Source organism: Physella acuta, unplaced genomic scaffold (genome assembly GCF_028476545.2).
Source record: "Physella acuta isolate Inbredline_101_S28 unplaced genomic scaffold, ASM2847654v3 ptg000460l, whole genome shotgun sequence".
In the NCBI taxonomy this organism is placed as follows: Eukaryota; Metazoa; Mollusca; class Gastropoda; family Physidae; genus Physella; species Physella acuta.
This window is the reverse complement of record NW_026731979.1, coordinates 1-50,644: the sequence shown is the minus strand read 5'-3', so window position 1 is coordinate 50,644 and position 50,644 is coordinate 1. Positions and strand designations below refer to the sequence as shown.

Here is a 50,644-nt window from a genome sequence, read left to right as displayed (position 1 = left end):
TAATTTAATTATTACTTATATCAGCACATCTACAATGAATGTCGCATTTTTATAAAAAGTATTATTTAATTAAGGATAAATCAATTTTTTAATCTATTAAAAAGCATGATATAATTTGTAAACGACCCTTGAATCTCCCTGTGTTAGCCTTCTACCCTTTCGTTCTAAATTGATTGTGGGGGGAGGGGGGGGGGGGTGAAATCAAACAAAAATAAATCTAAAAAGGCAGTTCATTGCTCCATTCAACCACCCTACGCCTTACATCACAATACAACAAAATGACCAACCACCCTACGCCTTACATCATAATACAACAAAATGGACCAACCACCCTACGCCTTACATCACAATACAACAAAATATTTATTTTTCCCACCCATGTTAGCGCTCCCTAAGGTCGGCGCCCGGGGACATATGTCCCCGCCCTCACCCCTCGCTACGCTACTGGGCCTATATATACGTTACATATATTGGCTCATATATAATTATATGTGTGTGTATGTGTGTGTGTGCAAGTCTCGCGTAAGAAATAGCTAATAAAATTATTAATATCAAGGTCACAGTAGGCTTAGCCCAATTATCAGCAAAATGAGCAATCTGTGAAATAGAACGCTTCATTAATTTTTTTTTTTTTTTTTAAATTGCAGCGGTTAAAATTGTGTAAGTTGGTGGAGGGTGTAGCAATAAAGATCTTTTTTAGCCCTATCAAATGCATATGTAATGTTTTGTGCAACGTAAGCTAGGCGCAAAGCTGACCTTATACACATTCTACGTTGCCTAGCGGTAGAGAGCTAGCCTGTTAACCCGAGAATCTTGAGTTCGAATCCGGGGTCAAATAAGTAGAACCTCCCTGAGTCCACCCAGCTCTGATGCGTACCTAACACACGTTAGGGAAACAAAGGCGGCAGTGCATAGTGCTGACCACACTGTTACATTAACTACAGACATAATGTAACACACACAATCCTTCATATGCCGAGGTCTCTGAAGAAGATAAACTCTACTTCATCTTCCCCATGTGTCTTGTGCACGAACGGGAAATGATTATGATGGTGACGTTGACAGGTTGTTGAGGTGTTTTCTGAAAGAAAAAACTCGGATACATTTTTTTTAAATTAAAATTTGCCTTCTCCAAATTGTTCCCTATCTACACATTTTAATAATAATTAAATTATGCGGGAAAGTAGAAAGTTTTTTTTTTCTTTAATTTTGTTCACTTTATGACTGTAGAGTTACCAATTTCTCACGCTACTGTCAAGGGACGTAAGCAAACATCCGCTGGCTGCGCCAACTCGTATGCGCTGAAAAATCCCAAGAGAGCGCACGGCTTCAGCCACCAAACACACCTCAAACATGTCCGAAACACACACTCTTCAAACACTGGCGACAAGCTGCAAAAACCAAACAAACAAACTCAGCACACAAGATTTTTTGACTGACTTTTTTTGTCTAAGCGCCATAACTCTTAAAGAAAGGATTGTTTGAACACTACAAAATTGGAGTGGAAAAAATCTTCAATTTCCTCTCACAAAAAATTGTGTCCCTTTACTCAGTATCTGCATTATCTCCCATCTAGGTGCACTTGGTTAAAAGCTGTAATACAGTACAAGAAATTTCAACGTTAAAAGCCCCAGCCAGTGGCGTCACTATGCCGGGTGTCGCGAGCTGTAGTAATTCATGGTGTCTCCCACCACCCCTTTGTTTCTTTCAGTTTTTTCTCCGGGGGGGGGGGGGGGGGGGCGGCGGTGTAATTGAAATTTTCGGAGGAAGGGGGCGGATTAATTAAATTTTTGAGTGGGGGCGGACCATGGGTAAAAGTATATTTTTTATATATAAGTATATATTTATATATATTTTTTTATATAAATTATATTTCGTTCGGGGGGTGGTAGACGTTCTTCAGCCCCCCCCCCCCCCCCAACACACATTTACCTGAAAGAAGATATACCTGAAAGTATGAGCGGAAATGCGCAACGGAAAGATGCGCTAAGGGAAATTGTGCGAAAAAAATACGCGAGGGGATTTTTGTTTTCTAAAAATCGAGCATTTCTAGACGTGAACAAAGAATGACTACATATATATTGTTGCATCATAAAACATATTTCCCCGAAACAATTGATTTTCGCAAATTACCTGTAGGGCTTTTATTGTTTACCTTTATAAATGTATGCATTTTTAAAGTATCGAGCACTTTTCGGCTCCCTCATGCACATATGTAATCGTACCTGACAATGCAACACGTTGCTGTCAAAGTCGGCTGCAAACTTCAGTGAAAATGTGCATGATCTGGAAGTCGGGAGGGGTCGGCGAGGTCGGGCCGGTATAGCTTATGGGTTTTTTATGGCTGGTTTTTAAATGTCCTGAGTTCAAACCCTCGAACATATTAGGCTCGATAGTTGGGAACGTGGTGGGTTGCTTTAAAAATAAAAACAACTGCTGTCTTGTAATTTGTTCTTAGATGGACAAAGGCACTGGAAGCAAATCCAGAGAGAAAAACAGGCTGAAATGGGGAGTCAACGGGTCATCTGCTGCATAACATTAACATGTTGACACGTATTCTGGAAGTATTTTTTTTTTCAAAACAGATAGGCCTTCAAGAAATGAAGTTTTGACTTACGGTTTTTGAAATTAGAAATGAAAAACTGTAATAAAGGTGGTAGAAGCAGATTTAGGCTTGTATTTTAAGATTTGGTTCAGAGTGGGTTTTTTCACACATCCCCCCCCCCCCCACCTCGGGACGAACGAAATATGATGTCCGTTACCCGGAAAATTTAGTCCGTCACACTCCTCCCTGAGAGAAATAAAAGTCTGAAAGAAACACAGTGCGCATATAGAATATGGATCTATAATGTAAAATGTAATTACCGACGAAGAATTTTCAGTATGAAATTATTATATAGGACTGTAAGAAAACACATTTAAAAAATAGGCCCTAGACCAGGGGTTCCCATCCCCGTGCCCGCGGGCGCCATGGCGCCCGCCGAACGATTCGTATGTGCCCGCCTCTCACTATTCGATAGAGACAGAATTTTTTTCATAAACATTATTGAAAGGTTGAAGGGGATGGAAATCGAAAGTTTGAGGGGGGGGGGGGATGCAAATCGAAAATTTGAGGGGGCGGGGTGCAAATCGAAAGTTTGAGATGGGGGGTGCAAATCGAAAGTTTTGTCCCCGGGTGACGGGAAGGGTCGCTACGCCTCTGGAAGGAGTTTGTCGATTTAAAATAGGTAGTGCCCGCCACCCTACCGATATTTTAGAATGTGCTCTAGAGTAAAAAAAAGGTTGGGAACCCCTGCCCTAGACGAACAATAAAAGCATATATAAAAATCAAGGCACTATGCATTGGAATTTTTTCAAGAGCAATGCGACCTGGATCCTCTTCCACTGCGGTTTTATAATAGGTAGACTACAAGTACAATGATTTTAAAATAAAATGACTTATAAACAGCTGTTGGTATAATCACGAGGACCCTATCTATCGTCGTAGCCCTTGACCTCTTTATCGGTTTATTATCACCCGTGTGAAATGCTGTGCATGGGGGGGGGGGGGGGGGGCGCCGCGGGTCGTCTATAAATAACGACTGAAACATCTCACTCTCCCATCGTCACAAAAAGCAAGCCCTCCCCCCCCTCCACACTCTTCTATAAAATGAGTCACAATTCTGCTACCCCCCCCCCCCCCCCACCACCTTCCAATAATTATAATTCGAACGAAAATAAGTGTTTTTCACCTTTAAAATGCAAAAATAAATCTCACATCATACCAACCATTAAATAGTTTCAACTTCGTAAAGTGTATGACGTATTTATGTAGCATACATACATCCCTTATAGTAGACCTACTGCAGTGTTTCTTCCAGACTGTTCTCTCCGGGTGTGGGGGCACTTGATAAAACCTGGTAAAAGTATATTTTTTCTATATAAATTCCATTTGGTTCCGGGGGGGGGGGGGGTAGACTTTCTTCGGAGTGGGGTGGGGGTGGGAGGGACGGATGCCTGGAAGAAACTCTGGCCTACTGTTTAAATTAAAAAAAAAAAAAGACTATTTGGTTTTACGGACTTATTTAATGTGAATTGTGTGACACCACTATAATAAACGTGAATAGTTAAAAAGCGTCCCGACCTTTTTAAATGGTGGGGGGGGGGGGGGGGGCGCTTATTCACACCAGAGGCGTAGCGACCCTTCCCGGCGCCCGGGAACAAACTTTCGATTCGCACCCCCCTCGAACTTTTCATTTGCACCCGCCCCTCAAACTTTCGATTTGCACCACCCCCTCAAACTTTTCATTTGCACCCCCCCCCTCAAACTTTCGATTTGCACCCACCCCCCTCAAACTTTCAATTTGGCGCCCCCCTAAGGTCGGCGCCCGGGGACATATGTCTCCCGCCCCCTCGCTACGCCTCTGATTCACACATGTGAATAACGGTATAACCATATAAAACTGGGGGTGAGGTAGCAAAAATCGAAAATTCGCCCCGGGGTCGGTCGCTACGCCTCTGGTGTGGTGACATAGTGACCCACAGAGCTTACCTTGCCGGTTTACGCCCGTCCTAGCGACGCCACTTCTTTTAACTAAAATTGATTAATTTAATCCCAGAAGCTCAGCAGTTTAACAGTCAAAGATTATTTAATATGTTAAAAAAAGGAGCTAAAATAAAGTAAAATTTTAGACCTACTAAACATTGGGATTTTCATTTTTGTTCTTTAAAATTTCTTTAGATCTTCACACTAGATGATAGGCCTACTTTTATGCCTGAAGCTATTTTATTTAATGAAATAACAAGATAGATTTACATTGTAGGTCTATTTTTGAAAGCTAGTTTTAATTTTTGTGTGTGTTGAGAAATAGGCTTCTTGTTTTCGCGTGGGCTACCGCCCCTCCACAACACCCGGAACATGGATTTTTTAGCCCAGGGCTTGGTCACGTGATTACACAAGCGAGCAACACCACGTTGTGATTTACTTGAAACTCATGCGTGGGCCTTACTTGCTTCCGGGGATTCACTAGCAGGTAGTGACAAGTCAACTAAAAGCATGGTCTGAAAAAATACAAACATAGGATACCGGTAAGTTTTAGTCCAAGAATTAACCAATAGAATGTTTTGTTATCTAGATCTAATTTTTTTTTCTTTTTACTCTCACTTTTCGTTTTTCCGTGTCGTAGACAATAAAAAAGTAAACAAACATTAAACAATTTGTCTATTATTTAAATTTAACCCACATCGCGAAAACAAAACTAGGATTCGCCATGTGCCTGAACTGAGACCTAACTACACAGTCAGCCACCTAGATTCTAGAGCTAGAAATCTAGATCTAATCTAGATCTACCAGATAAGAATCAAGTCTATTCAGTCATATCTAGAATCAGCTACACAATATGTTTATAATGATAAAGATGAATGATAGATCTAGAATCTAGTCTAGGAACGATAATTCAATTGTAATTTCATATTGGGAATTTCTCTTATTTGAAGAGAACCAGACTAGGCCTGCCATAAAAATAATTTGGCCTAGATTCTATTCTTAACTAACTACACTTAAATTTAATCTAGTCTAGAGTCTAATTCTAGTAAGCCAAGCAGCTATCAAAAAATGGGAAACTGAGATAATAATCTATTATTAGAGTTCAGATGCAAAAAATTAATAAGGGCCTACAAAATTAATTTATTAATTGGCGTGAGGGTGTATTATAGAAATGTGAGAAGCCACACTGGCCTGTTTTTAATGGGAGTGGCTATCTTAAGATCTGTTTTACTAGGCTCACGTTGTTGGTAGGGCATTGCATCATCGTATCAAAACATTTATCAACCATGTGTTGAGCCCCTAGGAACCTAGTTTGTGTGTTTATTATGTCTGCCAGTGAGCCTAGATGTACCCACACTGCTGTGTCTTAAATAGAAATCTTAATATTTTTTTAGATTAGGCCTAGAGATCAAAATTTAGGCCTATGAGTATATGATGATAGTGACAGCTTATTAATTATTAATTAATTACCTAATAAATAATATAGTATAGCCTAGAATGTAGATTTAATTGGCACTAATGTAACTAAATGCTAGGCCTACACATTTTAAAATATGTTACAGTAAGTCTTACATAATTTGTTTACAATTTATGGTTTTGCTATATCATATCATATTTTGTTTATAGGCCTAAATCTACTATTAATTTATAAAATGTTAAAATTTATCATTGTAACGTCTTATCTAAAGAAACCCAGTTTACCATTGTTTACTTGTAATTATTTTTCTTTCCGATTTTAACAATTTATCTTGTTTTTGCTTTACAGGTATCTTTGTTGTTGTTGCTAGATCTAGATAAGGCTAACTAGCCTTTAAGTCCCTTGTGGAAAACATCCTGTCTCAAGTCTTATTAACTTGAACGAGGGCCACTCAAAACATACTTAAAGATTAGGTACCAACTTATTTCTTTAGAGGATTAAATAAATCTTTTCACAGTCAAAATGGAGGACCCTATGCCAAAAGAATCGTCGGCTAAGAAGTTAGACTTGGAAAAAGAACCCATGGTTGAGAAACTGGAAATCGAAGGCGCCAAAGAAGAAGGCATCGTTCTCAAGCAGAATCTATCTCTCATCAATGGAATAACAGTCATTGTCGGCAGCATCATCGGCTCAGGCATTTTCGTCAGTCCTAAAGGAGTCCTTAAAGGATCAGGCAGCGTTGGGATGTCCCTAATTGTTTGGCTCTTGTCGGGAGTCTACTCAATGATTGGAGCCTTCTGCTACTGTGAGCTTGGCACTTCGATTGTGCGCTCTGGTGCAGATTACGCTTACATCTATGAAGCTTTCGGCCCGTTTTTGGCTTTTCTCAGACTTTGGGTTGAGTGTATGATTGTCCGTCCATGCTCCCAGGCTATAGTCGCTCTCACGTTTGCGTATTACGTGATTGAGCCGCTGTTTCCTGACTGTGACCAACCAGAGGTACCTGTCAGACTGCTAGCCGTCGTCTGCATATGTAAGTATTTTATCACATTCTTCAAGCGCAGCTTAAATGTCACCCTCAATTAACCTTTTTAATGTTAATTAGTTTACACAATCAAGGTATGTATGGGTTTACCTGTTGTGTGTTACTGCTGTGAAAAGAGAATTGTCAGCTGTACATAAATCATGAGGAGGCTGTAGGGGATTTGAACATTTTTCTGTTTTATAAAATAGTACATATATATGAAAATACTTGTATAACTTCATTTTGTCGTCAGATACCTAGTTTGATGATGTTTGTGTATCTCTCCTATCACCATCATCTGAAGTAACATTAACTCTTAGTTGCAAACAGTAACAATATAATATTACTATATGTAACAATAATATATAGGCCAAATATAATATTACTGTTTGCATGAACCTCACTGCCACTTACCATTTTTAGTTCTCTTTGTAGCAAAATAGTTTTTGCCATGGACTGGTTTCTCATTGAAAGCTTAGGCCCATGAGGTTATTATTACAGTACCACCTATAAACATTTGGGTAAAAAAATACTTATTTATCGGAGGGGGGGAGTAGGTGTGTATTAGGTTTTTTGTCTTTTCAAGGGTGAAGTTTGTTTTTATAGGATTTCAGGGAACGCCCACGCGCAGGTTTATAAACTGTGCTATATCTGGTAAAAAAAATTTCAGAACAACAATTTTAAATTTCATATTAAATATCTAGTTCAAAATTAAATTTTGGAAAACTGATTCATAAACATAACATTTTTCTCCTAAGAAAAAATTAAAAATTAATTTAAAAATTGTATTTTCCCTGTGGGCCTCCTCATATTTTATTTGAGACCTATTGATCACAAAGGTTTTACATTCATTAATTAATAGGCTTAGTAGTATTAATAAAGCGGATATTTTTTACTTTGGTGATGGACTTGTAGTCTGTTGTATGGTAATTATTCTTACACAAGGTTCACATGTCAGTTTTGATGGGTATATATAATTGACTTAATTGGTTTACCTTGCGTACAATACCATCTGTTATACCATATGGTGGATGTCCCTAATGTAGATGGCGTTCACACATACATTTATGAAAGTGAAGCAGTTTTACTTTAGTATAAAGTTTTTTTTGCCAGTTCTCAGAGAGAATTAAATAATTATTTTATGCTGACACTACGTTTTAATTTGTTTCACTAAGTAAATAAAACTCTGTGGGCCTAATTGTTAATGTGCATCTCCTAAGTGTACACCTGTAGTAATAGGATTACTGAACTAACACACTGCACCTGTACAAAAAATATTAGGCTATCTGAAATGTTATATTTTTCATGACACCCTTTACCATTCAGGAGTCATCCGTAATCGCTATTTATACTATTAACACCACATAATATAAAATTAAGAATGGGAAGATAAAGGTCGATATTAACACCACAAAATATAAAATTGAGAATGGGAAGAAAAGGTCGATAAATTAAAAAAAAATGTTAATTTAAAACAGCAGGTAACTTTTATTCGGTTTTACAAATTTAATTACTCTTTCAAATGCCAGTGGTTCATCTTAAACTCTATGAGGGTCATTGTGGGATAACTTATCTCAGACATGCTCTCTTGTGCTTGCAGACTTTTATTAAGTTGTCTTATTTAGACAGTAGTACTTTGATCACACTAGTACTTTGATCAAACTGTTTTTCCTCCAACTAACCAGTGCAGGTTACTGGTTAAAAATACTTTTGTTTTGTAGATTTGTTTATATTTTGAATCAATGGATCAGATTAGTCATCTCTTATCTGTGGTAAATACTTTGCACTACTTTTATTTTAAAGGGACGCTCTTTCTAATCTTGGGTTTTTAAGTATCATTATCAATAAACTCATGTAGATTGGCTAACATGCCAGATTACGATTATAAAATTAAGGTTAATCTTCATTATTATTAATTTTTTTACATGTGTTTATACATTTGATTTTTTATTTAGCTCTTAACTGATTTTCCAATCTTTTAAAAAAGAGATTTGCTTGTGTGACAATATGGCCAATTAGCACACAGTCTTAAGGTTTGGTTTTAGAAATTTAAAAATATGTTAGTATCACTTCTGAATCCTTTCGGCTCCTGACTTTTCTCTGAGTGGGAAGGCAGAGTAAAGGTTGCTGGGCTGGGTGTGATAGTCTGACACTGCTAATGCAGATTTGACAAAAACATGAACTACTTAGTCCTCTGACCATCTCAGCCATCTGCCCTTATAGATATTAAGACTCTGTAGTTAATTTCTTGCTTTGCGTAGGTTTTATGTTTTACATTTTATCTTTCTGGAATTCGCTTCTTTTGCTCACTAAAATATACTTCACACATCTGTGTAAGATATGCTTTGAGATAGTTTGTACAAATAGGACTTGGGTAAAATATGTTCATATCATCTTTGTTCCAGGAAAAATCTGTTTATATAATTTTTCATTCCTTACATTGGATAGATAGTTAAATATGGGTTAGGCCTACTTTTTTGTTATTGATGTATATATGTCATCAACTAGTGTCATCACCATTAAGATGTCTACTACTGGTGATATAATATAGGTCAAAGTTTAACTGTGAGAACCAGTGTGGGTATGTTGACTCTGTCTAGGGAAATGAAATCAAATACATCAACACACATCATTTGACTAAGGGTGTGTGGTGGTTAGAAATTGTTCTTTCCTCACTCATGGCCTGGACTCCTATACACACTAGTAAAGTTGTGTTTGCATTGATTTTAGGTTTCACTGTAGGAATATTCGTATCTGTTCCCAAGTTCCCTACCTTTTGCCAAGTTCTCTACATGTCCCTGTCTGTTCTCAAGTTCCCTCTGGTAAGCTTAGACATATAAAGTCAAGAAACCAAACTGCAACACAACTTTATTTCTGGTTGTATGTGAGGGGGAGTGGACCTGAGTCTATACATGTATATTCATGTATTGAAGAACCATTAATTCTGAATTAAGTAGTAAATTAATTTACACTGAAATGTGCCTACACCCCCTGGCTGTCCAGTCCTGGCTATTCAAGTTTTGTGTATGTGCGAGCGAGCTGATGAAAGTGTCTTACAGTCATTAAACTTTTTTATTGTCCAAGTGTTGTATGATTTATTAACAGCAATCACTGGGTGATGCTATCCTGAGGTGGGTGGCTGGCTAATGGGTTCGATCATGGGAAGTTGGCTCAGGGTGAATAATTAACAAGTGCTCTTGGCATAGCCTTGGTACATGATTTGAAATGACTGTGTAGATGATAATGGTGTGGCATACATGAAGATTTAGAGTATATGCCACATGATTTGGAATGACAGTGTAGCAGTGTAGATAATAGTTGCGTGACATACAGGTGGTTATAGAGTACTTGCCACGTGATTTGAAATGTCTGTAATAGTGTAGTGAGAAGGAATATGTAGAGTACTTAGTTTCGCCTTCAGCACTGGTCAGTGCCGAGATTTCAGTCAGTGGTCAGCACAAACTGACCACGTGATGGCAACAGTGCTGAAAAAAAAACCAACTAAACAACTGACGTTCTCACAACTAGTTATTTTGATTATCTTAAAACCAATGCTGCGTATTACCATTCCATTATAATTAGGCTTGAGCTGTTCAGTGGTGAACCTGTCCTTCTAACGTAAACAGCTTTTAAGGTCGCCTCTAATCACAATCTGTTCGACGGGTTGACCTAATTAGTCGACGTCTCTGCTGTTTATGAACTTTGACGAAGTGGATTAACTCAACACATCCCTTAGATTTTAACTAACTAGTGGTGTGCTGGTCGATAGCTAATAATATGATCTGTAGTGTTTGCCCATTTTTATATCCATGTACATATCACACAATTATATATATATATATATATATATATATATATATATATATATATATATATATATATATATATATATATATATAATCTTGTTCTGCTTGCAGTGGTTGTGCCTTTGTATTGTAATACGTAGACGCTGTTTATGCGTGTCTGTTGCAAGTTTTAACCTTCAATAGCAGACAGCGGTTAATTAACCAATTACTACTAATGAGATTAAAAGTAGCACGGACCTGACTCGTGATGGTCGTGTTTGTCTACAGCTCGTAGATTGATGGGACGAGATCATTTTTTACTCTCTGTGTTCTCATTGACGTTCGCTAGTATTGTGGTCTAGTAGGTGGCGTGGCGGTCGCTTCACTACGCCCGCGGAGACAGGAGGGGGATTTAGTGAATGAATGGTTCGCCGGTAGATGCCACGTGTAATGAATCGAAAGTGAAAATTAATTTTTAGCGTTTAAATATTGATTGTTATAATATATTGGTTTTCCCCCTTGGTATGGTTAAAAGGTATGCGTCGATCACAGTATTTCTACAGTCAGTTCAGGATCACTGTAACGATTAGCTGACCATCTATTGTAGGGCTATATTTTCTAATATCTCCTTGTTAGTTGACCATAGGTAACTAAAAGTAAAAGTAAAGTTCTTTCAAACCTGACAGTCTATAGGGCAAGTGAAGTAGAGTTCACTTGTTTCTGTGACCTCGGCATATGAAGAGAGTGTGGTCAGCTCTATGCCCAGCCGCCTTTACTTTCCCTAACGTGAGTTAGGTACCCTTCAGAGTTGGGTGGACTCAGGGACGGTCTACTGACTTGAACCCGGATTCGAACTCGAAACTTGCGGGTTAGAAGTCCAGCTCTCTACCGCTAGACCACTCCGTCAAAGGTAACTAAGACACATTAAAGCCTGTTGGACGACATGGTAGAGCGCCCGACTGCTAGGATCGAGGTATGGACGAGATGGCAGGACTTCTCCGAGTTCATCCAGCTTTAATGTGTACCTAGCGTTAAGGAAAGTAAAGGCGGCTGGGCATATTACTGACCACACTATCCCGTCTTGTGCCGAATCAAGAAACACGAGCCCTACTTCATCTGTCAACTATGTTTTATCTGAAAAGGGGACCTTCTCTTTTTAATACAACTCTATAGATTATTAAACAAAACCCGGCATTAGTGGTTAAAGTTGCCGCTACTGAAATACGTTTTGCGACATACATTATCTGCTCGTGTTTTCATCCTTCACGTGTTTTCCCTCATTAACCAAACCCCGGCCGGCTTTCATCCCCGTCAATTGACGGGTTTATTTATTGACATCATCGATTTCGAACAAATCGATACAGTGTGTACATGGCCGTATTGAATGTATGTGGGTCCCCCTCCTGTCCCCACTGTGATGGTCTCTACTAACATGACCTGGCCTGTGTAGCTCCTCCCACATGTCCCACCTTATGTCAATCATGTCGACAGGTGCTAGTACGTCGTAACACGTTTGAAATGTCAGCTCAACACCTGGTGGTCGGGTGGTGTTTTAATATTTACCTTAATTTTCAATTATTCGGAATTTTAGGTCTTTGTGTCTATTATTCTATTTTTCTAATATTTATTTTTGTGTCAGTTACAAAACCCATTGCATACTAAGACTGTTTAGTAAAACCAGATAATAACCCTTACATGAGATTTGGGGGAATCATTCATCTTTAAATTTGGCAATCTAGCCGACTTTATTCCTAATCATCATTGTCACAAAAAGCCCAAGTATCCCCCCATGTCCTTGTACGGGCTGGGATGGGTGTTGTAACATCTCCACTCGTTCTAAATAAACCAAACCCACCTTTTTATGTAGAAAAAAATACACAAAAGCAAACGCCAGATTGCACTTCTTGAACCAATTCCGATTCCGTTAACTAGCACATCGTCACAAAAATATCACACCCCCCTCCTTCCCAGATCGTTGACGCCATATTATGGGCAGCCCCCTAGCATTTAAGGTAGCTTCATTTATTAGTGGACGTCTCTCCTCTTTTGTCTCCACGACTCGCGGCTATGTAACTGAGTGTATTGTCGGTCTTGCTATTGAGCGTATGTTCTTTGTACACATCTATTGACTTTTTGAAACGCCTGATTTGCTGATAATAACTAGCTTTAATTAACACATTATAAGACCGCCGTGCGTGTTGCTAAAGGCCTCAAAAGAGCCAGTCATTCTGATAAAAGAACAGTGCGTTATATTATTATAGCTTGATGCTTCGTTGTTGCGGTGAGATTAATGAATGGCGTGTCCAAATTTAAAGTACAATACCGTTTCAGAAAAGACGTCTCGCGAGACAGAGGTAGTAGAGTTTATCGGTCTCTCTGATCTTGGTGTTTAAAAGATAAAGAGCACAATTCCCAGCCAGTTTTGCTTACATTGAAACCTTAAGTAGCCTACTCTTAAAGTCTGAATGAATGTTTAAATAGCTTGAGCTCCTGAAACGAACTCGTGACTTTTGGGTTAGTATTCATATGCTTAATTCTCGACCACGCGCCTACCCAAATTTAAAGCAGTTGTATGGTATTTCATGTGAAAACAGTTTCTGAACTCAAAATACATTTTGTGCATGTCAGAGTGTTACCTGTCCCGTGTTTAATATCGTCTGTGCTGTTTGCTGTCTGCCCCTACAGTCCAGACGTTAATGGACGTGGTAGGGTTTGGTTCACGTGAGAACTTCGCTAGTCTAGCGGCGGTTAAAAAAAAAAGTAATGGCAGATTTTAAACTGCGTCTGTCAGGCTGTGACATTTGGTGTGCTGGTAGCCCTGAATGTTGAATGTTGGTGTCGCTTTCCACTCTCCCAGATTAGATGGTTGTTATTGTTAAAAACCGCGTGTGTTTTAACTTTATTTCCTCTTGCATTTAAAAAAAAAATATTTTGCTTTTATTAGATTAATAAATCTAGTCTTATCTGTGATATGTTTCTTGTAATATGACTATGTTGTCATCATATAATTATCAGAAAACCTTACACACCGTATAGCCTTTAGAAGTAAACACGTTTTTTGTTTGTTGACAAAGCAAGGTCTCAACATGATTAGATCTTAGTGGGTTACAGGTTTATATGTGGTGCATCATGCTCATGGTGTGTTACACACCTCTGACAGGGTGTGTAATCCCCGATATGGGCGTCGCCCATAAATCAGTTTTATCCTAACAAGGCCAGCCGTAGAGTAAACAACTAGTCCGGCCCCCGTGTTTCGGATCTTTAAACGTCTTAGTTGTATCAATTATTCACTTAACAGACAGGGTATAATGCTTGACAATGGGTGTGCTCACGAGATAATGATCTCTTACTGGTGTGCTTGTCTTTTCAATATTAATTACATATATACTCTCTAAACCTTCCCTTAACGTTATTTAAGTGCTAGGCTTGAAGTAATAGTTGAAATCTCTATTCGTTTGTACTGGGGTTCTTGACGAAGTCTGGTTGTATTGAGAGTATGGGTTAAATATAAATGTGTAGTTACTCTTTCGTACTTGGCGGTCCATGAAGGACGTTAAGAAGTAGAGTTGGTCTGTTGTTGTGACCTCTGCTTGAAGGGATAGCGTGGTCAGCGCTATGCCCAGCCGCTTTTACTTTACCTAACGTTAATTCAGGTACTCTTCATAACTGGGTGGACTCAGGCACGTTGTACCATCCGACATTGACGTCCTATTTATAAATGTCATAAATGTTAAACATGTGACGCTACTGACATTTATTGTGTGATATACAGAAATGTTTGTTTTACTATTGCGCCGTAGTACCATTTTTGAAGTTCACCATTTATCTATTGTGTATTCTAGCACGCTTTTCATCCATATGTATTAAAGATTGAAAACCGCTTGTGTCTGGCAATCGCATTATGTGGGATGACATACGAGACTTGGGCCACAATCTACGCGTCATTCAACCCTGCCTCAATTTTTCACTAATGGAACATTGAGACGTAGCATAGCATCCCTATCGACCCCATGACGAGGGCTGGGTGTAGGCCGGTTGTTTTGGGGCTCTTGGTTTCATCTCGGGCTGCTTGTATTATCTGGATCATGTCCCTTGGGGGTCTATCTCGATTTTTTTTATCCGCTTCCCATTTTCATTATATTTAAAAAAAAAAAAAGCCGTTTGTAAATTATTACTTTTAAAACGCCAAACGTTGTTGCTTTCTCATCCTCTCCTGTTTCTGTTTAATGGATTGTACTTTAAAAAAAATTGTCTGTTTAATTTCAAAATTCATTGATGATCAATGATAAAGTTTTGAATAAGTCCTATTTAGATTCTATTACTTTATCTTTCTCTCCTGACAGTTAAATGAATTGTACTGTCAATTTAATTCATTGATGGTCAATTAGTCGTGTAAAAGTCCAATTTAGATTTTACTGCTTCCTCTTTTTCTCTTGACTTAAATAGAGTGTACTGCCAGTTTAATTTATAATGCCCTGATGGTCAATATGTCGCTTAGAAATACTATTAAGATTTCGACACTTGACTAAGTTGTAGTCTAACAGGACAGCCTTCCCCCCTGATCGACTTTCCCTGCCTGTGTCGTGGTAGTGTGGGTATCGGCTATTGATACAGTAACAGCTGCCGCTTTTATCTTGAGTATAATAGAGCCCGTGTTTGATGTTATCATGATAAGCTTCACAACTGGACGCTGTCATGTTCTTGGTGGTATTTGGTGCATGGTACTGCCCTGTTTTTGGTGTAAAGAGACACACAGTACACTTAAAAGTTCTGTATGAAAATATTTGGAGCCTGAACTTAATATTAAATTAGTTCCAATAGTTTGACACATAGTAGCTATATTAGCTACATCGTTCTTATAAAGCTTTAATGAAGCGAGCCGCAAATATTTACTTTTAATGTATGAGAGGCTGCCTCTTAAGGTTTGTATCCGCTGTTTGACTTAACAACGTTACCGGTAATTTAAAAAAGTCTTGTTGTAGTTTGTTAGTCATAATTTGATGGACCCCAAACTGAAAAACCGTGTCCCATCTTAATGCTGTGGTGATGGTTTCGACATGGTTTAAGTATCGTTATCGACCATACTTTCTCAAAGCTTCATGTAGTTCTAGAAGTTTTAGTTTTGTACCTAAGAGGTAAGAAGACAAGAACAACAGCGCCCCTACCTGTGTGAGACGAGTACCGGGCCCTACAAACTCCATCCCACCTGCATTGATCGATGCACTAAGTCCTGTCAACATTCCAGAGCCTGGCTCTTCAGAAGCCTGCTAACTTCTTACTGTTGGGCCTCTGAGGCTGGCTTCGATCTCTTTGATCTTTGTCAGTGGGGTTCTTGTTTTAGAATCCTTCACGTAATTAAGTGATGAGAGGTCGGTTATTATCTAGATCTGGTGCTTTAGTGCGTTGGCCTTCTCAGTAGTTGTAGTAGATAAATGATTGGTTATTATCTTTTCTGGTTCTTTAGTGAAGTAGTTGTAGTAGATGATTGGTTGGGTATTGTCTAGATCTGGTTCTTTAGTGCAATAGTTGTAGTAGTTGACTGGTTGGGTATTGTCTAGATCTGGTTCTTTAGTGCAATAGTTGTAGTAGTTGACTGGTTGGGTATTGTCTAGATCTGGTTCTTTAGTGTTAGTTGTAATAGATGAATGTTTGGTTGACAGTTGTATTTCCAGACATTCTATAGCTAGCGAACAAGCTAAATGCTTTATTGTAAACTACGTGGGCCTTTATTGCAAAGCTTACAGATTCTAGAGCCAGCTAACATGTTTTGAGTTTTTTTTAAAATTGTAAACTATTGTCGCCGTATATTGCAAGACGTATACATTCTAGAATAAAGTAACACACTGAATTCTTATTTTAAACTATGTGGGCTTTTATTGTAACGTATGTATCCCAGGACCAGCTAACTCACAGCTAACTCGAGATTGTGTGATGTACATACAGGCAGCTGGATAAGACTTGAATAAACGACATGTGTTTGCAGGGGTCATGACCTTTAGATCTCTGGGCTTTTGAAGATAAAGGTCACACAGCCTTCCCTTCTCGCACATGCAGCCATGGGGGGTCAAGGCCAGGGTATTTTATTTTAAAACACCTCTGGCCCTTTTTTGTTTCACATGTCTGGAAGTTTTATTTTATAGCCCTTTTTGTTTGACATGTCTGGAAGTTTTATTTTATAGCCCTTTTTGTTTGACATGTCTGGAAGTTTTATTTTATAGCCCTTTTTGTTTGACATGTCTGGAAGTTTTATTTTATAGCCCTTTTTGTTTGACATGTCTGGAAGTTTTATTTTATAGCCCTTTTTGTTTGACATGTCTGGAAGTTTTATTTTATAGCCCTTTTTGTTTCACATGTCTGGAAGTTTTATTTTATAGCCCTTTTTGTTTCACATGTCTGGAAGTTTTATTTTATAGCCCTTTTTGTTTCACATGTCTGGAAGTTTTATTTTATAGCCCTTTTTGTTTCACATGTCTGGAAGTTTTATTTTATAGCCCTTTTTGTTTCACATGTCTGGAAGTTTTATTTTATAGTCCTTTTTGTTTCACATGTCTGGAAGTTTTATTTTATAGCCCTTTTTGCTTCACATGTCTGGAAGTTTTATTTTATAGCCCTTTTTGTTTCACATGTCTGGAAGTTTTATTTTATAGCCCTTTTTGTTTCACATGTCTGGAAGTTTTATTTTATAGCCCTTTTTGTTTTACATGTCTGGAAGTTTTATTTTATAGCCCTTTTTGTTTCACATGTCTGGAAGTTTTATTTTATAGCCCTTTTTGTTTCACATGTCTGGAAGTTTTATTTTATAGCCCTTTTTGTTTCACATGTCTGGAAGTTTTATTGTATAGCCCTTTTTGTTTCACATGTCTGGAAGTTTTATTGTATAGCCCTTTTTGTTTCACATGTCTGGAAGTTTTATTGTATAGCCCTTTTTGTTTCACATGTCTGGAAGTTTTATTGTATAGCCCTTTTTGTTTCACATGTCTGGAAGTTTTATTTTATAGCCCTTTTTGTTTCACATGTCTGGAAGTTTTATTTTATAGCCCTTTTTGTTTCACATGTCTGGAAGTTTTATTTTATAGCCCTTTTTGTTTCACATGTCTGGAAGTTTTATTTTATAGCCCTTTTTGTTTCACATGTCTGGAAGTTTTATTGTATAGCCCTTTTTGTTTCACATGTCTGGAAGTTTTATTGTATAGCCCTTTTTGTTTCACATGTCTGGAAGTTTTATTGTATAGCCCTTTTTGTTTCACATGTCTGAAAGTTTTATTTTATAGCCCTTTTTGTTTCACATGTCTGGAAGTTTTATTTTATAGTCCTTTTTGTTTCACATGTCTGGAAGTTTTATTTTATAGCCCTTTTTGTTTCACATGTCTGGAAGTTTTATTTTATAGCCCTTTAATTTTTAGTGTGATTGGGTGAAAACTGGCATGTTTGTCGGTTTTAAATTGAAATTGTAAACCATACACGCAATTACACGTTTGTGAAATGCTAATGACAAAATTGTGTAAAATACACATGACAAGTTTGTGTAAATGCACACATGACAAGTTTGTGTAAATGCAAATGACAAGTTTGTGTAAATGCACACATGACAAGTTTGTGTAAATGCACACATGACAAGTTTGTGTAAATGCACACATGACAAGTTTGTGTAAATGCACACATGACAAGTTTGTGTAAATGCACACATGACAAGTTTGTGTAAATGCACACATGACAAGTTTGTGTAAATGCACACATGACAAGTTTGTGTAAATGCACACATGACAAGTTTGTGAAATACAAATGACAAGTTTGTGAAATACAAATGACAAGTTTGTGAAATACAAATGACAAGTTTGTGAAATACAAATGACAAGTTTGTGAAATACAAATGACAAGTTTGTGAAATACAAATGACAAGTTTGTGAAATACAAATGACAAGTTTGTGAAATACAAATGACAAGTTCGCCACACGCTAATGACAAGATGATCAAGTACAGATAAAAGTATCGATTGCTAAATGGGTCGTTGGTCAGGTGTTAAGTAACAAGTTCATCCCTCCCTTACCACACCTCCCACCACTAGCTGATGCAAGCCATGTTCCAATCCATACCACCTTTTTGTTGTTGTCACACTGCTACCGTGTACACAGCGATGTACCAGCCAAGCTAAACATTAATGTCGGCTGATTACAAACTATTGATTTTTACACTAGCTTTTATGACCTTGGGCTAAAAATATACAAAGTACATTGTCGGATTTGATTATTTTTAAAAAAAACATACTTTTACACCGGTATAACGTCGAGAATTTTTAACACGTAGCTTTAAAGATTTTATGTATTAGATGTAAGAAATGTCTGATATATTTTCATTCAAACTTTTCACTACCAAAGTGACGCAGTTCATTCACCCTAGTATTCACTTGTGATGAGTTGAATACGCAAATTTATAATTTAATCATACAGACTATACACTCTCACCTACATTTACAACTTTGCTAGTCAATAAAATAACACAGATCTAGATACGTTTAGTTTTTTTTTTTTTCGGTTCGTAAAAAACACGTAAGCAAATGAGATGATCCGTGTTTTATCACGCTTACCGTAGTAAAGTTCCCTTTTTTCGAACCTGACGATCCATTGGGCAAGTAAAGTTGTTTCTGTGACCTCAGCCTATGAAGTGATACTGTGTTCAGCGCTATGCCCAGCCACCTTTACTTTCCCTAGCGTGAGTTAGGTACCCTTCAGAGCTGGAGTCAGGGACGTTCTACTTAATTAAACCCAGATTCGAACTCGAGGCTTTCTGGTTAGCAGTCTAGCGCTCTACCTGCTAGGTAGTACTCGTGTATATTTCGGTAAAATCTGGCACTTTCATTTTATAAAGTGAGGTCTTGTAACAATTCATGGTGCTTAAGTTTATTGAAAGTTTATTTAAATACAAAGAGAAATTTCAATAACCGTAACGTGAATCACAGGCGTTAGATCAGCACGTATTACACTGGGTTTTTGTTTGTGGATGTCTCTGATTAGATAACCAATGTATAATTTTCATTAACTAATGAGAAACTATTGTGTGTTATTAGAGTAATCTACTTGTGTAGCAGGAGTTCCCTAGCTCGAAACTCTACAATACCAGACGCTTAAAGATGAATTTCATTCGGATCCAACCTGGGCCAAACCATTGCCACGCATCCTGGTTCAGTATTTTCGTTGTTGGGGTCATGTTTAAGAACGTTTCCGTTGCAGGTGGTCGACACACAAGAAGTACACGGTTGCACTTGGAATTTTATTATGATGGGACACAGGCTGGACAACTGTTTTGAGACAAGGTCCATTTACATACATTACTTTTGCTACAGCAAGTTTTGGGAGCCGCATCAAAAGATCTCTAGCTTTAACCCTAGAGACTTCAATTTATAAGCGAGCGTTAAATGTTGATTTTCATCATCCCCTTTATCCCAAGGACCAAGTACTTACATGTAAAGCGCCACAGGTAGCCGTCCACTTGTCGCTGTGTTAAGTTGAAATGTGTATTTTTCAAAATTGAAGAAGACGGCTAATGCTACATGACGCTAAAGAATAAGACTGCTAACCCGATAGTCTCCAGTTCGGATCACTGTCCACCCAGCTCTGATGGGTACTTCACACGCGTTAGAGAAAGTAAACCACACTATCCCTTCCGGTGTCCCTTAAAATAGGTGAATCTCTACTTCATCTGTTGTTTTTTTTTAACTTTAACTTTTTTTTTTTGCTTGCAAATGGATTTTGTGATAATTGATCCGAATGAAAAAAACTTGCGAAAGGGGAACGGGTATGTGTGATATCAAGCCACTTGTTGATACCCCCCCCCCCTTGTGTTTTTTTTTTTACTAGTTACATCCCCTCCACAGTCCCCAGTCTTTACTTGAGTTATACATGGCGCGGGGTTTTGGGATGCACAGCTTGCTTTAATTAAACGGTCATAAAATGAACTAATTTTCACCAGCTGCTGAATGGTAGAACTTGTTGAGCTAGACATTAATGCTTCTACCTACCCACTTCAGTCCTATTGATGCTTAGTTTAGTATTCAATGGGCTTATTTTTATGGCGATTTAGAAAATGGCATGCAACGTTAATTTTGAATAAAGTATTTAATAATGCAGGTTTTTTTTATACGATGGTAGTATTGGGAAATAGTGTGTTAACCTCATTAGTGTTCCACGTTATTTGTGCTGAAGTGTTCAGTCTTCTGAGGGGACGGGTATTATTCGGACGCTCTTCTCTTGTGGACGTTGAACTCCGGCTGGAGTTGAAGAAGGGTGTCTAACACTTGACCGATTATCCATATTTCCATAACTTCCGCTGATAGGGGATGTATGTGTTATCTTGTCAGAAGTCGCATTGTGACGAGCGTCAGTAGGATGATAGGCGGCTGGTAGTTTCTCGTTTCGGGATTGTGTTCGTTCGTTAAGCGCATGTGACGAGGATTTCCAAATTTGGATGTTTTAAAAATTTTTATCTTTTTAAAAAAAATATATCTTTTTAAAAAAATTCTACATTTAAAATTCTATATTTTCAAATATTCTATATTTTAAAAAAATCTATATTTACAAAAATTCTATATTTTAAAAAAAAAAACGAGTTCTAATCATATGGTATATTTTATAGTTTTTTTACCCGATATAATGTTTGGTAGTTATGAGGGAAATTAATATTGAAAGTAAAATTCGTCTTTCTTGTTTATTTTTTTAAAAGGCTTTTTGTGGTTTGTCTTCACCGGCCCTTCGTGCTTTGGCACAGTTAATTTAATTAACGCATGTTTTTGTGTGCGGCAATTCTAATTTGGGATAAAAGTTTATTATTAACATCGCGCCATATGTGCACACCTTTAATTGTAATATCTAATTGCCATTTTCAAGTATTTGCCTCTGAAAAAGCAATACAAAGCGCAAATTGATCTGGCCAGTTATGTCCGTCTGAGCAGCAAGCCCGTGTAGCTCAGCGTGTGCCGGCTCATGCTATCTCTACACAGAACCTACTGTCATCAGATGGTAAAAGTTCTGTCACGATTTTACAACAGTGGGCTGTGTCCCATTGTTGTGACCACGTGATAGGTTTTTTTTTTATACCTTTTAAAAGCGTATGATGGGAACTTGGCAGTTCCGTTGATAGTGGTTCTGAAACCATCTGGTTCGTTAGTATGGATAGTACCCACGCTGTTCGAGTGGTTAGCGTAACATCGAGGTTTAGAGTTCATTAATGTTTTTTTTGTCGTGTGTAGTGGGTTAAAGATATAGTTTGTGTTGATGATTGCACAAGTTGCGGGCTTGTGTGAAACATATGGAGACATGTTTTCGGTTATATTTTCATGCGGTTTCGATGTCTATACCTTGTATTAGTTGATGCTAATGTGTTTCTTTCTGGTGATTTAGATTTAGGAACAGTGTAGTGCTGGTTTATTTAAGTGTTCGATAGATTAGAGTAAAACTAGGAAATGGCTGAAAAAGAAGTGGCGAACAGCGCCCTGCTGAGCACAGAACTTAAAGACGTCGGACCCGGCGTCAAGCCGGAGGAGGTCAAGTCCGACCAGGGCGTGTCCCTCCAGCCCAAGCTTACCCTGCTCAACGGCGTCACCGTCATCGTCGGCTGCATCATCGGCTCGGGGATCTTCGTCAGCCCGAAAGGTGTGCTGGAGCACAGCGGCAGCGTCGGCATGTCCATCATCATCTGGCTGCTGTGCGGGCTCTACTCCATGATCGGCGCCTACTGCTACGCCGAGCTCGGCACCTCCATCCTGCGCTCCGGCGCCGACTACGCGTACATCTACGAGGCGTTCGGGCCTTTCGTCGCCTTCCTCCGGCTGTGGGTGGAGTGTATCATCGTCCGCCCGTGTACGACCGCCATAGTGGCCTTGACCTTTGCAAGGTACGTCATCGAGCCGCTGTTTTCGGGGTGCCAGCAGCCCGAGGCGGCGGTGACGTTTCTGGCGCTGATTTGCATAGGTGAGTTGTGGTCAGTATTGGTTTGTTGAATAGTGGTCAGCGTAGGTGAGTAGACTAGTGGTCAGCATAAGTGAGCAGACTAGCGGTCAGCATAGGTGAGTCGAATAGTAGCCGGGATTGGGGAGTAGAATAGTTTTCAGCATAGGTTAATTGAATAATGACCAGTATTGAAATGGCCGGCTTGTGGTAATAGTTGGTGAATAGAATAATGTTCAGCATCGATGTAGTTAGCTTTGGTTATTGCTACAGTAGTAATCATTTAGTTTTGCGATGTATTGTTTAGTAAAGCATTACCCATTTTCCACCTTCGCTGTAAACGTACCAGTGCCCATTGTCTACTGATGTCCAGACCACAGCGACCTGTACTTGTCTGGTTATTGCTACCCGTGCTTTACCCAATCCCTCTCAACAAACCATACCATTTAGATTGCGGTATTGTGATGGGTGATTATGACAGGCTGCCAAAATACTGGAACTTAGCTAGTCCAGATCTCTGTACATACGTGTCGCACTGGCAGCCGGTTGACCTTGGGGATGGAGATAGTCCTTTATCTGGTGAACTTGACACAGATCAGGTCACGTGTCCGGTGAGACGATTGTCCTTATCTTTATCCTGCCCCGAGAGACACTTCAATTCTGCAGCATAAAGGAAAGTGGCAGCCTGGATAAGTCCTGAGCTGACTGATAGTTTATCGTGGTGTTATGTGTGGCCTGAATATTACTGCTGACCTATAGACATTCTCATATCAGGCAATTTATACACTTAATGTAGAAAATTAATGTAGAAATTTAATCTACAATTACTAGAAACCATGTTGTTTTGCTGGTCTAAATATTGAGATTTAAAAAAAAAAGTTGTAATTGATTTTTAATATTTTGCTTGCTTCAAATTGGTCTAAACTTACATTCTACACAGATACACGTTGTTTCAATATCAAAATGAATTTTTATTTGTAGATGTACTTAAGTAAACTGGTATGTGTAGTCATACATGTCGTAGAAACCTAGTGGTGTCGCTCTGTGTAGTTACTATGGCTGTACTGGTGTTTTATTACCATCGTTGTTGTGTGGCGATGTTTGTTTTGCATATCGCTGCTGTTGTATCGATTGTCTTGGCGGCCCATAAATTAATTATGGTCGTAGGTGGGGATGGGGGATGGCTATCCGGATACTTAATGTTGACGTATACGTAGGTTCTGTGTTATTGTATTTCCGCTGCATATCCTGTTATGTATCCCTTTCTGTCCTGTGTTTACAATTGTATATCCGGGTAGGCGTGTCTCGTGTTACAGGTTATTGCCGAATCTGACCCACGAGTGTCCCATCAGTAACCGAGGGATGGGTCGAGTGTGGGGGCAGGCTGTTTTTCGTTGAGATTTGTTCCTGGTTGCGTGATACGGCGTGTTAGAAGATACAGACTGGCTTTGTGTGGTGTATGTGCACACCTTACGTTGCTGGAATGTCAATTAGAGATGAAATTCGTATTCCGGCGGTTGCCATGGTAACGAGATGGTCCGTAGTTTTATATAGCATATTGTGCTTAGTCCAACTAATGCGATAGATACACGAGAATGAGATTGCCATACGTGACTTGTATTCAGTAAGGTGTATGGTCCTGTGTGTGGTGTAACTAGATTTGCATCATATACTTTGTGTGAAGTGAGGTTGAATGCCGTATCTCTACAAAGTACTGTATTGTACTAAAGAAGCGGAAAGTACATATACTACTATGTGAAACGAGGCATATCGATACATTTGTATACAACACGTCGACCTAAATTAGTTGTACACAATCATGATCGTGCAGATAAAGTTCCCTAAAAGTACTATACACGTGAAACGGGGCGTATCGTATAACTGTTATATGTAACGCGTGGAGGAGGAGGGTGTACGGTACCATGTGTGAGTGACGCCCTGGACAACAGAGTTCATTTAGTCCCCAGTCTGTCACGTGGCACTTTGATGTTATTGTTATTGATGGATCAATTACTGGGTCAAATATCTCAGAGGGTTTGAACATCGATCAGCCTTGAGGCCGCCGTAGCAATGTGGTGACTGCCTGGATTAGCCTGACTGGGATCTGTTATGTTGGGCTGGTGGAGATTTACCTCTCGTGTTCTTTAGAATGTGAAACTTACGCGATCCTAGTAATAATAAAACATAGTGTTAGTTAGATCACAAGTAAAGACAGTTAAAAATACTATGGACGTTTCGACCCAAGGTCTTCGTCAGCACACAACAGTGTGATTACAGATTAGACATAAAAGACAAACAGTAATACACATTTGGACTTAGTTCGACAGTGAAAACACGTCTTGTCTAAATGTCACGATATCCAATAGAAAAGACGAGATCATAGTAGATATGTCAGTGGTATGAATATTTGACCTCTTACTAGTGTGGACATTATAAAAACGGATTCCTTTGTAAGAAAGAAAGAAAGAAAAATAACCCAACAAAAAAAGTTTAAATAGTTAATAGTCCAATTTCGAAAGCATTGAAATTGTCATAAGTTTAATTCAAATACTGTGAAACAAATTCTCCTTGAAGTTAGGATATTACCTTACATATACCACATTTCTCATGGTACCGTGTTTAAAAGAACAGAAACAGTGTTGGAGATAAATGCCATTTGATAAGCTGTTGTTTTGTAGTTACACGGAACTGAATCCCGCCTCCTTCTACCAGCGCATGGCATGGTCCGACCATCTCCCTCGCGATTTCCGTCTACATCTTCCGCTTGCATCACCCCTTCATGAATATTCATGCCAAAAAGGGCATCGGTTATCTTTGTTTTTTTTACGATTCTCTTTATAAACTGGTGGATTTTAAACAAAGGCAGTGCGGTCAGTGAATATTAATTCTCTAAAGACGTTTTTTTTTTTGGGACGAAGGGGTGGGCAGTGCAATATTCCTATAGCGAGTCCAAGACTTTATTAAAAAAATCCCACTAGTCAGCGATCAAAACGTGCTGAGCAGTCGAGAGAGTGGAATTATTTCTGCCGTTCAGACCCCCGGACACGTGACAAGCCAAGAAATTAATTTGCTGTCGTGTGCCGCGTGCTAACCGCCAAATTTAGACGTCCGTATCCCCAGGTTTTTTTATCAGTGTGACTTTGATACCCCCTCCCCTTTTCATCATGCGCGCAAGACGTGTGTTTACACACCCCAAAGTTAACGTGCGATACCATTTATCCACAGAAAGCCAAATTTGTGTAGTTTTACATCCACCGTGTGTAAAGTATCCATTATCGTTTTCTTGGAGTTAAATGTTTTTCCTAACATTTATGAAGATACCGTCTTTAAACTAAAACTACAAACGTAATAATATTTGCGTAAAGATTTTTATTTTTAAAACATTGTTTATTAAAATTGTATTGATTTTCCTCCCGCTGCCTTCCTCCTTAAAAACTTGTTTTTCTAATTCTGTTTTTAAGTAAACAAATCTGGTCTCAGAAGTGTTTAAAATAAATTTTTTAAAGTTAATATTTGCCGATGGGGGTTTGGTTGGGGGGGGGGGGGGCGGTAATACAGGCTAAATTGTGAATGGGTAGCGGCCCCTCTCATCTTGTCAATTAAGAAACAGCAAGCCGTGATGAGAAGAATAAACCGAGACAGCTGGAATCTCAATTGATTTCTTCTTATCGCCTCTCCCCCAGGCTCCTTGGGTCCAATCTCCGGGGGGGGGGGGGGGGGGGGGGGAGTATCGCCTCTCCTCTAGGCTCGCTGGGTCCAATCTCGAGGGGGGGGGGGGGGAGAATTAAGAACAGTCTGTAAACTCAACATGTTTCCAATGAACTTGCGCATGGGATGAGACTGTCATAAGGGGAGAGAATTGCTTTGTTCCGTTCATTGGTTGTGGTTCCTTATTCAGAAACCATATTTAATTTTTTTTAAACTTGGTCCGCTGGGATGTAAATAGTGGTTGTTATAAGGTGGAGCTTGATTCATTCATTGATTATACGACGCATTTAAATAATAACGTTAATGCATATAGTTATTAGTTCTTTATTTAGATTGTTTCTATTTTTTAAAGGACCTCCATTTATAAATAATCCGTCTTGGACTTGCCTGTATTTATTGCTATAGTCCATTCTGGATTGTCTTTGTTGCTTATCCTATCTTATTAAACTCGTTAAATCGTATTCTTTTCAGTATTTTATTGTACCTTAACTGGCAAAAGTATGGATGAGGCCAGACTCTCTACTCTCATCACTTCAGGTCAAGTTTTCCCGGTACATTCTACCTCTTTCACGACTGACATTGTCATTATTCTCTCCACTCAAGGGCTCCACACCCGATCAATGTTGATCATTGTGTTTTTATTACATTGTTATAACTTTAGTATCCATAATACTCCATGCAGAAACCAACTATAGTATTTTGCAAAGTGTATGCTAGAATGCATGTTTTGTTTCTCAACATGGAGGGGGGGGGGGAGCGGCCTAAATTTCCGGAGTTGGAGAGGGGGGCGGCGGACACTGGTAAAAGTATATATTTTCAATATAAACTATTTTGTCTGGGGGGGGGGGGGGCTCCGCCCCTGCGAAGAGATGCCTGAAAGAAACTCTGCCTGGTCTGTTGGTTCCATCTCCCTTGAAATCAATACTGTCCTCTGGTAGGTTGTGTACCACGAAGCTCCAACCAACACGTCACAGAGCATTAGACAAATTAACTTTATGTCCGTATTGTTTCCCCCACAGCGGGCTGCTTTCATTTAACGTCTCAGTTTAAAGCATTTACCCGTATTGTGGAGTTATACTGTGTGTTTATGTATGTCTGTATGTAAAGTTTAAAGCATTTACCCATATTGTGTATTTATACAGTGTGTGTTTATGTATGTATGCATGTCTGTATGTAAATAGATGTACGATATATATATATATATATATATATATATATATATATATATATATATATATATATATATGATAGAAAGATAGTGGGATAGACGCATTAATGGGTGATGGATAGATAGATAGATAGACAAACTACCAGACAGAGAGATAAACTAAGTTACTCAGTTTTATAAACACACCCTAACTAAATTATCCCTTTTATATCTGGATGTCAACTGGAATCAAATCAAGTCTCGTTCTCAGACACTTCAACAAGTGACGTTGTCACCACAAGCTCTACCCCCTCCCCCCTTTTTCCTCTTGTGACGAGTACTCAATCGTCTCTACAACCCCCCCCCCCCTCATTTCTCTAGCGAGATCTAGTTTAAACCGGTATTCGATCTGTTTTCACAATTCTCTTAGAGCCCACACACACCCACACTCACGTGCCGCACACACACTCACGTGCCACACACACACTCACGTGCAATAGAACGTAAGGTGTGAACTCACGCCTCGTAATGTGATTGCTGGGAGAATGGCGTCTTCTCCTAGCCTGTCCTACTATCTAAACCATTGCGATCACATGATTCATCGCTCATTTCATCACTGTATATTGTTTAAATGCAGATGTACACATTAACATAGAATATTTTTGACACCTGTTGTTGTGTTCTATTTTAGTTGTTTTATGAAGTATGTGTAAACATAAAAAAAACACTGTTTTCATATCAATGAACCCTATTTTCCCCTTATAAAAATACCTTATATTTAACATCATGAATTCTTATTGGTACGCCGCCTCCTGCCCGTGTTTTAACACAAGCCTCTACAAGTTATATTTTAAGTACAACTCAGGTCTCGCTAATGAACTCTGGCATTGTTTCCCTTTGTTTACTTCCCGCAGCACCCTACCGAGACAGTGTCTCACTGTAAGGTGTACGGTGTTGATCCACACGGTACCGGATCCATTGTCCGTGTGTTTACGTCATGCATAACTCCGCGCCGTGTCCTCACGGAATGCATAACTCCGCGCCGTGTCGTCATATTTGTAGGCGTACATATTTTTGTCTGATGTAATGGTTGCGCGTACTTTACCTTTACACCGTACTGTTATCTGTTTTGTTGTTTTGTATTTCTTTTAACTGTAAAGTGTATGTATGTATATATATGTATGTATATATATATATATATATATATATATATATATATATATATATATATATATATATATATATATATATATATATATATATATATATATATCCAGACAGACAGACATATGCAAGAACACACGTACTACTGCAAGCAGTCTTGTCTCTTTTTACGTGTAATATGATAGAGGTTGTTAAAAAGTTGCTTCCCTGTTCTATGGTGTAATGAAATTTTAATGAAATATTATACCAATATCCCTGAACTAAACCATTTTTGTACTATAAATTAGGTTTCAACATATTACAATAAGCCCGCTAATGATACAAATGTTTAAATCAACAGTTGTCGTCAAATCCCTCTTTTGTTTCCACTTTCAGTGATTCTCACGTTTGTGAACTGTGCCAACGTGGGGTGGGCCACTAGGGTACAGGATGTATTCACCTACGCCAAGCTTGCGGCCCTGTGTCTAATTATAGTCACCGGATTCGTGCAGTTGGGGAGAGGTGAGTAGTCAAGGGCAGGGAACTCTGGGTGACGTCAATGTCAACATTCGTAAACAACCCACATAACTCGGTGATCAATAGCTAGCAGCCTTAGGCAATAAGGCTCTATGAAGCTAATACATAAATTATATAGCTAATACATACTATTTAGATATTATAATACTTTCTCTTTTCCTTTAAAATAACTATAATAATCACTCACTCAGTCATATAATGAATCACTTTTAAATTTTAATTACAAGCCACCAATTTCTTTACTCTTGCAAGTGAGTTTGTACAATAATTAACCCCTCTTTTACATGAGTCTCTCTACGGCAACAAAAACACTAGGGTAGACTATAGACTATTCACTGTCCCTCAGGTGAATTTACGAGGTCCAAGCACTTTTTAAATTCCCGTTATGTTTTGAGTGTAAATGTTGGCTAATCAAAGGTTAACAACAATTGAACATATGATGTTTTATACAATATGTTTTCCTATGTATCTTGTGTGTTAGTGTAACTATCAGCAGATCTTGCTATAGACATTGATGCTTAGTGCCCCCCCCCCCCACCACAGAAAATCAAAATTATCCTGTGCTTAGAGTAGATGTGCTGTATAGAATTAAATGGCACATTTAAAAACAATTTGGTTACTATGGCAACAATATTTAAAACACCAACCTGTTGCATTGCAGATTTAAAAAAAAATTAATTCAGGAACAGTTTATTGCATATCTAATGTGTATCCTTCAGATAGGATTCACCCCTCACACCCCCACATTAATATTTGATCCCCACACACCCACACATCAGTTTTGAACTTCTGTGTGTGTGTCCTATCTTATCTGTTCAACATTTCTATCTATCTTCCCCAGGAGAGTATGAACATTTCCAAGAACCATTTGCCAACACTGAGACCAATATAGGAGAGATATCTTTAGCTTTCTACTCAGGGCTGTTTGCTTACAATGGGTGGTGAGTTGCTTTTCTCACAAACTTGGATGTAACGCTGTCTATTTAGTTCAGTGGTTCTCAACCTGGGTTTGATAAGATTCAATCTCAGGGGTTCATCAGAGGTCAAGATACATACCCAACTGGTGTGATTCCAGACTGGATTTTGTCAGTGTGGACAATCGGACTATTAAGAAGGATTCTGTGAATGTGCATAAGAAACTAGTGGGGTCCGGTACCTGAAAAGGTTAAGAACCATTGATTAAGTTGTAAGATACTTGCTTGCACAAACTCACTTAAAATTTTAGATGTATTGCTGTTTAGTTGTAGGTAACTAACCTTGATCTTACTCTATTAAAATGTAGGATGTCTAGCTAATTATTGAACCTTTCTTAAATTGAAAATCTTTTCTGTTTAATAATACATTGGTAATAGATGATCAGTTATTAAAAATATGTTCAAAATGCATGTTCTGTTACTGTATCAAGGACCAAAGGGAAGCAACTCCTAACGAGTAGTAAAAGTTATCGTTCTTTAACAAGCCTCTCTGGGGAATGTATCTCTCCCGGAGTAAAACTACACCTTAAAAATAGAACCAGTTTGTAGTTATCAGTAGATCTTTAACCCATTCGCCCTCCACACTATGTTCGAATATTACCCATACGTTATTATTACCTTCATCTGTGAGGGGATTTAAGGAGTTAGCGCTGACTATGCTAATTAGACAGTTTATATCCTCTGAAATGGTATGCTTAGTATAATTTATTCATGTGCATAAATATCATAGGACAACTGTTTTAAAGGTGATTTGTAATTGGGATGCATTAGTTCGAGTACCTTACTGACTTGTTTTTTTAAACGGGAGAATATATGTGCAATACAGGTTGAAAAATAGGGGGGTCTATGATAGACAACATTACCCGAAAGAAGACACCAAGAAGATTGGATAAACCTGGGGACAGTTGGAGAGACTAGCCAAGGACAGAGACGACTGCAAAGCTCTTGTCAGCGGCCTTCGTCCTAGAAGGGGTGACAGGCAAACCTAATGATAAGCCAACACGAGTTTTCGTGTTTGATGCCAACTCTCAATCGTCCCTTCCCCCCCCCCCCCCCCCCCCATTACACGCACACACACCAAATCAATTTTACCGATGCTTTGAACATCCAACAGAACTCAAGTTGTTGGTATCACTTGTAAACACTTGTAATACTCGGGAACTAGCGTGAATCGTTTGACCATTAGCTTCCATTGTGTACACATTTTAAAGCCTAAACAAGTGGAAATGTGTATTAATTGTTGTATTGCCACGTTCTGTTTCACTATTTTTAGAAACAAATGTACCACGTGACGTTCAGGGCTGATATCTTTAAGACGAGGGATTATAGAAATCGTTAGCGCCCCCGGGGTCTGAATAGCCGCCGAAATAAGCCTAGCTTACTCTCATGTCCTTTCTGTCCCCCTCTCCTTCTTATGTAGATTTAAAACGTCTCAAAGTTTCAGTTGTTCTTTGTTTTATAGTGGGGGACGAGTTGCGGTGTGATCGTAGCGATGGCCTGTGGTGTCTGGCCATCATAAGCTGATTCCCTACAGGAAGAAAGGCTCACGGGATGGATTGCGTTCTTGCATGCTATACCTTAATCTATCACTCACTTCCGTTGACGAGTGGAAAAGGGGGAGGGGTGTCTCGACTAAAGGCTACCAGACCGATTTTTCTTTCTTCAAATAAATGGAATGGAAGCAGCTTTTGCTTAATGTTTTATTTTCAACTTGTTTTCTTCCAAGTTGAGATTCAGGTCATATCACGTGGGCAGGAAGTGGATGTCCCCTGTTGAAGTTTGATTCTTAGCCTGCACGTGTTTAAAGTTGAATTTATACGACTCCAGTGGTCCTTAAACTCGACTGGTTGGCCCCTGTAGCAGTGGTCCTTAAACTCGACTGGTTGGCCCCCTGTAGCAGTGGTCCTTAAACTCGACAGATTGGCCCCTGTAGCAGTGGTCCTTAAACTCGACTGGTTGGCCCCTGTAGCAGTGGTCCTTAAACTCGACTGGATGGCCATGTAGCAGTGGTCCTTAAACTCGACTGGTTGGCCCCTGTAGCAGTGGTCCTTAAACTCGACTGGATGATCATGTAGCAGTGGTCCTTAAAACTCGACTGGATGGCCATGTAGCAGTGGTCCTTAAACTCGACTGGTTGGCCCCTGTAGCAGTGGTCCTTAAACTCGACTGGTTGGCCCCTGTAGCAGTGGTCCTTAAACTCGACTGGTTGGCCCCTGTAGCAGTGGTCCTTAAACTCGACTGGCTGGCCCCTGTAGCATTTGTCGACTGAAATCCTGCTCTAGAATAATTTACAACCGATCACAGAACAGAATGTGATGTAACTAAGCGCCGTTGAAATCCGACCCCTTTAATATGATTTCCCGTCTAGCTTTCTTATTTGATTATGCAAATTGTCCCGTCAACGTAAGGCTCATCCACCAGGGAAGCTGAGCCCAAACCGTTTTGTTAGGTTATAGTTTTAGTGAAGAAAACAATTCAAGTAGATCTGGGCGACAGAGATTAAATTCGAGAATTGGTATGACAGATGTCTGATAAAATAGTGTTTTAGTAGTATTGTAAGCTCATTGGTTTTATGGTCAGAAATTAGATTTTGGGCTATAGTAGGACTTTGGTTAGGGGATAGGGTTAGTATTGGCATTAGCAAGACATACTTGTGTATCTTGCTAATGTGTATCTACTAACAACCTTTTTTTAAAGATGGCTACGCCCCCCCCCCCTACCATATTGAAAATTTATATAAAAAATTTATACTTTTACCAGTGTCCGCCCGCCACCCCACCCCCAGAGAGGAAAGTCTGGAAGAAACACTGATTCTTATTATTGTGTCATTATCGGACATTGCTATTTCACATAGGCCATAGGGCCTACCCCATTTAATCATATTATCGTTAACTTTAATGAAAATAGTTTCGTAACAATTGTCCGACAACTTTTTATTGTATCAGCACGTGACTTCTCTCCTCCACTCACACAATCTTAAAGTCTAAAGGTCGGGTGAGCTCTAGAGGTCAGGCCCGGTAATTGTCTGGTCATGGTTTGGATTATCTCCACCGGCTGGACCTCGTTAGCAGTCCTGATAAGATTAGGGCCGTTAATTAGAGGTCTACGCCACCCCCATGCCGGCCCCCAGCGATCAATAGACGGGAACTTACCGCGTGTAGTTGACATAGGTCAAGGACTTTTTAAGTGATTTAAAAATACAATGGTTATAGTACTGCTTTTTATTTTTTTATTTTTTAATATATAAACTAGGCAGATCCCACAACATTCCCGCGTTTCACTATTTGATTAATGATTTGTTGAAATATGTATACCCCTCCCCCTTGACACCCCCCCCCCCCACGTGGGGCTAGTAAATGGATGACGAAATCACGCAGTAATAAGGATGTAGCCTACATAGGCCTAGACGTCAGTAACAGAAATACAATATAGGTAGACCTGACCACGTCATGGTTTCCCTGTAATTTATGCGGAGACACGTTAAATCGTCTTGAAAGGCAGCGGGTCATTGTTTAATAATTAACTTGTTCTAATTGTAAATCTACATCAAAACCACAACTTACTTCTTACACTGCGCTGTACTTGATCAAATCTAGAAATTAGGGCAGGTTCGTTGCTCGCTCAAAAAAGGCGGGGCTTGACCCGGAATCATTGTATGTTTAAATTGTATAGGTATTTATTTTAAATTGCATCATTTGAAATGTTCAACATTTATATATAGATCTAGATATCTAAGAAAGATTACAAAAAATCTAGATTCTAGATTTACTAAGTGATAAACGCCAAAACGTACTAGAATCTAGATCTAGACGTAGTAGACTTATTTTTCTAACTTTAACCGAGTCCCCCTGACATAATTAATGCTCCTTTTCCTTTTCGGCGTTCTTTAAAAATTTACTTTTTAAATGTCCAATAATAACTTTTTCTTGTGTATAAAAATGTTTACAATACCGGCGTTCCCGCCATCTTCCCCTAACAATTAAACGAGAAGCGTTCCGTGACCTACTTACGAGTGAGTTGTGTGTACCAACCATTCCCGAGCAGTGCCACTGAACGAGCATTTTTACCGCCTTCATACCGACTCAGCCTTTCCCGCCACCAAGGTGGAAAATCAATAGGCCAATGGCGAGCATTGTTTGACGCGCTGTTTTTTGTTCGTAGGAAAAATATGAAGGGATGTTCCCGCCCACCCCCTCCCTGCTGACGTTTATAGAGAGGACATGTCATGTACACTTTTATTGACGAGGCAGTTGGGGAGAAAATTGAGAAACAATTAGGAGAAATGTGTGGCCTGAGTCGTAGGATTAGAGAAATCGTTTTTAACTTAAATCTTGCTGACGGTATATGATTGTGTTCATTGATTGAATAAAATATCGCTTAAACCCTAAGGCCCAAGACATTGACGCAAACAGTGGTTTAGTGTATGATGCAATCTACCTGAAACTGTTGCCTAAAATAGACATCTATTTTTTTGCCAGTGGCCAGATAAAAATGTGTTAAACGTTGCCAGAATTAGCGTTGTTTTTATTTGTAAGAATGGAATTTCCCCTTCGATATTACAGGAATATTTTAACCCAATGTTGCCCCACATTACATCATATATTAATTTATATCATTTTCTGGAACTGGACTAAGAAATCCCCAAAACGGTTTGGGAGGGTTTAGTCAGCGCTAAATAAAAAAAAATGAACTTTCAAAACACGTAATATGAGAATTATGATACACTTTCTTTAGATACAACAACACAAATTATGTTGGTGTTAAAAATCTATTTCAAAATATTTTTCGGAAACCAAAACCTTTACTATTAAAGCTTAATAAAATTACAAATGCTTCCCTAAGGAGCATTTGTAAACAACCTAAAACTCTTGGGTGAAAGGGGGGGGGGATTTATATTACAAAGAAAACTTCATTAGAAATGGTTTCAAGTTACAAAATGTGACCACAAAGGGTACTGTTACTTTTAGTGCTTTCTAATTTTCATTTTTTTTTTTTGTGTGTTTTTCTTTTTGTTTTGTTTAATTAACTCATTTTCCACAAACACATCAACAGTGAGGTTCACTCAAAAATTGTTTTATTTCACCAGGAATTACTTGAACTTTGTGATTGAAGAGTTGAAAGACCCATACAAGTTAGTCAAATTTGCTTTGATTTTATTATAGTTTATGAAAAAACTTTAAGTGAAGATGCTTTAAATTTTACTGGCTGCTGAGATTTAGTAATAATATGGAATGATTCTTGAAATAAATCTTAGAATAACATCTAAATTAATTTTTAAGTAAAGCGTTAAAGAGGAGAATAGTTAAATGATTCATGAAATAAAGCTATAAAATATTAGTAAAGTTAATAAAATCCTGAGTTACATCTAGTGTTTTATTTGTTGAATAGAAATCTACCAAAAGCCATCTGGATCTCCATCATCCTTGTCACATGCGTCTACGTCATGACCAATGTTGCTTACTTCACCACCGTCAGTCCTGATGAGATCCTAGGTGGCGCTGCTGTCGCTGTGGTAAGCGGACGTTCTACCTCCTACTTGTAACTTTTCAGGCTGTCCAATAATTTTTAATTTAAATTTTTTTTTTTTTTTGCATAAACTTATAATCAAGCTTATAAATAAAATGGATATGATGGTCAGGTTGATAGTTATATTATCGTTTAATTTTTTTTTTCACAGATGTTTTCCAGACGTTTGTATGGCATTATGTGGTGGATTATGCCTGTTTTTGTCTCCTTGTCCACCTTTGGAGGTGTCAACGGTATCTTGTTCACAACATCCAGGTATTCATTTTATAAAAGCTTTTATTTAAAAAAAAAATAATAATAATAATAAAAAAAAAATAATAAAAAAGTTTATCACAAAATATGTTGCATGAAAACACTCCAATATCCGCTAATACAGTAGTCAGTTTTGATTATTCCGAGGGAAGATAATTTAATAGTCGTACAATACTTACAGCAGTAAGTTGTTGTTTAAAAGTTTACTTTAATGTTCAACTAGATGCTGTTGTATTGTCCAATAACTACAAAGCTACATTTTTTTTAACTATTGTTTTCAGTATGGTGTAAATAAATACTGTCTGAAAAACGTTCATAAAGAGTTTATATTTGAGGATTTACTACTTTATTCACAACTAATTAATGATTATTTTAATCTTAGATTGTTCTATGTGGGAGGACGTGAAGGACATATGCCCCAGATCTTGAGTATGGTTCAGATTCAGAGATTAACACCCATGCCTGCATGTTTGTTTATGGTAAAATATTTTTTAGGTTTTAAAGCATGTATGTAATTACTTGTATGTAAAGTACTTTTTTAAACTTTTAAGACCTAGTTGCTTCTATTGCTGGATTTTCTTTTTCACACCATAGCAATGTGTGGCTATCATCACCACCCACAAGGCTTTTACTTGTCTCCCTACTCTCTATCTTATTCCCCCCCCCCCTTCCCCCCCCCCCCCATTCCCACTCAGCTTTAAGCCGCACTAATGACCCTTACCTGGCTGGCGCATGTTTAGTCCAGTTTAATTTTGTGCAGATACCAGGTCTCTTCTGTATGTTTTGCGCACATATCGGAAAGGTATATTTGAGGTTAGGAATATGTTTGGGGAGGAGGATATGCTTAATCTGCACTTTGCTGATTTGTATTCTAAAGAATGCCTAGCAAAAGTGCAATTTGTTCTGTCTGCCTATTTCAAGTATTCTATAGTAAAATGTGGGGTTTTTTTTTACTGCACCCATCCTATGTTATATTAGTATTTTCAAAGGGTAGAGTAATTGACAGCTGGATAATGAACCTAGGGTTAATAACCTAGTCCCATAAAAAAAACAGCCATAAATGACTTTTCTTATTTGTGTGTTGACATGTTTACAAAAAAGGTGTGCCTTTACATTAGCAGAATTAAAAAGATATGCCTTTACATTAGCAGATTTAGCTTGTGTGACATGGGTTGTTCTATCTTCTGTTTTAGGGAGCCCTCTCACTGTGCTATTTAGCATCCTCTGATATCTATGCTTTGATCACCTATGTTGGATTTGCCACCTGGCTGTCCATAGGTATGGCAGTTGTTGTCCTCATGTACCTCAGGTGGAAGAGACCAGATATGCCAAGACCTATCAAGGTACGCAATTTTAAAGATAATTTTAATGAGTTGCAATCTGAAGAGATTTTTCTTCTCTTCCTAACCCTGGCTAATCTTCTCCTTACATTTAACTGTCAGCAATGCTTATTTTAAAAAATGTTGTTTTCAGTTTTAATTAATTTTAAAATACATCATAAAATAACTGTCAGAATGCTCATAAAAAAAAATTTCTTTTCAGTTTTAATTAATGTTAAAATACATCATAAAACAACTGTCAGAATGCTCATTTAAAAAAATTTGTTTTCAGTTTTAATTAATGTTAAAATACATCATAAAATTAGATGAGAGATTTTAATCCAGCTTCTCTTCAGATCTAACAAATCTCATGACACTCTACAGTGTCTATTCCTTGTATACCTTTGAAAGTGATGTCATGTGTTTAATGTTTCCCTCAGGTACACCTGATCTGGCCCATCATCTACACCATTGTAACAGTGTACCTGGTCATATTGCCTCTGTATGCCAGTCCTGTTGAAACATGTAAGTCAAGAACTGTTTACTTTATACAAACCTTATTTAAAGAAAAACATTTGCGCAATGGTTTTACCTTGTGCAAGCGAAGATCACCAAACTTGGAAAAGATGAGTAGTCAATGAAGGACAAGTTCACAAATGTTATCGACCCAACTTAGAAGTATTGCTTTAAACCTAGTATGATGGTCAGGTGTAGAGACATTATATCCCCCCCCCCCTCTCCACTGGGGGGGGGGGGGGTATAATTTTTTATTTGGTTCAGGAAGCATGGCCTAAGCGGTAGAGCGCTAGGCTGCTAAACCAAAGATTTGAATTTGAGTACAAGTCTAGAATGTCTTTGAGTCCACCCAGCTCTGATGGGAACCTAACTTATGTTAGGGAAAGTGGGCAAAGTGCTAACCGCACTTTCCCTTCATATGCAGAGGTCAAGAAACATGAACTTTACTTCATCTGCCCAATGACTTGCTAAAGAGGATTCTTTACTTTTTTACTTAAATTAATTGCAATATACCTGTGCTGCTACAAAGCAATTTTCAAATGTTTTTTTTTTAAAATCTTTCAGTTATTGGCTTGGGTATCATATGTACCGGCATTCCTGTGTACATCATCTTCATTGCTTGGACATCTAAGCCCAAAATTTTCACCAGATATATGGGTAAGTAAATTAAATGCAGTTAGAACAATGACTTTAGAGCTCGGTAGTGCTAACCTTAACGAGTTGTGTTGCTGACTAATTACTGGCGTCACAAAACCATATTGACTGTCAGGTCTGCAAAATTGACCCTTTGCTTGGCCCCCGAGGCAAGGATATAGGGTTAAAGCATTGATAGTCAACTCTAGAAGTTTGTCTTTCGTCCCACTAAGATATGTGCTTGATATTTCTTCTGTTAATTTGAGGCACAAGTTTCCAACCTTTTTTGGATGGCGACCACTTGTTGTAAAATCTAATTCTCTGAGACACACACCTCGATAGGATCGATAAAGGCTTTTCATTACCATTAATTAAATTTGAAGAACCACATTAAAATCAAAATTTCATTTTATTGAATGTTTTTTTAATAAGGTTAGCAATTTCACCAAAAACAAGTGTGAACCTAACTCCATAGGTTAAGAACACAATTTTGTGTATTTAAAATGCATTTTCAGATGAAATTATTGTATGGCTGCAATAATTCATCGATCTGTTTAAACATAAAAGATTTACTCTTTATTTTTCAGACGGGATGACAGTTTGGCTACAGAAATTCCTGATGGTTGTTCCGGAAGAAAAGAAAGTAGATTAAACATCATAGGAAGTTTAGTAATGATTTTTTGTTCAGCTGTAATAAGAGAAGAATTATTGACAATTAGTTAAGTGATTTTAGTGCCAGGTTTTGCAGTGACTAGATCTATAAGCAGAAAAACAATAGCCTGTAAGGTTATTCAGTGCAGTCAGTTTTAGAAGAAAAATCTTTAAAACAAATAAGCCTTAAGCCTGTGAAGGGGAAGTTTTATTTAATAGCTTTTTTTTTTATGTCGATTAGTTTTAAATAACAACTAGCATAAGGCATTGTCAATGGAAATATTTTTCTATCAAGGTTCGTACTTGAAAAATTTACAACCAAAGCATGTGTTAACACTAAGTAAAAGAATTTTTTAAATGTAGATTTATTTTTAAAAAATGTTTCATATGGACTATTCACTAGTAATATTCTCAAGTAATTTTAAGTATTGCATTAGTCTGACTTTTTAACAAATTATATACAAGTAATTCCATTTGACTATTCACTAGTAATATTCTCAAGTAATTTTAAGTATTGCATTAGTCTGACTTTTTAACAAATCATATACAAGTAATTCCATTTAAATTAAGTTAAAGTGTGATTCCTAAGATACCTGATGGCTATATTAGTAATTGAAGATGTTATTCTTCAAAACAAAGATACCATCAGCTGACAATTATTGTTGGAAGGAAGGCTTCATTTGTTGATGCCACTGTTCCTCTGTGTGTTTAGTTCTCAGGAAAAAAAGAATCAGAATGTGTGTGTGAAATGTGATGAAATTGTGCTGGGTGTGCGAAATTTCTATGTGCCCTTTTCATGCATGTTTAGTTGCATATTAGACAGACACTGGTGCCCTTTATACATTCTACATCGATCATGATTTATGACTTTTCCCATCTCCGCATACATATTTATATATACATGAATTGTCACACATTTTAATTTATTTTTTTTAGTTTAGATTGTTGTTTAAAAATTCTGTTGAATGCTGGTAATTATTCTACCACATATTAGGTATTCATTTTACATTGTGTAGATTTTTGCCACATTACCTTTAATTGTCCAGTAACATAAAATTTGCTTTTAGAGATATTTATGATAAAATTTTATTTAAAATTATAATTTATTACCAAACTGTCTAGTTTGTGAGCAAGTCATTATGTAATGCTACGTGATTTAACCTAGAATAATTTGAATGTAAATCCCTCATTATATAAATATTTTAATTACCATGTGTGCAAGATTGAAAATTAATTGAATATGTTGCATTCAAATGTTTAATATAAATATTTATACATTTTTTTGACAAATAGTTCATATCTTTAAAGAAAAATTCTAATAATTTTATCATTTTACAAGTTATCAATATTGCTTTTTAATTCAACTGTTTTAATTACATAAGGTTAAATTTATAATTCTCAATTTTTGAGTGTGTTCAGTGCATTTCTCATTTATTTTTAAAAAAAAGTTTTTATGGACACTAAGCAGTTTCAGACATTATTTTATGGTCTGAATCTTATGGTTTTTACATAAATCATTGTACAATAATAGCATGACTATAATCAGTTCTGAAAATTGTGTTTTTGGTTTTACAAATCTCTGTTTTACCTTATCTCGCAAGTTTTATTTTGTTTTTAAAATAGATGTTGACTTACCCTCATGCTCAGATATATAATACACCAATTTTCTTCCTTTAAACTGACAGAAGTCTTTAAATATATGATTTAATGACATTTTTATTTTCTTTCTTTATTTTAAATGAGATATTTCACTAGATTTTTTATGTCAGTCATCCATGTGTATATAGTGTGTTTTCTTTAACTTTTTAGGTAAATGTTTGATTCAGTTCTAGATAAGCTTGATGGCCCTGTATATTCTGAGTGGGTTAAGTTTAAACTAAGTTATGGGATTGTCACAAATGAATGTTGTTCTATTCTGTACATTAAAGGAAATGAGAGATCTTTTGGATTTAATTGTTTCAAAGTAATTCTCATGAACTCAGAGGGGGGAAAATTCATTCTATGGGTTTAGTCATATCATTACACTAAAATGAATTAGATTTAAATGGTAATAAATGTTTTGAATGTGTAAACTTACAAGGTACTCTAAAGTGTTAATGTCATGGTTGTCGTGTACTGAATGTCAATTATGCACTGTCATTGATGATGATCTGTAGTAAAATTGTGTTCATGGCATCTGATTCTCCCCTTGTTGTATATATACATTAGTACCTAGCATTAGTGATTATTTTTTGTGTGGATTCAAACAATGCATCTTTTTGACAAATGCTTGATATGCAGTTATATTGAAGGGAGGGTGTTTTTTTTTTTGTTCATTGGGAATGCTTTGAGAAATAAAAAAATTTAGAGCTAGCTTATTGTTCTGTTATTGTTTCCCAAGACTGAAAGTAAGGTAACTATTTTAAGTTATGGGACAGTGGTCGAATGGTAGAGCGTTTGGCTGCTAACCCAAAGGTATTAAGTTCAGATCTCGGTTTAGACTAGTGACTGCTGAGTCCACTCATTTCTGATGGGTATCTGTCTTAGGAAAAGTAAAGGCTGCTAGGGAAGGTGTTAACACCATCTCTTCATATGCCAAGGCTAAGAAACATGAACTCTACTTCATCTGCCCAATGAATCGTTAGTAAAGGTAAAAAGATGCCTCTTTAGACCTAAAAGTTGAAGGGACAACCACTTTTGATCAAGTTGTTCACTTCAAAGTTTTGTTATGTAATATTAATAAAGGGAGATCATTAAAAATAATTTCAGAATTCCAGTATCTAGTGTAAAAAAATTTATTTCATGCTTTCAGGAAAATCATCTATCCAATTTTTTGAACCTTCGGCTGAAAGAAAAAAAATATGTAAAAATCAGGTACAGATTATATAAATTTGATTGAAAATTTAGTATGTATTTCATCTTTGAAAGGAGCTGTTGAAAGTTTAAAACAGTAACTCCAGTTTTTAAAAATAGTTCACAAGCCTAAAGTTTTTGCTTTCCTTAACATTTATATATTAAGCATATAGGCCCTATGTGTGAAATTAAATTTTGTGTAATAAATAAATGGACGATACAGCAAAAAAATTTTGATACTTGGGTGGATTTAGAAAAAGATGGTCTATAAATCAAGGAAAAAGTTAGAAGTCTAGTTCTGAGGAAGTGAGTTATCAAATCTGTGCTACTTACACAGCTTGCCGGACATGTGTTTGAAGGAACTATGTAGACACTCAGCTGTTTCTTTAATAAGCCTGACATCTTTTATGCAAGAGGAGCGCTGTAAATAAAAAAAAAAAGCCATTGTTTGAATAACTAAAATAATGTTTTATTCTCACTGTCTGTTGCCACAAATGTCTGATGGAAAATGATGTTCAGTGGAATATGCCAATTTGCAAACTCTAAACAGTAACAGATTGTAGAATCCTGAAGGTCTCCATATGACTGCCATTTAGGGGACGGCGTGGTCGAGTCGGTAAAGCTCATGGTTGCTAAACCGAAAAGTCTCGAGTTCGAACCCTCGGGCAGAGGAGGCTCGTTAGCTGGGGACGGTCACTCTTCTAGGAGAGACAACTCCAAAATTAAACAACTGCTGCCTTGTAGTTTGTTCGTGGTTGGACAAAGGCTATGGAAGCAAATCCAAAAAGAAAAGCAGGCTGAAATCTGAGTCAATGGCCTCAATGGCGCAAAACCAGTTGACACGTAACGCTTAATTGTGTTGGAGGCGTGGTCGAGTCAGCAAAAAAGCTCATGGTTGATAAATTCGAACAAAGTCTCGAGTTCAAACCCACTGGCAGATAAATCTCGATCCCCTTCAACACTAATAATTAAGAACAAAGAAGAAGACTGCCATTTAGACAATTTTAATTAGTATTTTCTACCACCTTGACGTATATGTGCATCTCAGGTTAAAGAAAACAGCTGTGATAAACAAATACCTTTTTTGTAATGGGGCATGTACAACTTCTAGCAACATGAATTTAAAGATACATTTTAAATGTTTAGTTAAATAAATAATAGACATAAGTGGAATTGATAGATTAATCCTAAATAAAAACTTTAAATTTCCCTCAACATTTTTAAAGTTTAGCAGTTATCAGAAAGTTGTGCCAGTATAAGCAACTGAAGTAATTTGTAGTCTATAAGCTGACTTGTCTATCTACCATTATTCAAATAACTACATCTTTTTTAAGTGAAATGTGTTAGACATATACTGGACTTTAAGAACCAATGTCATGAGATGTTTTAAAACTTAACTTTTATTAATCTTAACTAAACTATTTAATTAAGTTTATCAATAGACATGTGTGCATTTAAAACATATATATATAAAAAAATGAATAGAATCAACAGCAATTCAGGATTTTTCAGTGAGCCCAAAGTTGCTCTAGCTCTGATTGTATGTTATCACTGAGTAACCAACCTATGTACACACTAGCACAGAGAGGGATCTAGGAGCCCCAACACGTGTGTCCAATCAGGGTAAGCTAGGATCAACCAGTGAGCTGGACTGCTAACCAGAAAGTCGCGAGTTCAAATCCAGGTTCAAATCAGTAGACTGTCTCTGAGTCCACCCAGCTCTGATGGGTATCTAACTCACATTAGGGAAACAAAGGCGGCTTGGCATAGTGCTGACCACATTATTCCCCTGTTTGTCAAGGTCAATGAAACAGATGAACTCTACTTCATCTGCCCGTGTTGTGGGCACAAACAGGAAAAAAGAAAAGAAGGATCAACCATTAAACATTTTAGCATCTAGACTGCCGGTGTAATCAAAGAACATTTTTTTGCCAACTAGAATACCAGCAAGAAAGTCAGATACTGAAGTTAAAATTTATATTATATTTTATTTAGTCTGTCATTTAAAAACTTTATAGTGGTGACATTTAAAAACTTTAAGGCATAGTGGTTACAACAACTAAGAGAGACAACTCTTTTAAGGAAATGATTTTTCAGAAAAATAATTACCTCATGCTAAAATTGTAGGCTGTTTTTAAGGAGTTTACATAATTATACAGAATCTTAGTACTTTCTAAATCAAATGGTTCAAGATGGAATAAAAAATAAATTTAAAATCTTACATTAAATTCAAAATCTAGGAAAAGTTTGTCCAACGTCTGTTTAGTTTGCAGCAAATCTAAAGGCTGGCATTTGATGTACTCGGAGGTTCCTAGTTCTTTTAAATTAGCTGGTACATTCTCCATAGACAGGGTCAGATCTGAACACATTCTGTACAAATTGTGTGCATAAAAATTAGTATAAATTATAAACAATTACTTTTTTGCCAAAATAATAGTGCATAACAATCAATCTGTAAAAGATAAAGAGATAGGGACAGCATTGTTGGATGGTAAAGCGCATGACTCAAAAGTCTTGAGTAATGATGCCTGGTTCGAATCTGTAGGACATCAAACTCTTATAAGTACTTCTTTTAGGGAAAGTTAATGCAGTTGAGCACAGTACTTCTTCATATGCTGAGGTCACAGAAACAGGTGAACCCTACTTTATCTGTAGTAGGGTTCACCTAGTAACTTATCAAAATAGTAACTAGTTTTATGCTAAAAATTTGATAGTGAACATAAATGATAGAATAAAAATTAAAATGCTCTGAAGCTAGATCTATACTGTTTGATAAAACATATATATATATATATATATATATATATATATATATATATATATATATATATATATATATATTAGAATGTACTAATCAATTTAAATAATGTTGGTACCACTGGTGGAATGAATCTGTACATACATCATTCAACCACAGATTTTTTTTTTAAATTGTATGAATAGGAAGAAATTTATAGTGATCATACAAGATAGCCCACCATAAAGCTAGGAGAAAGATAAGGGAATTTCTACAACAAACTTACGTTTTGGTTTCACTTTCCTTTTGTTTATAGTCAGAGAAGAGCTTGTCCCATTCTTTGCATTCATTTTCAAATCTGGAAAAAATTTTAAAAGTGATATAAATATTGGTTGTGGATAATATAAAGTTAAATAGAATATTCTAGTACTATAAGTATTTTAATCACAAAATTGACATTCTGCATTAGTGGCATAAAAATTTATATTTTTATTTTAATAAGGCTGTTAGGGGCTTGAATATTTATGTCAGTATTTATATTTATGCATCAGATAAAGTCAAATAGCCCTAGTTAATATTTTGACTGCGACAATAACGTTAAACCAATAATGAAATATTCATGGTATTGGTTTTATGATAAATGATGGATTCTAAATAACACAACTAGGTTTAGCACAAAAACAGTCATAGTTTATTTGATCTACTGTGGTTGGCATCCAGATGATGACTGATGATTCTTAACTCACTATTTAATGTACATTTCACTAACATTACAACAGTGGTGCTATTCTAACAATGTTACAGTATATGACTGCCAAGGTTAGCTCCCATATTATTTGATACACTACAAATATAATGACAATGCTCTTCTAAAGACAAGAGTTTTATCACTAATTTTAAATGTCAAAATTACAAGAACAAAAAAATTATTTAGAAAACAAACTTGGCTATGTCAGCTTCCAACTTGGATATTGTGATATCTAAAGGGCTGTCAACAGAGCTTCCAGGTAACCTAAAATAGATTTTGAGAAAATTTGAGCTAGAAAACTAGATCTATATCATTATGGTATTAAGTAAAAATTACACACTATGTTATTTACTGTGCTTCTCACAACTAATCCTACTATCTGTTTTAAAATATCAAATTTAATTATTTTTTTTTCTCCCACATCTTTCTAAAATTTGTTTTTAAAAATAACTAAAAGTCAGTGAGAAAAGCTACCTCTTATCAGACTCAGAAGATTGACTCTGCTGACTACCCTCATTCTCTGAGCTCCCTTGGCTTGAAGGTTCTGTCTCTGAAAATAACATTTTAGCTTATAAAATTGTATGCATTTTATTTGCCGCAAACTAGAGCATGAGATTCATACAAATTGCGATAATGAAATATTCCAGGGACTATGTCAATGGAACAGTTAAATGACTAATGTTCATATAAATCATAATTTAAAAAAAACCTCAATAAAAACAAAAATAAAATGTTTAAAATAAATTGAAATGTGTTTGGTTTTAAGTAAGGGGAGAGAACTGGAGTAATTTTAAATACTAACAATCTAACTAATTAGATGGAATTATAACTAACCACAACCAATTTTCCTAATACATTAAACAAACAACATTCTCATTAATAATAGAAGAAAATTAATTTAAAAAAAAAATGACACAGCTTTAATTTTTAAGGTCTGTATTTCAAAATGAATGAACTGGAGTAATTTTAAATACTAACAATCTAACTAATTAGATGGAATTATAACTAACCACAACCAATTTTCCTAATACATTAAACAAACAACATTCTCATTAATAATAGAAGAAAATTAGGGGTCGGCGTGGTCGAGTCGGTAAAGCTCATTGTTGCTAAACCGAAAAGTCTCGGGTTCGAATCCTCGGGCAGATGAGGCTTGTTAGCAGGGGACAGCCACTCTTCTAGGAGAGACAACTCCAAAATTAAACAACTACTGCCTAGTAGTTTGTTCTTGGTTGGACAAAGGCTATGGAAGCAAATCCAAAAAGAAAAGCAGGCTGAAATCGGAGTTAATGGCCTCAATGGCGCATAAACAGTTGACCCGCAACGCTTAATTGTGTTGGAGGCGTGGTCGAGTCGGCAAAAAGCTCATGGTTGATAAATTCGAACAAAGTCTCAAGTTCAAACCCACTGGCAGATAAATCTCGACCCCCTTCAACACTAATAATTAAGAACGAAAAAGAAGAAGAAAATTAATGTTTTTAAAAATGACACAGCTTTAAGATTTAAGGTCGGTATTTCAAAAGGAATAATCGATGGCAAGATTCGTTTGACATAAAACATTTAAATGGCAAAGAATTTTACCTAGATTTACTTTTGTAGATATAAAACCGGTGATAGATCTCCGGTGATTTGATAAACTGGAACGTCGTTTCTTCTTCGATTTTCTACTGGCCTCCCTTTCAAGGTCTGTTGTGGTATCCAGTTTATGTTTGCTTACATTAGAATCATTGCAGAAGGGCAGTTGCAGGTCACCAATTATAGAGCTAATCAATTGTTCACTTAGGACCTGTTCTTGTTCCATTGTAGCAATACTGTCATTAAAAAAATGTAACAATAATTGTATGAAAACATTAGCATAGAATACTTAAATTGTTAGAAATTCCAATTTTGACTAAATAGCCAATAACATTGGTTTAAATCATTGGATCAAAAGCCAACAGAATAATATTTTGGTTGATATTTAGTCAACTGCCAGAATAAACACTAATTGTTACTAATTATTGTTGACATAGATCAAAATATAAATTGTGTGTGGTTGTCAATGTTCCTTTCATAAGGACCACATTTTTAAAAAAAACATCAGGAGAATGTTTACACCGGTGTCAGATAATGGAATCTTCTTTAAAAAAGGGGTGTTAGGCTACTGGTAGTTAACTAAATACACTCAGGACTGGCTAATGTCAATGCTAAGTATTACTAAGTAACAAGTTCAGGTTGCTAACCTAACCCTGTCCCTAATGGCCTAGCCGGTAAAACTCCATTTTAGCGTATTTTATTCTCCACTTCTTGTTTACCTCCAGTTGAGCATATTTTATTATAACAACCGAAACACACCAAAACATTAGGAAAACACGATTTATTATTTGTATTGTATTTTTGTTTTAACAAATGAATAAAAATGAATAAAAAAAACAAAGAGACTGACTTTGTTTTAGATTTTGATAATTTACTTTTGTGAAAAGTTGAGAAAAATCCAAATTTAGAATATTAAATGTGCAATGTTCGTGCATCAGAATTTTCATGGCAATGGGTGAAATACGTAAGTAAACGTAACTCACAATTGCAAGGCGGTTAAGTTTGTACTGTTACAAGTATCTCCCAGGCATGATACTATAAATAAATATTAATGAACTTACAATTACAATGACCCCAAAACTGAGGCCAACACAATTTCAAACAGCTATTGCCCGAGCTATGACGTATGCTGATAATTTAATAATTAAAGTCAATGTGAACTAACGGTGAACCAGCGACCATGTAAGGATTTTTCTCCCGCTGACGATCACACGATAGTTAATTGGAACAGTTCTTAGTCTAATGTTTTTTTTGTTTTTTTTTTACCTTTTCTAATAAAAAATTGCAGTTATAAAAAAAAATAAGTAGGGTAATCTATCGTTTTGGGTACGTAAAATCGCCCGCGGCTATTTATGTACGAAAACGTTACCTCATTGTCAAGGCTTTAATAGAAGTATATTGTGATATGTTTGTGTCAAATATTATAGATAAATGAATAATAAACCTAAATCAATGGCTAAATATATCGATATAGGCCAGAAATTAACTTTAAACAGCAGTGTCTGAGAGCAAGATTTGCTATATAAACAGCAGCCATTTGTAAAATAGAGTGGCTTCCCCCTGAATCTGGCGCTAAAAGCTTATAAAAATAAAACTTAGACAAGATGGCTGCTATAGTAAATGTGCATGGTTGCATCTGTTGGAAACATCGCTAGTCTTCATTTATTACGGAAAAGTTTTAATTCAATTGTTTAAAAACAGGTACATAAATGAATCAAGGAAACATTTTTGAATTTTTTTAAACATAAATCTTCCTCAAAATGTGAAATAATTATTAAAATTTAAGGAGTCACCTGTTTTTCACATTACAAATCGCGGGCGATTTTACGTACCCAAAACGATAGATTACCATAAGTAGATCTGTGCTTTCCTAACGTTTTTGTCACATTTTGTGTGTTTCGGTATGCTCAACTGGAGGTGAACGTCAAGCGGGGAATAAAATACGCTAAAATGGAGTTTTACCGTTAGATGTTATGACTTTCTTCGAGTTTCTTGTGAATTTAGTATAAATTATAAATTTACAAGATCTAAATAGTAAATACTCCGGGTTTTAGTTCAATCTAGATCTAACAGTTTTTTTAACTTTTTTAACATCAGGTTGTAAATGTTAATTCTGTTTTTAAAAGAACCGCTTTTATCAACATCCGGTTAGATAAAAAACGTCAACATGACAACTACATAAAAAATGCCAAAACAAACTTTAAATGTAGCTTCAATTATTGCAAAAAATTCCAACTAAAATTTGATTTTTCACGAGAAAGCAAATGAATTTGTCAATTCAAAAAAACAAAAACCAGTCGTCTTGGCCTGTGATATTTAGCTACAGTTCTTACATTTTCACATCGAAAAACATAAACGCTTTTGTTCACTCAAGAATTATAATTGGGGTCGTGGGAAGAGGTAGAAAGAGAGACCAAGAAAAGAGATCAAGCGACACATTTAGGCTAAATAAAACATAATGCCAAAATTTTGGAGCAGCGGGGTATCGATCCCCGTACCTCTCACATGCTAAGCGAGCGCTCTACCACTTGAGCTACAGCCCCTTGCTAGAGTGATTTGGATCGTTTTTAATTTATTAGTTTTGTACTAGAAATCTTGGTTTAAAACGATGCGCTAAGTTGGGGGGGGGGGGGGGGGGGAAAGGGGGAGATAACTAATCGGTAATCTACATGTGTAACGACGTTATTCGCCCATATGGCGAGGTCACATAACAGGCAGAGTTTCTTCCAGGCATCTCTTCGGGGGGGGCGAAGCCCCCCCGAAAATTTTTTTACCGCCCCCCCCGAACGAAATGAAATTTATATTATTTATATAGAAAATATATACTTTTAACAGTGTCCGCCCCCCCCGAAGAAAGTTTACCGCCCCCCCCCGAAAATTTCAAGTGCCCCCCCCGGAGAAAAAAGTCTGGAAGAAACACTGATAACAGGTGAGCTCTACTTCATTTGTCCCCATGGACCGCCAGGTTCGTAAAGGGAACTTTAATTATTAAGAGAATTCACACCAGTGTCTGGGTATCAATACGGACATTTCTAAAAAAAAAAAAACCAAAAAAAAAAAACCAAAAAAAAAAAAACAACAATAAAGGAGTGTTTTTCTTTACTGCTAGATCTGTAGTAGGCCTATATTGTAGCTTGTAGCCGAGGCTAGTAGAATTATTTTAACTAATTAGTAGGCGTATCGGTCGAAGTAATGGGGGGGGGGGTGCGGTCAGGGCCGGCGCTACCTATAAGGCGAAACTAGGCGGTCGCCTAGGGCGCTGTCCGTAGGGGCGCCAAAATGGGTTGGAAAAAACAAATTGAAAGTTTGAGGGGGGGGGGGGGGGGGGTGCAAATCGAAAGTTTGAGGGGGGGGGGGGGGTTGCACATCGAAAGTTTGTCCCCGGGCGCCGGGAAGGGTCGCTACGCCTCTGATAAATACTGGGGCACGAACAAAAATTGCGGGGGGGGGGGGGGCGCTTTTAATAAGTTTTGCCTAGGGCGCTAAATAACCTGGCGCCGGCACTGGGAGCGGTCCGCACAGAGTAATATTGTTTAGAGTTTAGAGGGTGACACCATGGGATCCTTCAGAGTTTGACACCAAATCGAAAAAAAAAAGGTAAATTTTACTGAAAACTGGTCTGATCCAGTTCAGATGATAAAATAGTAGGGGGAGAG

At 37.2% G+C, this 50,644-nt stretch overlaps 2 protein-coding genes and 1 non-coding gene across 8 annotated transcripts; 1 reads left to right on the top strand and 2 right to left on the bottom strand.

Annotated features, from left to right (window-relative positions):
• Positions 1-4,941: 4,941 nt before the first annotated feature.
• LOC131943534 (Y+L amino acid transporter 2) lies at positions 4,942-41,271 on the top strand. 2 transcript variants are annotated; one of them, XM_059303707.1, is made up of 12 exons: positions 4,942-5,067; positions 6,291-6,975; positions 29,085-29,210; positions 30,067-30,166; positions 35,286-35,330; positions 35,588-35,711; positions 35,877-35,980; positions 36,360-36,456; positions 37,171-37,320; positions 37,737-37,821; positions 38,377-38,469; positions 39,033-41,271. In XM_059303707.1, the coding sequence occupies exons 2-12, from the start codon at positions 6,465-6,467 to the stop codon at positions 39,095-39,097; spliced, it is 1,500 nt and encodes a 499-aa protein (XP_059159690.1). In that variant the 5' UTR covers positions 4,942-5,067; positions 6,291-6,464; the 3' UTR covers positions 39,098-41,271. The 2 variants fall into 2 exon arrangements, with proteins under 2 accessions (XP_059159690.1, XP_059159691.1); XM_059303708.1 differs by lacking the exons at positions 4,942-5,067; positions 6,291-6,975 and adding an exon at positions 22,170-22,714.
• A 585-nt stretch (positions 41,272-41,856) lies between these two features.
• On the bottom strand, positions 41,857-49,381 carry LOC131943538 (uncharacterized). Of its 5 annotated transcripts, none has more exons than XM_059303713.1 (8): positions 49,322-49,381; positions 46,995-47,224; positions 45,888-45,963; positions 45,609-45,677; positions 44,952-45,023; positions 44,151-44,298; positions 42,262-42,349; positions 41,857-41,920 (listed from the first exon to the last, which is right to left on the bottom strand). In XM_059303713.1, exons 1-8 carry the CDS (start codon positions 49,339-49,341, stop codon positions 41,871-41,873), a joined length of 753 nt encoding a protein of 250 aa, XP_059159696.1. In that variant the 5' UTR covers positions 49,342-49,381; the 3' UTR covers positions 41,857-41,870. The 5 variants fall into 5 exon arrangements, with proteins under 5 accessions (XP_059159696.1, XP_059159697.1, XP_059159695.1 ...); XM_059303714.1 differs by lacking the exon at positions 49,322-49,381 and adding an exon at positions 49,011-49,120; XM_059303712.1 differs by lacking the exon at positions 49,322-49,381 and adding an exon at positions 49,060-49,104.
• Positions 49,382-49,458: 77 nt separating this feature from the next.
• Positions 49,459-49,531, bottom strand: Trnaa-agc (transfer RNA alanine (anticodon AGC)). The gene has a single exon. It is a non-coding gene; the product is annotated as a tRNA-Ala (tRNA).
• Positions 49,532-50,644: the final 1,113 nt, after the last annotated feature.

Bases quoted from the DNA above. Each gene is read 5' to 3' on its own strand.
- LOC131943538 (XM_059303712.1), bottom strand. From the start codon at position 49,082: ATGTTAAAAAAGTTAAAAAAACT. The intron at 45,678-45,887 runs GTAGCTTTTCTC...AATCTATTTTAG, and splicing joins TCTTCTGAGTCTGATAAGAG to GTTACCTGGAAGCTCTGTTG. The intron at 45,024-45,608 runs GTTTGTTTTCTA...AATTTTTTCCAG, and splicing joins TTGGAAGCTGACATAGCCAA to ATTTGAAAATGAATGCAAAG.
- LOC131943534 (XM_059303707.1), top strand. From the start codon at position 6,465: ATGGAGGACCCTATGCCAAAAGAATCGTCGGCTAAGAAGTTAGACTTG. The intron at 30,167-35,285 runs GTGAGTTGCTTT...TTATTTCACCAG, and splicing joins CTGTTTGCTTACAATGGGTG to GAATTACTTGAACTTTGTGA. The intron at 35,981-36,359 runs GTATTCATTTTA...TTTTAATCTTAG, and splicing joins ATCTTGTTCACAACATCCAG to ATTGTTCTATGTGGGAGGAC.